The sequence below is a fragment of the Metopolophium dirhodum genome, chromosome 1 (genome assembly GCF_019925205.1).
Source record: "Metopolophium dirhodum isolate CAU chromosome 1, ASM1992520v1, whole genome shotgun sequence".
In the NCBI taxonomy this organism is placed as follows: domain Eukaryota; kingdom Metazoa; phylum Arthropoda; class Insecta; order Hemiptera; family Aphididae; genus Metopolophium; species Metopolophium dirhodum.
The window spans coordinates 8,539,639-8,611,727 of NC_083560.1; the positions used below are offsets into that span (position 1 = coordinate 8,539,639).

Consider the following 72,089-nt stretch of genomic DNA (forward strand, 5'->3'; position numbering starts at 1 on the left):
GGAAGAATAAGGATAAAATAGTGCAGGCTGAAACAGAAGGAAGTTCTTGTAAAAAAATAAGAAAATTGAAATTTGAAGACTTGGACCAGGCCATGTTGACATGGTTCCATAAACAATTAAATTATAAGAAATTACTTATTTTTAAATGTTTTTCATGTAGTTTATAAGTAATCTAACCTAACCATCAGAATGTACATTTTTATAATGCTAAGCATACTAATTATTGTGTGTACATCCAATATATACAGTAGTTGTTGATTTATATTACGACTCGTAACACTATTGTATATTAAATGATCATACTTTTTATTATATTCTTTAATATATCCGATCTTATTATTAAACACCATTAGCTTCTATATAATATCTGTGTACTTCAACCACAACATACACCAGAAATCGGCTGAAAATATTTTAAGTGTATTACCTGTACACTGCTTTGATTGCTATGATTACTGCTGTCATCTGAATCCGATATAAGTATTGGATCATCTGTGAAACCATGACCTTGTCTTTGAGATACTTCTCTATTGTCAGACGGGACTTCCTCTTCATTCATACTTGAACTTCCACCATAATTCCCATTATCACGTGATTTTAATTTTTTTTTATTCTTCTTTGCAGCATCCATATCTGAAATTTAATATTTAATGGTTTAAATCAACGTTATTCAAACTGTGGTACACTAAGAAAATCTCACTTTATAAAAAAAATGGAATAAACCATTATTCACAATATATATTATTTGGTTTTTTTTGATATTAAATAATAATATTAATAACAATTGTACATTTTATTTTTATGAATTAAATGCTTATATTATCATAATTTTGTAGTTCCTAATAAAATTAATTTCAATACATGTAAAATAAGAATTCTGCAGTGTTCATTTTTGATAAGCTTAAAAAAAACTTAGTTATTTCCCCAAGTGGTACATGAAAATTGTCAAACTGTGTAGGAGGTACGTGGATACAAAAATGTTGAGAACCGCTGGTTTAAATCATTTCCTTGATCATTTCATATACCCACAAATTATATTTTTAAATTACAACAAATAACTAATATCGGTATTCTTGGATAGGTTAGGTTAGGTTTAGATCGTTTGGTTACAGCATGAACTATTTATGAGAATACTTGTTTTAAATTTTCAATCTTTGGCTACAAAAATTGAACATTTTATAATTTTTTAACTCTAAATTTTTTTAAATTTTTGAGATTTTGCTAAATTTTGTCAATATCAGAAGTTTAAATATGTCTTTTAAAAATAATCGACCTTATGGATCTTTAATATTTCTCAACTGCTATTATAACTACTTATAAGGAACCTTGTATTCCATTTTCAAATTTTTTGATCCAACGTATAAAATTTTATTGACAACTATAAAAGAAAAAAATTAAAAAATTTCAACTGTCTATAAATAATTCAAAAAGAGACGAAAAATATTTTGAAATCGGTTCTTAGTTTTTGAATAACGACAAAATAAGCATAGATATCAATAGAATTTTTCTTTTATCAATTTCTAACATGAAATAATTTGTCAATTTTTATGATTTTAACTTCAGACGTTTATAAAACAATGACTGAGGATTTACGATCAACTTTTTTTGTAATTTCCAACTAACATCAATTTAAGAAGAACATTGTATTATATTTTGACAAGCCGAAAAATCAGTAAAAACAGGGTATACAGAAAAAGAAAAATTATTGAGCACGCGCAAAATATTAGAACTAAGAACTTGTAAGTCATAGGAATTTATGATACAATAGTGTAACGGCAAACAGAATTCAAATATATGTACAAGTAGTAGATACTGAGCAATATAAGTAACTGTTATTAGTTTTTGCAGACACAGTATATATATGAAAAAAAATTTTAGAGCAACCATGTCAATTTTGAAATTAATAATTTATCAATTTATAGGTTTTAATTAAGAACTCACTACTTTGTTTCTTGTCGTCCATTTTACTGTAGCTAAGCCGTGAATCTCGTTCCAGTTTTTTTTAGTTACACAGGTGGACTTTGTTATACTGTTTAATAGTCTGTAAAAAGATAAAATGATAAGTACTGTGTAATAACTAATAGATAGGTTGGTACCTATAATTGAGTATTGCTTGATTAAAATTCAATAGGTAAGTATCTAAAGTTTATTATGTTCTATAATCAAATAGATTTAAAAGATAATGTAATAAAACTCACTGTGTTATAAATATATGATAGATCTTATTAATGGCCAAATTAATTTTTTTTAAATAAATTACGATTATATTTCTTTGGATATTATAATATGTCAAAAAACAAATCTTCAATATTTTGATCTGAAAAAAAAACAGCATAAATTGAACACACAGGTTGTATAATAGGATAATAGCAGACACCTACTTTCACATTAAATTTAATCACTTTTAAATTTGCTCAGAATTTCATTAATATTTTTCAATGTGTTGGTTTTCCCAAATTCACAGCAGTCATGCTCTTATCGGAAGACGAACACCTAACAGTTCTTCTCTTGATACGTGGTATTTCAGATCAAATTCTGGAAAAAATATTAAACATTATTTTGAATAAAGCATAGACGGACTTAATTACTTAATCAGTTCTTCCCAGAATTGTGAGAAATACTATGACACAGTATATATGCAAAAAAAATTTAAAAACCATGTCAATTTTGAAATTAATAATTAAACAATTTACTGGGTTTAATTAGGAACTCACCACTTTTTTTCTGGTTGTCCTATTTACTGTAGCTAAGCTGTGAATCTCGTTCAAGTTTCTTTTAGTTACACAGATGGACTATGTTATACTGTTTAATAGTCTGTAAAAAGATAAAATGATAAGTAGTGTAATAACTAATAGGTAGGTTAGTACCTATAATTGAGTATTGCTTGATTAAAATTCAATAGGTAATTATCTAAAGTTTATTATGTTAGACCGATCTTGATGAAATTTTTTACACTGTGTGTAATTTGGTCAAACTTAAAAGATAGGCTAATTTAAAAAGGGAGAGGACCAAGAGGTGCTCAAAAGGGGATTTTTGTTTATAAATAGTTGCCATGGGTTTTTAAGCTATTATAATAATAATAATAATAATAATAAAAATAAAAACTATTTGTAAAACTAAATCTTTGTACAGGCTAAACTCTGGAACTACTTATCAGATCTTCTTGATTTTTTTTTAAACGAAAGAGTATTTCATGGAGAAGCATAGGCGCCGACTACATGGGGGCTCGAGGGCCGCAGCTTCCATTAAAAAGATTAATCGGGCCTCATGAATATAATAATGGCAAAAGTTAAGGCTAAAAAGTAGTAAGTTCAGCCCCCATTGACATTTACAAAACCTGGCGCCCATGTGGAGAAGGTATATATGAAAGAAAATTTTAGGAAAATAATATATAATAATATATTGGTTAATCGGGCATGATTGTTGATTTGTATTATTATTTTTTGTCAATATACATAAATATAATAGTAGCTCCAGAGTTTAGTCTGTGTATTCATATAGTTAGATATATATATATATAAATATAAATTAATGTTTGTGGGTAGATTAGACCTCTGGGAAGAAGATAAGTAAATTTACAAAGGGTTAAATTTGTTTTTTTTTGTATTCATCGGATTTTAGTATGGTTAGGTTAGGATAGGATTGTGTACAAATTGATTATATTAATCTACCGTAGGTATAATTAAGTAAAAACGACAAACTTGGTATATAACTTTGATACTTTAGAGTTAAATCATACACTTACGTACAAATAGCACGGGGTCCGCGATCTACCACAGGTAGATTGCCTACCTGATAATGTACTGCTGCGAGTCGCAATTTTTATTCCGGGCAAGAAAAAATTAAGATAAATTTTGAACACCATACACCGAATATTAAATAACGAATTGAAGAAAGTTTGAGTCATATAGAGTTGATACATTTAACGGGCAACAAAGTACACGGGATCATCTAGTAACCAAATAGATTTAAAAGATGATGTTATACTACTTACTGTGGAATTACTATTAATTTTAGTTTAATAAAAATTCACAAAACTTGAAACTATCTTACGCTTATAAATAGCTTAAAAAACTTTACAATATTTTGAAAATGTTATGGTGCATGGAAATTGCTGTTAATAAAAAAATTTACAATTTGAAATTACTATTATGAATGTGGTTAGTAATAATTAGGGTTTGGATTTGAAGGCAATATAATCAATAAAAAATCATTTAAAATGTAAAAAAAGTCATTTCATTTATATAAATAAGCAATTCAAAAATATACTACAAAATTAAATATAATAACTAGTTGGTATAAAAAAAAAACACTACCATGTACTTTGATAAGCCGTCTTCAGTAAAACGTTGATGGTTTGGGCTCAAAATATTTTTATACATCGAAAAGGATCTTTCTATGTACACCGAAGTTAAAAATTATTAAACGACAATGGCGGTCAACGAATGCGGACTGACGAACAATCTTAAATCTACACATTATGAACATGTTTTAATCTTTAAGTAGGTAGTACGAGTACTTTTATGGCCATACCAAATACTCCATAAGACGGTAATAGAGTATTCAGCGATATCAATAAATATCAAGCTCTTACCTATTTGTACTGAAAATATGTAAGCTGTGTATAAGATTATTAAATCAACTGAAAATTAAACACAAATAAGGCATTTATAAGTAAAATGGGCAAAAAAAAAATACATCCATCGTCTTAAAAATTAAATGAAACACGATTTTGTATAAAAATTATTTTTCTATTATGATTATTAAAAGAAAGGCATTTGCCTTCAAATCCGAACCCTAGTAAAAATCAAAATATAATATGAGGAAAGAGCGATATTAAGCGATACCAATACACAATATGCAAATTTTAGGAAACATACCTTGTTTAATGACAGTAGTTGTTGTAAATGGATGTTGTAGGTCCTCAGTATCATCAGGCTTAACTGAAAAAAATAAATTTAATTAATTAAAGAATTGTTCGATGCTTATTGTAACTTTTATATTATGCAGTCTTGTAAAAAACTTGTGTAACTACCAGGTTTCTCAATCATATTTATTCATTGGGTAACAAAAATTATTCAACTGAATATATATGAATTTTTTAGTTGAACACCACCTTTTTGGATTATTGTCCATATAATAAGTAGGTACCTATACTCCAGCCCACGAGAAATCAGTACCGTCACGCGCATGCAGAATGACCGGCAGCGACGGTGCGGAGCCCGATTTCCCCCACTATGTGGCATGTGCCGCAATCGCCGCGCGCTACGACCTGTATACAGAGTTGGTTGAGTGGGAGATGCGCGAAATCGGAAACGTTTTGGTCGAGTATAGCTACATTTTAAATGCTATACAATATTCATCTTTTACTTAGAAACACTTTTAAAATGTATCTTTTACAAGACTGATTAAATGTAACGTGATCTTACCAGTCACATAATATTGTTCGCCATCGTCCAATTCATCGTTATTCAGTAGTGCATCATCTGAAAAATCAGTAGAGATACATAAGACCAAAGGTCCTGCAAAGGAAAGTACACGATATGTCAATATATCATATTATATAGCGATTCTTCTGTATTAAAAAATAAATTTAACTCGCCAGCAAAGTTGTCCGTGCTATTAACTTCAATGTCACAATCAAATTCTGAATGAAGGCCTTCTACTGAAAGTCGAATCACGTCCTCCGCTATGATTGAGGGGGTGGGGAATGGTAATTTCCTGCTCCTGTTTCCAAATGTTCAAATCTTACATTCGAGGAAAGAAAATGATCGAAAGTTAAAATGTGATGGACATCGCACTTACCTATTGTTGCACTTTTTTCAGATTCTGATATTTTAGCTGCAGCTATGTTAAACTGCGCTACCAACACTCCTGCAGCTCGATGATTCCGTATGACGATATTCGATACTGCGTTAGCTTTTGACAAATTTATTAAATTGTGATGACTATCGAAATAATATTCTAAACCGTATGGAATTTAGTTGTCGGCTAAATTATAGGTTATACCGTAAATGATTATCGTTAGTTCGCGCTTACAAAATGCGTTACCAATAACTCGATAAGTAATCAATAGCCAATGATCATTCTCCCGGAGATTATAAACTGTATCCAATCACAGCGCGCGGAGCACAATCGTGTTTATCATATTCTCATCATGAATCTTTATCACATGATGTCGTGATATTACATTTAATTTTTGTATGACATATTTACGTTGAAATTTCAATTGATACGAATTTTTCATTTAATATTTACGCGTTTCCGTTATTTAATAAAAGACGGGAATTGTGATTGTGATTCTTATAATTTCTACTTGTGTTTTGTCTCCTACCTACTTGATTATAAATATGAAACGGATAGCCCCACTCAATCGTTAGTCCTTATATTATTAGCCTACTTGCCTTTTTACCTACTTGCGATTTATAACACCTAATGAACATCATAAAAATGACGAACAAGAGACGAGTGTAAAAAAGTCAAGACCAAGGGAGAATAAACGACAAACAATTAATGTTCATGGTAGACCATATGTTACAAGACCATGTCGCAACTGGCAAATTTCAAACTATAAATGGAAAAAAATTACCTCTAAGTATCGTGGGATGAGTTATACACCTCAACGATTTTTGGAATACTGGTGTAAAAGAAAAAAATATAAAATCCTGGAAAGTGGTAATAAGATAAATACATTTTAAAATATTACATTAATAAAATATTAAAGTTAACACTGGGCTTTCTTTTTATCTTTATTTGGTGATTTGTATGTGAATGAAGAGTTATAGCACTGGTTTTTTAATATAGATACTACAGTACTATGCTATAACCAATTGTTATTCGCTTAAGTTTATTGCATTTGCAAGTGTTAAAAATTATACGTCATTAATTTAAATTATAAAAATAATTTTCTCTGAATCGGTTCCAAACTGTCAATTCATATCTACAAAATAACAGTTATATATTAATACATACCTATTATATCTCGTATTATATTCTTATATGTGCAATAATTTTTGTGTATATTATATTACTATGTTGTTTGTATTAAACTGAATAACCTAGGTAGGTATATACCTAATTATTTCTTGTCTAAATGTTACGTTTTAGAATTGTGTAAATTATTATCATGAATTTAGTGACCACCTACTGACAGTTTAGTACTTTCCTTATGTTTAACCATAATTAATGTAGTAAAATGAATAAACTAACTATTTAACTTATTAGTTTTTATAAAATTATTATTTTATCATTAGTAAGCATGGTTTGTAATTTAAATGTATAACTATTTCATATACCTAGAACAAATTATAAGTATCATTTTAAAATAATAACTTTACAATAAAATGTATATTTTATAATTGGTTTGTACTGTTTTAATTGTATTTTATTTTTGAATATTATATTTTAATTTGTATAAATGTTTAACTATGCTTGTTTTATTTTCCAGCTATGAATTATGTTCTGCCACAGTCTATTGATCCTATGAAATCAACCAATTTAGATGATACTAATTGTAAGTATTATTTATTATAAAAATTATGTAAAAATATGAATATTTTATATTTATTGCTTTACAGGTTCAGTTATAAACAGCCAAGTTAAGTTGCCACAGTCTATTGGTCCCATGAAATCAACCCACTTAGATGATACTTGTAAGAATTATTTATTATAAAAATCATATGAAACTAAATATTAAATATTTTATATTTTAATTGGTTTACAGGTTCATTTATACACAGTCGAGTTGAGCTTGTATCTACAATAAATCATTCCTTATCAATTAGTGTTGCTCCTATACCTTTTGTGTCGACGACCAATCGTTAGTATTATAAAGAATTTCAATAAATATCATCAATGATTTTTAATTTTCTATTTATTTTTCAAGTTAACGACCTTGATGGAATACAACCACTTGATTCAATAACACCTGAAGATCCTGGTTCTACTCAAAAAAAGTATACTCTTCCAAGGAGAAAATGAAAAGGCTGTCTAAAAGAAATCAATTTTACTCAGCAAAAATACATGATACCAAAAAAACAATTTCTATACAAGGCAGTAGTGGATCTGAAAAAAACGTTATCCATTGTAAATAAGCAACATTCAATAACTGAACATAAGGGTTTAGTTGCGCCCCAGGTTAGGTTAGAAAGTCTAGCTTTTACTCTCTGAATGGTCAAGTGAGTTACTATGAAATCAGATAGTAATTTATTTATGCGTAATATTTTTTAAACATAATATTTTATTTTAAATTAACAGTTTATAGGTGGCAACAATAAATTAGAAAAGGAAGCTTCAGACACTGCAAAACTCTGTCTATTTGTGAATTAAATTATTTGACAGTGTTTATAATAGTTCCAATTATTCAGCCTGGGAAGGAATTTGCGCAATGCTGTGACGTCCACATCAATCCATTGGAAATTCTGGAAGGAAGCTCTATTGGTTTTAGAGAGTATGAATTTTGGAACCTGTAAAGTTCCAACCATAAAAACCTAGATATCCACAATAATGTTTCCAATATTTATTTAAAAAACTTAAATAATGGTTTTAAATTTATACCTGCGCTTAAATTGCGCTCGTTTAATCAAGACCCAGGGGAAATATTTTCTGTTAAGCCCGCAGTCATGGTTTACAAAATACAATCCCAACTTTTTCCATTTTCAAAATTCATTTAAATCACTTGTTATCAATAATTTGATTTCTTCTCAATCTGTTGATGCAAACTTTCAAAAATATAATTGTGATAATTTAATGTGAAAAGTACTTGACACCTTAATTATGACAAGGAGGCGAAAATTATATTCTTTTGCATATTTTTTTATACAGTCACACGGGGGTTTGAAAATCTTTACAAATCACGAAACATGTAAATGAATGGCAAAAGTTGTTTTTGCATATTTGAAAATATTTCAAAACAAAAGAATATTTTGTATAATAAAGAATATTAGAGAATATATCGATTAATTATATAGATTTTTATATTTTGTGTTGCAGTGGTGTAAATAATATAAATGATATGCCCGATAATAGTGATATATATTCGTGTTGTATATTTATGTACCAATGTGTATACGTTAATTGTTATTTATAAGTTATAAACCTATAACCCATATAGTAATTTTTTAGTTGATTTATAGTACATAACAATGAAAAATTGTGTTAAAAATACGTCATTTATTTAATTTAATTAAACAAATAAAATATTACCTATATAAGTTGATGTTTTTTTTTAAGCGGTATTATTTTTTCTTAACTATATACCTATTTATTTTTTAGTATTTTTTTAGTATTATGTACTTTATTCTTGTGCATATAAAGGCATATTTTTAATTTAAGAGAATATATTTATATAAAAGCATATTTATTGCATATTTTATTATATATTTAAAGAATATTGGAAGAATATTTTCAACTTTTAAGAGAATATTAGCATCTTATTTTGAATATTTTAAGAGAATATTATTCACGCCTCTAATTATGAATAATACAGGCGTAGATGATATTATATTTGAACATAATATTCATAATTATTACAAAGCAGAGGCAGAGATTGTCTTATATATTATATTATATTTATATTACTAAGAACCTCATAAAAACTGTAAAATGTGATACTTGCCTCACAGTATTAACTGGTATGTATAGTAAATAAAGTGTAGTAAACCATAGTTTATTATTATACCTATCATGCCTATTTCCAAATTAATTTTAATAAGCTAAATTTCAGTTATGTTTTGTAATAATTTATTAAATTATGTTTAAGTACTAAGTCTTACTGTAGTTGGCCAGAAGCTGCTCTTCTCAACTTAAAATCAAAAGGAGGTTTGACATACCTAAATGATTTTATTTTTGGATTGCTGAGTACCTACTGTTGAAAAATCATTTACTAAGCACCGAGAAAGTAATAATGTTTTCGTATTGACTTCCTATTGATAAGTTCTTTAAAACTAATAAGTGAAGAGGGGGACTATGTATAAAACAGGTCAGTCAGCGGTTTTAAAACTTCTGGCCATCTTTTACCAAAAAGTAATAAATATAATAAAGTCAATTTTTTATCAAAGTACTATTATATTTTCTTACCAGTTACCACAGTAATTGTTGACTATTTCAGGGCTGCAACTCGTAAAAAGTGAGAAAAGTGACCAATTGTTTTTTTTAGTTGATTAAAAGTGACTTTTTAAATTGGCACAAGCAATGCAAAAAACCTGTGTATTTGAATGCTTTTACCCCCGTGTTGAAATGTTATTATTACGACGATCCTTTTCTAAGAGCCATGCATCTTCAACTGTACATTTTGTCATGATCAGAAAAAAATATGATTTCATTTGATACACACCAATAACAAAAAAAAAAAAATAACACTAATTTACTTGACAAATTGAAAATTTAAGCAGTGTATAAAACACTTAAAACTTGAATAACAAAATATAAAGATTTCTATTAAACAAATTAGAGAAGATTACAACTAGTAATGATAATAAATATATACATATATAATGGTTATAGTGGCACACAACAGTGTTAAATACACCCACAGGTAATGTATGTATAGGTAATACATCTACTGGTCATACAATATTACCAGCAAACCTTTTTTTTTATATATATAGTCTACAACTACCACAGAATAGGTGAAATCAGAACGGACACTCTCCAAACCTATTCTGTGGTGAAATCACGGACTAAGATATCTTAGTCCGTGCCCCGTAGGTAAAACTAAATGAACAAAACTTTTAAAAATTACACGATTAATTTCGGTTTCTGTCTCGGAACGGCTGTAAGTGAGAAAAGTGACAGTTTTCGAAATATAGTGACAAACAGTGACAGAGCTGCAGCTCTGCTATTTATTACCTACCCTACATAAATCTGATAATAATAAAAGATTGGCTACAAATTTTAGTGTTAAACACTTACAGACTACGAATTCGGGATTTGGCTACCTGGTATTCTGTTAGATTAACAAGATTTATAATATGAGTTTAAATCATACCAAAAATATTTAATGTGGGTATAATATCTTTAATTACTAATAACTATAAATTGTGTTGGTATAATGATTACTCTTAAATAAATATTTACGATAAAAAAAAAAATAATGACTTAAATTCAATCTTTTCGTTATATTTTATTTACAATAAAAATTAAACATTATTGTCATCTAATATAGAGTAGATCGGTACCCACTTGATTGGTTTTTAATAGGTGTTTAAAATAATAATATTATATTATGAACTACAAATTTAAAAAAAGGTGGGTAAGTGGATGTCGCTCTGCTGTACAGCAGGTTACAAGTCGGTCACTGTAATGGATGGTGTTAAATTTGAATTCAATGATATAATATCATTGTATAAGGAAAACGATTCTGAGCGAAAATGGTCAATCAGCCATAATATTACCAAGTATATTTGATGATATTATTGTGAATAAAGTAATTTATATATAACCTATTTACGTGAAGCCTTGTTTTAAATTTTCAATCCTTAGTTATAAAAGTTGAACGTTGAATGAATAACTATGAATGCTTATAAAAAAAAATTATGCATATGTATTTTTAATATTTTTCAACTGCTATTAGAACGATATATCAGGAGCCTTATATTAAATTTTCACGCTTTGTTACCCAACAAATAACTTTTATTGATATTTATAGAAAAAAAAACTAAAAAAATTGAAAATTGACAATGTTTGTCAACAGCTCAAAAAGAGTCAAAATATTTTATAAATTTTATGGTATATAGAAAATGCCAATATAAACACTCGGTGAAAATTTCAAGTATCTACAGTCATTCGTTTTTTAATTACAATAAAATAAGAAAATTGTTACACGAGAAATCGAGTGAATATCAAATGTTGTAAAAATATAAATTTCTGACGCTCATAAAAATTTAAATTAAGTTTCTTCTAGACATTTTTTTTTTTGATAAAGGTAGACAAACTTATGAGTAATCTTATATTACATTTTCAAATCTTAGATTTAAAAAGAAAAATTTTTATGACTTCTCAACTCATAATAATTTGCTAATTTTCGTGATTTTTCCGTATTTTGTCAAAATTTGAACTTTAAATGCTTATAAACAAAAACTGTGACTAAGGATTTTTAATTTTTTTCAAATGTCATTGTAACAATATAGTAGGAGCCTTGTATTCAATTTGCAAGCTTTTTTACCCAACAAATAAAATTTTATTGATATTTGTAGAAAAAAAAACTAAAAAAAAAAATGAAAACTGAAAATGTCCGGAAACAGCTCAAATTAAGTCAAAATATTTGGAAAATGTTATGGTGTATAGAAAATGCAATTATAAACATTCAGTCAACATTTCATGTACCTACAGTCATTTGTTTTAGAATTGCACCGAAAACCAAAATCGATTTTCTCGAAAACAGATTTCGCGTAAATATTCCCGTTTTTCCTTAATTTTTCTTTTGAAAACTACTGAGAAATTTTTACTTTTGACCCCCCCAAAGTACCAACTAGATTCACTTTCCTATCAGAAAAGTTACCGTTGAAGAAAATCCAAGCACTTTTACTGTCCTAAAAGGTGAGGACAGACACAAAAAAAAAAAAAAAAATAAAAAAAAAAACACACATCATTGTAAAATCAATACATTCATCGCTTCGCTCAGAATCTAAAATATTATCCGATATTGTGAGTTGGTATGCATATATAATATATATATAATTTACGTGTCTCCTTCACCGAGCCACGTTACGTTGAAAGCCCATAGGTGCAAAAAATAATTCAGAGAAGTTGACTGATAGACGCTCGTTCCAAGTAGGTACGTTTTATTGCAATATAGTAGGTAGTTATTGATTGTTAATGTATAAAAAAGTCATTGGGTATTTAAATGTGTTCTTGGACCGTGGGAAGTTTGGTGAGTTTCAAAACGGACCCCTGCAGAAACTAGTTGGTGACCCCTGTCGTATAAGAACAATAAGTTTAGTAATTACAATATCTCTAAGCATTGGCGTAATTCTATTAAATTTTAGCAGGTGCACAACTTTTATTGGTCCAATCATCGTAGAAACAAATTAAGTCTTATTTAAACCCAATTGTTTTGCTTGGGTGCACTAGGTATATATTTTAGATTCTGAGCAGAGCGATGAATGTATTGATTTTACAATGATTACGAAAATGTTATGGTGCACATAAAAATTGCTAAAATAAACATTCAGTGAAAATTTCATTTATAATCATTATTTTGTTTAGAGTTACACTAAAAAACAAAATTAATTTTACCAAAAACTGGTTTGGCATAAAAATTTCAGTTTTTTCTTAATTTTTTGTCTGTTTTTCCTTACGCTTTTGAATATTAAAGTACCAACTAAATTCACTGTCCTACTAGAATAGATGCTGTTGAAGAAAATTGAAGCATTTTTATTGTCCCGAAAAATGATGAAAAAAAATATTATACATAATAATAACAGTAATAAAATGTGATATTTATATGAAATGAAAAATGTTATTTTGGTAAATTTATTCTATAATCTATGATAGCGACACGGCTATCCGTTATAAATTATAATGAATTAGTAATAAAAACATAATTATTATATAAGTTATAACTTCGTTTTATTATTTGTTCAGTCATGTAATCTTTTATAAAAAGTTTGACAAATCAATGAAATAATATTTACTTTCATAGGTTTAAAGTTCAGCTTCTACAGGTGCAAAAACATATCTTTGCTACACAATACCAGGGTGTGAAAGTGCACCGTCATGCACCCCCGTAATTACGCCACTGTCTCTAAGTATAAAATATATCGTAGGTATGAATTAAATTATTTAGAGAAATTAATTTTTCTTCTATGCTTTGTATAATACATTATGACTTAGTTACGAATTATAGTCATGATTAATGTTTAGGCTTAGAGTATATTATACCTACATACTAATGTGAAGAAAAAATGATGGCCAGTTATTAAAATCCATCCTACTTACCTACTTGGCTACTCGTTTAGTAGGTATACCGTATACCAGTTAAATTAACCACTGCCATTGCCCTCACATCACGTCGACGCTATATTCAACTCAATTACTAACAGCTATACTGTCTTAAAGTATAAAGTTGTTAAAATTAAATATTTCTTACCTGATAGTTTATAGAATATATTGACATGTTGTCATTCTGACCATCGGCTGGAAAATAAAGGCTATTCAAAACTGTTTCCTCATTATTCATTTAAATTAAATAACATTGCACATTTGTATTAAAGACAAAAATGAACAATGGGCATAGGCGTAAATAGTGCTTGAAATTTAGGGGGGGGGCTGTAGCTCAGGTCTATACTTGATACTCTATTATGATGCTTTTAAATTGAAGTAATGAAATCAGTAGTTTTGGGGGGCCTATAGAAATTCTATGGGGGTTAAGCCCTCCCAGCGGGACCGATTTGCGCCTATGGCAATGGGTTTGGTCTACCCAATATAATATATTATGTTCTTCCGTCGTCAACCATAATATTATGTTGAATGCGGCCAGGATATAGCTTGGAGTAATTACCGTCAAACGGCTGAACTTGGTCAGTTTTAAAATTCTATTGTAAATAGCTTTAAGATTAATTTTATTAATCTAGACGCATTTTCAATGTAACATTTTTTTTTAGTTAAGGTTGATTTATTGATTTCTGTTGTATTTGAACCATACAAATTATTCCTTCTAAGGTTTATTTTTATTTTAGTAGGTAGGTACTATATTTTCTTATGCACAACCTATTTTATCAATTAGTTAAACTAACTCGGGGCAGTATATTAAATTTTTTAAAAATACTAGTCAATTTTATGAATTTAACAAATATATTTTGTACCTGCAGGTGGCTGGTGAGTATATATTAACATAAAAAAAAATAAAACATAATTGCTGACCAATTAAATAAGTAGGTATTATAATATGTAAATAGCATTAAAAAACAGGGTTGAATAACAGTGGCCCAAATTGGACTGAATGAGTAAAACGTAATTTATTGAAATGTATGCAGGATTTTAACACTTTATAATATAGAATAGTAAATTTAACACACATCTGAACATATATTTTAGATTTTGGGCGAAGCGATATGTATGCATTGATTTTACAATGATGTTTTTTTTTTATTTTTGTGTCTGTCATCACCTTTTAGGACAGTAAAAATGCTTGGATATTCTTCAACAGTAACTTTTTTGATAGGAAAGTGAATCTAGTTGGTACTTTGGGGGTTCAAAAGTAAACATTTCCTAGTAGTTTTCAAAAGCGACGTGAAAAACAAAAGAAAAATTAAGGAAAAACGGGAATATTTACGCGAAATCTGTTTTCGAGAAAATCGATTTTGGTTTTCGGTGCAACTCTAAAACAAATGACCGTAGGTACATGAAATTTTGACTGAATGTTTATAATTGCATTTCCTATACACCATAACATTTTCCAAATATTTTGACTTATTTTGAGCTGCTTCCGGACATTTTCAGTTTTCATTTTTTTTTAGTTTTTTTTTCTACAAATATCAATAAAATTTTATTTGTTGGGTAAAAAAGCTTGAAAATTTAATACAAAGCTCCTACTATATTGTTACAATGACATTTGAAAAAAATTAAAAATCCTTAGTCACAGTTTTTGTTTATAAGCATTTAAAGTTCAAATTTTGACAAAATACGGAAAAATCACGAAAATTAGCAAATTTCTATGAGTTGAGAATTGATAAAAATTTTTCTTTTTCAATCTAAGACTTAAAAATGTAATACAAGATTATCCATAAGTTTATCTACCTTAATAAAAAAAAAAAAATGTCTACCAGAAAGTCAAATTAAATTTTTATGAGCGTCAGAAATTTATATTTTTACAACATTTGATATTCACTCGATTTCTCGTGTAACGATTTTCTTATTTTGTTGTAATTAAAAAACGTATGACTGTAGATACTTGAAAATTTCACTGAATGTTTATATTAGAATTTCTACACGCGATAAAATTTTAAAAATAATTTGAGTCTTTTTGAGCTGTTTACGGACATTCTCAGTTCTCTATTTTTTTAGTTTTTTTTTTCTATAAATATTAATAAAATTTTATTTGTAGGGTTAAAAAGCGTGAAAAATGTATGCAATGCTCCTGATATATTGTTTTAAATGCAGATAAAAAAATTAAAAATTCATTGTCACAATTTTTTTTATAAGCATTTAAAGTTCAAATATTGACAAAATACTTAAAAATGACGAAAATTTGCAAATTATTTTGAGTTAGAAATTCATAAAAAATTTTCTTTTTAAATCTAAGATTTGAAAATGTAATACAAGATTATCCATCGGTTTGTCTACCTTTATCAAAAAAAAATGTATGTTACAAGTGGGTCACTGTAATGGATGGTGTTAAATTTGAATTCAATGATATAATATCATTTTATAAGAAAAACGATTCTGAACGTAAACGTTCAGACAGCCTATGACATTAGTGCATTACCAAGTATATTTGATGATATTATTGTGAATAAAGTAATTTATATATAACCTATTTACTTGGAACCTTGTCTTAAATTTGCAATCCTTAGCTATAAAAGTTGAACATTTTATAAATGTTTAACTACAAAATAATTTTTACATTATTAAATTTGTCAAAATTCGATCTTTAAATGCTTATAAAAAAAAATTGTGCCAATGCATTTTTAATATTTTTTCAACTGCTATTATTACGATATAATCAGATATATCAGGAGCCTTGCATTAATTTTTCAAGCTTTTTTTACCCAGAAATACAACTTAATTGATATTTATTGTAAAATGGAAACTGAAAATGTCCGTAAGCAGCTCAAAATAAGTCAAAATATTTGGAAAATGTTATGGTGTATAGAAAATGCTCTAAATAAGGCTCTTAATATTATGTTTCAAAGACAGATAAAAAATATTAAAAATTCACAATTTTTTTTTATAAGCATTTAAAGATAAAATATTGACAAAATACGTAAAAGTGACGAAAATTTCCAACTATTTTGAGTTAAAAATTCATAAAAAATGTTCTTTTTAAATCTTATATTGAAAAATGTAACACAAGATTCCTCATAAATGTCACTACATTTATCAAAAAAAAAAAATGTCTACAAGAAAGTCAAATTAAATTTTTATGAGCGTTTGAAATTCATATTTTTACAATGGTTGCGCCGCTGCCGATCCTACGAGTATGGCGGTTATCGGCAACGACTCGGATAAAATAATACTTTGTAGAATTTTACATACATAAATATAATATAATACATATATGAAGAGTTATAAAACTAAGAATTTCACTGTAGATATATTATGTGTTATGTTTTAAATGCCGCGTACCTAAACATTTTGAAAGGGACAATTTGTAAATTTATGAACTGTAGAGTGACCGAACGTATTGGACAAAGTTTGCTACCCGAAAATAGTGTCTATGGTCTATAGATAAAAAATAAACTTCGCTTCACTCAGAAATCAGAATCTAAAAAGGTGGGCAAGTGGATGTCGCTCTGCTGTACAGTAGGTTACAAGTGGATCATTGTATGAGAAAAACGATTCTGAGCGAAAACGGTCAGTCAGCCTATGATATTACCAAGTATATTTGATGATATTATTGTGAATAGCCTAACCTATTTACGTGAAGCCTTGTTTTAAATTTTCAATTCTTAGCTATAAAAGTTGAACATTTTATACATTTTTAACTACTAAATATTCATTAAATTTTAAATTTGAAAAATTAGAACTTTTAATGATTTAAAAAAAAATTTGTGCTTATGTATTTTTAATATTTTTCAACTGCTATTGTAACGATACATCAGGAGCCTAGCATTACATATTCGCGCTTTTTTACCCAGAAATACAATTTTATTGATATTTATAGAAAAATGGAAACTGAAAATGTCCGTTAAACAGCTCAAAATAAGTTAAAATATTTTCAAAATGTTATGGTGTATAGTCGTATAGAAAATGCTAATATAAACAATCGGTAAAAATGTTCCTACGGTCATTTGTTTTAGAGTTGCACCAAACAATTGAACATCTCTCAATATTAAGTATATTATATATTATATTTTGTCGAAAGGAAATTTTATAATTTTAATCCTCTAGATTGTGATACTGTCGATTTTTACGTACCAGAACTCTAAAATTTTAATTTTCACCGACCGGAACGGACGCAAAATTTATATTACGAACCGGAACGCTGTTCCGGTCCATTTCGAGCACTGCCCCCTAGCCCATAGTGAAATTGCAAGTTCAATTAAAGCATTACATGAATATCTGCACTGCAGGATTTTTTTTAGTGTAGAGTGAGACACATTTTGTGCCGTGAAAATTGTTACTTTGTGCAGTGCAAAAAAATAATTTCAGGATATTTATTGTATATTATAAAATTATACCTACTATTATTTGATGTAAAAGTTTAACACAAAAATTAAAAAAAAGTTACCTAGTCAATCGATTGTTTTTATTTTTATAAACGATTATTATCACAAATTACCTATTACAAGTAAATATTACTTATATATTTACAAACAAAATTTTAAAATTATAATTTACAATACAAATAGAGCATTAATATAAAATGATTTATTTGGTATATCACGGGTTATATAGTCCGGATTTATATGTTTTATTTAAGGTATTGTTTCTGAGTATATGCATTCTTCTGAAAGGTAAAAAATGTAGATAGTACAGTAGACAGTACTATAGCCGGCACAGTTCACCAGTCCGTAGGGTAGACAAAATATGCCCCACAATAATCCAAAAGTGGGAATAAGTTTGTGCAGTCAGAAAATAACATTAAAAAAAAACACTGTTACACTGTAAACGTTTTTAGGAAATGTTAGATTGTCAGGACTTGCTTTGATGTTAAATTCATAGTAAGATAACATTAAAATATATTTTTATTTGTATATTGTATATTATATGTCATAATTCTAACTACCTACCCAGCTCCCTAAAATATGTATAGTTATATGGTTATGTTATAACCGTATAGGTAGTTATAGTCGTGCTATGCTTGACTAGTGATATATTGGCCCATAATGAAAATAATTCGTATATACGCCACTGAAGGGGGCGTAGGTATACATTATTAATGGGGGGGGGGAGGGGGGTTCGACTTAAACTACATTTTTATTCGAAACTGTAAATGTATAAGATACGTGTGTCGCGAGTAAACTCAAAAATGATAGGAATACAAAAAAACCAAAATACAATAAATACGTAAACATTTAAATTATAAAAATTAATAAATTACCGGCTTTGGCTGTAAAATAATATTAATTAGTTACACGCAAACTGAGGCCTGAGACAACTGCAATGCGCAACAGCTCCACGATAAATTACCTGATTCTTATACTTCTTATACTTCTTATCATTAAATTCTTATACTATTATTATCAGTATTGCTGGTACGGCCGTATGCGTCGTGGTTCAAAATAAGATACGGGCGTCGGGCACTCAATTTTGTGGTTAATATTACCCATATATATATAGCTATTACAATATTGAATATAACATTAGATATCTATTTAGATAATCGTTATTTTTCGTAACAAACGCGTACTTATTGTAACACTGTATTACAAAAATATTGATCTTTGGTCTTGATTATAATTTAGCAATACAATAATCGTTTTCTTATGTTTAACTTAAAAGTAATTGTTGTTGTTTGTAGTATCTAGTATCTACATGCAATTTTTTTTGATTAGTGATAAAGCTTTATAACTCGAATTAAAAATACTGATAGATAGTCATTGACGTAAAATTACTATTTATTATTCATTGGCAAATAGAATTAATTAAATTTAGGAATATCTTATATTTGGCACTAAGTGTGAACTATATTTCAATATTATTTTAAGAACTTAGTCAAGTGATTGACACTTTGGTTTAAACATAAAATGTGTTAAAAGTTATCAGTTTATATTATAAAATAAAGTTTTATATAATATACAATTTGAAGTTTAAACTGCCATATTAGTTGTATGTAGAGCCTTACACGAGCACTGAGCATACATCCACCACTAATAATTAATATTTATCAACTGTGGTTGGTATAATTATACAAATATGTTAAGGCATATAAATTATAAAATATTTTGTACTTTGGTTTTTGTAAATCTGTAATCTTATTTCTATAATAATTGCACCTTACAATAGATGGGAAAATACTATAGTAGTTAAATTACAATAACGCATTGATGTCCTCCATTTTGGTCATCCCTATTAGTATTATTAATTGTTTGACAGCATAATAGTGAAATCGTATGATATATTATATACAATTTAACTGTGCGTTAATTTTGACACAAACTTCTAGAAACCTGTCAATTGGGATCAATATTATACTAATAATATGCGTTTAGGCGGAGCGAGTCGGACTTGCACATCAATCCTCGTGACGCTCAGATTGCTGTGGAACAGGAATCACGACTCTAGACGGATACGCGGCGACTCGTCGCTGGCCCGTTGGTCTCTAGGTGTGCATCAAATGCCTGGTATAAACAAAAATAGGTCATGGTGGGGGGGGGGGGGGTGCTAACTTCAGTACTTTGCATGCCCCCTCCCCCTCATAATATGTAGCTATCGGTTTCAAGATGCTACCGTAATTTTACCGCCGCCGACATCGGGTTTCCCTATGATCAGGAAGTATGAACCCCCGAAAAACATGGAATACAGCCCAGGGCACTAACATGATATTGGACTTGGTTTGCTTACACGTATTACTAAAACGTTATTAGTGCCTATACTGACACGGTTTGCGGGGTGGGCCTGTTTACCATTCCTATTTCACATAATATGCCCTGGAGACGGTGTTCAAGGCTACAATCACCCTATTCGGCCAATTCACACAGTCACAAGGCCGTAATTGATAAACAGTTTCGGGGGGAGGGTCCTACATTTTTTTTTACTTGGATACTGTAGTCGTAACAATAATCATTTTTACGTTCAAAATATAAAAACTCTGGTTCTCCTTTTAAAAATTTCGGGAGAGTGGAACCCTCCGCCACCTGCAACGACAACAAATCACAGACATCAGCTGTATAGTAGGTATGTTGTATATTATAGAGATATCTGTGCAATAAATGCCGTATAATATTATTACTTCACCTGTACGGTTACAAACCGTACTTTGGTAATGCTTAGATACCGTTTTTTTGACATACGATAACGCGCGAGCGTCTAACGTTACTGACGTACCTATCGGTCGACTTCTCGGAATTATTTTTTTGCACCTGTGGGATTTCAACGTAACGCTCGGTGAAGGAGACGCGTATAAGTCATAATACATAATATATATTATGACTTATACGTCACTATACCATACTAACAATATCTGAAAATATTTTTGACCATCGGTGTAAATGACTTCGGTGGTCGTCGCATAGCGGTACCGAGCAATTGTTTATCCTGTGGCAGAACACAAGTGGTGCGCCGCCCCCTGGCTACATACTCACAGTTTTTAATATTTTTTAATAAGATTCGGGAAATAATCTAAAAAATGGTAATTAGGTTTAGAGCAAAACAAAAAATAAAATTTTTAGCCACAAGTATATAACTCTTGACTCCTTATATTATTATAATAGTAAACATTTTTAGTATACCTAATAGATTACCTAATACATTACCTTATACATTAGGTATTTCAAAATAATGATTAATAATAATAATAAAAAAAAAATAAAATAATTTTGTTTATAACCTTGCTTTTATGTCGGGAAATTTGTCAAGAACTTCTTCATAATTCAATTTACTGGCGATTTCAGTTTCTATTGAAACATATTTCAAAGGAATGTTTTTTTATAAACTTAACTGTCGTACACTCTGGAGTGGTTGTATTTATTCATCTTATTACCATTTTTATTTTCTGAATTTAAGCAAGTGAAATACAACAATCAACTGCACCAACGTCAGCTGATGCCTGTTTGAGTATAGTACACAGTTTGATGTGCCATCGACAAGGATGGGAAAAAGAAGCATTTGCCAAACGAGCCATTGAGTCACTGGTTAAAAAGTTAAAGGTAACTATTTAAGGGAAAATTAAAATTAAGTTTTGCTATTACCTGAGCTGCCTAATGTAAGTTGTAAATTTTAGTAGATGAGATCTTATCTAGATATATTATTATTCAATTCAATATATTCTTATAATTGTGTAGCTTATAAATAATTAATGTTTAACTAATTACTTAGGAAAAAAGAGAAGAATTAGATAGTCTTATTATAGCTATAACCACTAATGGTTCACTTCCAAGTAAATGTGTTACAATACAAAGAACATTAGACGGACGGTTACAGGTGAGTGATTTGAATTTTTTAATATCTTAGAATTTGACGATTGAAAAATTGAGTTTACTTGTAAATTTTATTGAATAGTTATTTGTTATCAGAAAAACCAAAATGTACTTGGTATTTGCAGGTTCTAATCATTATTTTAGAAATTAAATATCTCAATAATTAATTAATTACCTATTATATAAATAGTGACTATTATTTATAATCTAAGTTTTATTTTGTTATAGGTAGCTGGACGTAAATTTTTTCCACATGTAATATACGCAAGAATCTGGCGATGGCCAGATTTACATAAAAATGAACTCAAGCACTTAAAGTATTGTCAATATGCTTTTGACAAAAGACGTGATTCTGTGTGTGTTAATCCATATCATTATGAGCGGATTGTGTCGCCATGCATAGGTAATATTAATTATTTACTTATATTGTTATGATTATTTATTATGTCTAGTAACTATTTAGATTTAAGTGCTCTAACACTACAAAGTGGCACATCTACTAATGGTTCTGGCCTAAGAGATAAATATACAGCTGGTGAGGAAGGAATGTCTCCCTCGCCACCTGATTTTAGTCAAGTTAGCAGTGATGCATCTGGAAACAGCCCAGCTGCAATTGTACAACATCACTTACCTTCTTTATATCACCAACAAAATCCAGCCACTGATGTTTCTCAACAATCAACTGTCCCTCAAGCTGCTGGTAAGAATTAACTGTGGAAATATATTTAAATTCATAAAATATTAATTACATGACAATGATGAGTAATTGATGGATTAATATTTTCTATATTTCAAATATTTAGATATTAAGATTTATATTGAGATTAATTATTTTATATTTTAGAATTTTACTATAGTTTTGCATGTGTAGTCATTAGTAGAACATAATTATTTGTAGGAGATATTGGTTTGTTTGGGCTTACACTACAGCAGCAACAACGTCCTAGTCATCAAATTGATTTAAACTCTCAAGTACATGTTAAGACTGAATCATGTAAGAATTGGATTTCAGGTACACCATCACATATACCCTCCAATGGTAAGTTCCTTTACTAATAGTAAGTTAACGTGGGTACTGACATACCTAATATAAACATAATTAATAATTATTAAAATTAATTTATGAAATATTTACCTTATTATTTATTTTTTATTATCATTTGTATTAAGGTACAATTTTGGTTATATTTTTAAATTGTCTATTTTTTATCATTTACATTCTCTTGAGTTAACTACCTATCAAATATCTATTGATATAATTTTCAATGATATAACTACTTATATTATATGATTATTTATGTTTTAAACTTAAGAGGGCACTATACACTACACAGCCATTTGTTATCACTCATCACTGTCTCACAAGTGCGTAACAAAGCAAATTTACACTCAGCAGATCACGTTTAGCTCCTTTAGTTCAAAAATTAGAGTGAATCAACCTATTATGAAACCTATTATTACTAACATTATCTGTGTTTATATGTGGGTTTTTTACAATAGTTTAATTTTGTAGGAAGTTAAGTGTATATCAAATAGTTAAATTAATAATGCTCATAACTCACTTAAAATCTGAGTTATCTTAAAAAATACCCACATACAGACACAGAGAATGTTCTTACCGTCAAGTTTTTTAATAGGTCAATTCACTCTTATTTTTAAACTAACAGAGCTAAACCTGATCTGCTGAGCATAAACTGGCTATGTTATGCACTTGTTAGATGGAGACAACAGATATCTGTATAGCGTCCTCTTATGTGTCAGGATTTAATTCAGATTTTGAAAAACATTGACATAAAAATTGTATACTACAACAATTTTCCTTTATTTAATTATTTCTGGTATTTTTTTTTTTTCAGAAAGATTCTATCTGTTTTAATTAATTAATTTATAATATAACATTAATACAATAAAATTTTAATTTTAAGTTAAAAATACATTTAAAAAATTTGTTAGGAAAAATATTCCTTAAAATATTAGCTGCACTTTTTCTTAGTAATTTTTATTTTTATTCAATGAATATTGTTTATCACATCTTCATTAATTCAGCAAAATTATATCAAAAATAATTTTTCTTAAGAGTGCGCTACACCCGCATGCATTCTCTCTGTCTTACAAACTCATAACAGCAAATTGTATGCTCAGTAGGTTATGCATAACTCTGTTAGTTTAAAAATTAGAGTGAATAGGTTTTTTTTTTTATTTTAATTTTAATTCAAGAGTATTGAATAGAGTTATTAGTATTTCAAAATTGTAAATTGTTTGTACATTTTAAAATACTCAAAACTTTCTTTAAAATTAAAATCTAAAAAACAAACCTCTGAGGTTCACTAGATCAGTGGTCTTCAACCGGTGGGTCGTGACCCATTTTTGGGTCGCGAAAGCTTTACAATTGAGTCGCGATACGTCTTATTTTTAAAATAAAAATTAAGTTTAATCAGTGGTGGTTTTCCCGGGGAGGCAAGGTGAAAATAAGAGAAAATACATGATCAATATTATTTCAATTATAAAATATTGTGTGTTAATATTTTCAAATATAGACACTATTATAAAAGGGAAATAAATAAAATATATGTTTAAATTATGTATTGAATAGACTATGGAGTGTACCATGCTCGGTATCGGTCTTTAATCAAGACCGTGGTGCCCATAAGTAAGAGACTGGCCAGTGCCCGTGCACAACAGGCGAATATAATATTAATATTATACTGATATACTGTATTACTACATAGTACGGCTGCCCTTCCATGTGTCCAGTGTCAGCGGCGGCTACCCACTTTCACAGGAGGCAACTGCCGCCATCGTTATTGATATGTTACATGTGTAGACAAATTTGTGAATAGCACATGTGGAGACTACACATAACCGTAGCCTCCGTTGGAAAACGTCACAGGCTATGATTTGCAGCGCCTCAGTGGCTGACGATTAATCATTTTAGATTATACTCTATGGTTATAGAGTAAACATTGAGTATAATGCACGTTTTTACTAATCAGTTATTATCAATAGCAATGGTATAACAACAATAATATATTATGTTTATTATTCATACTATGAATTAAATTGTATTATTTTATTTTCTGTGTGATAGGTACTGTGAGTGTGAGCGCTTTGGAATTTATTATGTGAAAACATTCAAGGACAAACATCACATTCAATTTTTTGTGTCTTATTTTTATTTTATTATATTTTTTCGTTTGAATTCTTTACATATTCAGTTAATAATAATTAAATATTCTGCCTACTTAAATGTAATTTTTATTTATTCAGTTATAATAGGTAGTACTACTGTACAAAGCATTGAGCAATTTTAGCATTTTTACTGTTTTTATGCCAAGCATACGTAGGTTGCGAAAAATGTAGTCCTATAAAAGTGGGTTGCGAGTCCAAAAAGGTTGGAGACCACTGCACTAGATAATAATCTTACCTTTTCATTTTATAAGAGGTAAATTCTCTCTAAATTTATTAACAGCTATGCTTGATCTGCTGAGCGTTCAATTTGCTATGTTATATATTATGTTATATGTTTGTACGACACAGATAATGTATGTGGGTGTACCGCCCTCTTAAGGTTTTTAATTCATATTTTCTAATTTGTTTACATTATTTATCCTGTTGAATGTTTTTTTTTTATTTTTTATTTAAAAAAACAAATATACAATTATACATTATACATTTAAATTATCTATCTTCTGTAAGCTGTTCTTGTGGCGAAAATAGAGAGTTACAAATTAATACTCATACTTAAAAACTAAAATTATGTGTTATTATTTATTTTATTTGTTTTTGTAGTTAATGTTAAGTACTAGATATTATTAAAACATAGTTTAAATGTATAACATAAAGCTTTTGAATTTACATATCTATATAGTATATATAATAGAAAATATATTACTATTAAACTATACTTATTAGTTGTCTTACACTTTTGTGCCTAGTAAAGAATAGATAAATTAATAAAAACATTTTGCTAATTTTATAAATAAGTTTGTACTAATTTATAACCTTTTTTATTATAGAACCACCAAATATGCCATTACAAAATCTCAGTATGTTCCCAGTACAAGAGGAAGACATTTTACGTAATAATATTGTTCTTTAATACAATTACTTACAATAAACTGAGTAATATTTTTATTTAACATACAGTACCCAGTCAAACAACAATGACATCTCATAATTATCAAGGACCTACCGCCTCGATGCCTGGTACAATAACAGGTAATCGACCAGTACAAATTACACTTATACACATTTAGTGTAACCACCACATCCAACATTTACATTTTGTTTTAGAGTTATATTATATTTAAATATATCTTGAATGTAATTATATTGTTCATCTAGGGGGAACGTCTGAAATGGGATTGAGTGGTTTATTAACATCTCAGCCAGCTCCTGAATATTGGTGTTCAATTGCTTACTTTGAATTAGATACTCAAGTTGGAGAAACATTTAAGGTTACATCTAGTATCCCTCATGTCATTGTTGATGGTTATGTCGATCCCTCCCGTATTAATCGATTTTGTCTGGGAGCCCTTAGTAATGTTCAAAGGACAGAACAAAGTGAAAAAGCTAGGTAAAAATAATTAATAATATTAGTTATTAGTGTAAGCTAGTGATTTACAACATTAATAAATAATGGTCTTTACAGATTGCATATTGGGAAAGGTGTCCAACTAGATCTAATTGGAGAAGGAGATGTTTGGTTAAAATGTCAGAGTGGTAATTCAGTTTTTGTGCAGTCATATTATTTAGATACAGAAGCTGGACGAGCGCCTGGAGATGCAGTTCATAAAGTTTATCCTCATGCATACATTAAAGTATGTATTAAGTATATTTTGAGAACTGAAATATAATAAATTATTTTTTTGTTTTTATTGATATGATACATGTTTTAAATTATTTAGGTTTTTGATCTTAGACAGTGTTATAGACAAATGTGTGAACAAGCCGAAACAGCTCACAATGCAGCTGTCGCTCAAGCAGCAGCAGTTGCTGGACACTTAGCAGGACCCCATAGTGTGGGAGGTATTGCTCCAGCTATAAGTATGTTATTTTGTTATTCACTTAATGTATTACAGCTTATCATACAATTTATAATTATATTTTTTTACTTTTGTTAAAGGCTTGAGTGCTGCAGCAGGTATTGGAGTAGACGATTTAAGAAGATTGTGCATATTAAGATTAAGTTTTGTAAAAGGTTGGGGTTCCGACTATCTACGAACTAGCATTAAAGAGACTCCATGCTGGATAGAAGTATGTAGTTCTAAAATGATTATATTAAATTTTATGTTACGAAATAATAATATAACAAACAACTTTAATTGGTAATTACAATTATTATAAGGTTCATTTACATCGAGCTTTACAACTTTTGGATGAAGTGTTACACTCAATGCAAATAGATGGTCCATCAAGAGCTTGACTTTACCAGAAACTCCAAATATTCAAACGTAGTAACTAATGAGTTATCTTTAAGAAAAAATGGTTGCTTGTTGTTTGGTAAAACAACATTAATTTATCATGTTTTGGTGTTTTTCAAACATGAAATGTTTTTCTACTAAATGCCTTAGTAAAAATTATATAGTTTTTCCTGTATACATTTATTTTTTTATTTTTTTTAACACAATAGCTGTTTATAATCAAACATGGCCTAAATATTTTTAAATGTCATATATATTTAAGGTTACAATATACATCTACTTTAAATGTAGAGGAACAGGTTTCCATTATTATGAGTTATGACTATATTATATTTATTTACCTATAATTTGATTTTCAGACATTGTTTTTCTTTAAATTTATTTCATTTTACTAAAAATCAATAATTGCTTTTTAGTAAAATAAAATAAATTAAAATATCTTTATAATTATTATAAAGATATTTTATACGTCTTGTATTTAAATACTCAATCCTATGTTGATTGTTACATTAATAGAAATTATTATTGTAAACCAACGATTACTCTTAAAATTTAAAGGTGGTCAGTATATCGACAGTGGTAGGAAAAAAGGACATAAATGACGTTTTTGACGAAAATTGTTTTTTTTATTAAGGCGCAAAGGACATAATTTTGCGTCGATTGTGCTCACCCAATTATCGATATGTTGATTATTTACAAAGTTATATTCGATAATAAAATAATCGATAGTTGCAAGGCATAAATGCCATCTATTAAATTAAAGGGTCACCACCAAATAACAGGCTTAAGCGACAAAACAATATTTTTGAGTGTAACCACCACAGCTGCTTATAATAATTTTTAATATTATTTTTAAATATTTTTTATCGGTTTTAATTAATTGTTGGTTATTATAATTATTGACAATATCTATAAATTTTGTTTTGTTCATTTTTAAATAAATAGAGTAAAATGAAATTATAATAAAATTATTATTACTATGCTGGTTGTAACTACCAAAATTCAAGTTAATAACAAAAATAAGGCGTGAGCACCAAAAAGCGTAAGCGACATACTCCCAAAAATGTTAGGCGTAAGCTCTATTATTACAATATACATTTTTATTACATTATTAAAATTTAAAAAAAGCAGAAAAAAACCGCTGTTTGGCTCTCCTGTAAAATGTATAAAATGTCACTTAAGCCGTTTTTCCTTTCCACCAAAACTAATTTTTCAGAAATGTTAACGTACTCTTACTATTATTTTAGATGCAGACATTCCCCCCCCCCCCCCCCCCATTTTTTTTTAAAGTTTACTATTTAATAATATTATTTAAGTATTTAATATGAAATTATTTTTTTGCCTATTGTTTAATATTTTCAAATATAACAAATTATAGATGTATATTTTTGATCAACTGAACTACTTGAATCAAATTCACAAGCAATTATTAAATTGTTAAATATTCAAACTGGTACAGTTTTAACAAAAAAAAAAAAAAAAATAAATATGAACAAAGGCTAAAAAATATTAGTTAAGAAATAACAATAGATTCAGAATTCAAATATCCATAGAAAAGAAGGTGGTGACGACAATACATCAAATTCGTAACAAGTAACTTTATTATGTTTTATATCCATATATATATATCATACCTAACTTAGCTATATGTAATGAAATATTAAATAGGTACTTATTTATTTCTTACTCAAAAAAAGTAATACTTTCTATAATATAAGTTAAAACTGTTAACAGTTTTCATTCACCTATTTTACATAGATACTATTAGTTAATTAACTTATACTAAAATGTTATACTTAATTATTTACAAAATATGTCCATTTAGTACATAAAAAGTGGGTAAGTGGATGTCACTCTGATGTACAGCAGGCTTATGAGTGGGTCACTGTAATAGGTGGTGTTAAATTTGAATTCAATGATATAATATCATAAATGTATAAGAAAAATGATTCTGAGTGAAAACGATCAGTCAGCCTATGATATTACTAAGTATATTTGATGATATTATTGTGAATAAAGTAATTTATATATTTACCTATTTACGTGAACCCTAGTTTTAAATTTTCAGTCCTATAAGTTTTTAACAACAAAATAATTATTAAATTTTAAATTTGATAAATTTTGTCAAAATTCATTGATAAAAATTAATTGAAAAAAATTGTGCCTATGTATTTTTATGTATTTTATGTATTATTCAACTGCTATTGTAACAATATATCAGGAGTCTTACATTACATTTTCACACTTTTTTCCAAACAAATAAAATTTTATTGATATTTTTAGAAAAAAAAAAACTAAATAAATTAAAAACCAACAATGTCCGTAAACAGCTCAAAAAGATTCAAAATATTTTCAAAATTTGATGGTGCATAGAAAAGGAAAATATAAACATTTAGTACAATTTTCATGTATTTACAGTCATTCGTTTTTGAATAACAATAAAATAACAAAACCGCCACATGAGAAATCCAGTGAATATCCAATATTGTAAAAATATGAATATCAAATGCTCATAAAAATTAAAATTAAAAGTACCACCGATTTACGGATCCTCAATAATATATAGTACCTACAGTGTAGCTACTAGCTACTAAGTATTTAAGTTAAATAGGTACTTATATTATTAGTAATGTGTAACTACATCCAATTTTAACTTAAAATATCTATAAAAAAACCGTTTATATATTTTTTAGAATTTTTGGTTATAGAATGAACTATTTACGTGGAGGTTATGGTTTTAAATTTCAATCCTTAAAGCTATAAGAATAAATTCAACATTTGAAATTTAAATGCTTATTAAAAACTTTTAAGGATTTTTAATTCAAAATAATTATTATAATTTCTTGATTTTTACGAATTTTGACAAAATTCGAACTTCAGACGCTCTTAAAAAATTATTGTGAGTATTTACGATTTTTTTTTAATTTCTTAACTTACGAGGAACCATATATTATATTTTTAAGATTTGACAGTGCAAACATTTATTTTTTATTGACATTATTTAAGAAAAACTATTAAAAAACAATAATTGAATATGCATAGGCATTAGGCATATATAAATAGCTCTACATGAGTCATTAATTTTGAAAGGTTTTTATTTAAAATGCTAATCATTCTGTGAAAATGTCATGTATCTACGGTCATTTTTTATAGAATTACACCAAAAACCAAAATCAATTTAAACCGATTTTGTGTAAAAATTCCCGTTTTTACTTAAACTTTTTTTCCGGTGCTTTTGGAAACTAGATAGGTACTTAGAATTATAAATGTTCACCTCACGAATGCACCAACTAGATTCACTTTCACACTGGAACAGATACTGTTTAAGATAGAAGTTGAAAATAGAAGCATTATTTATTTCGATTACTTATCCGACATATGTACCTAGTAATTAATATTACCTTAACCTGTTTATTGTTACATAATTTTTTTAAAAAGAGTAAAACTTCCTTTGGTACCTATTATATAACATGATACCAAAATAATGTTATTATTTTTTTTATTAATTTAATATGTATATTACTTATAATATATTTTTTGCATAATATAATACATTGTACCCATACATTATAATTCACAATAAAACGTAAAACGTAAGTATACGTACGTCATATAAAATAAGTAGTACCTACGTAATATTCTAACAGAAAATGCTAATCGATTTATATTTTAATGGTTTTTTACCAAACCACATTTTAATTATTATTTACTGCACAGGCACACAGTAAACAATATTTTGTGTTGTTACGTCTTATAGTTAATATAATTATTCGTTATTATTGAGAGTAGCTATTTTTATTATTATGAGCTTATTAGTGAACAGTGGTACCTATATAGTATACTATTGTTTATCTAGAAATAATTTAGATTTGACCGATTCGGGACTATATGTGTGTAGTACGAAAATTTGGATATTTTAGGGACTGAATAGAGGGGGGGGGGGGGGCAAAGGTTTTGACCGGCCCGAATGGGTAGGTAAAAAAAAAACACTCGCAACCACATATTATCTACTTACCTACTTTTTTTTATGGTACCCTTTTTACTAACTAGGTAACATCATTTTTAAATGTAAGGTAGCAGATATTTTATAAAAACAATTGTATGGGTACCTATATCAGTTAAATGCTACAAACTATTATATGACAATATTTATATAGATAAACAAAAATATTAGTAGCTTATTAGGATATCTTTGATTAAATATAAATCAATTTTGCCCGATTCATCACTTATAGCCTATACTCTATTACTCTTATATAGGTATACGATATATTTACAAATTAATACCTATTATCTTAAATTATAATATTTTTTTTTTTACTGTTTGCTTACCGGCTCAATTTTTTCTGTTTATTAAACATACCTGAAATTATTTTCGATTCTAGAGCAGTTTGCGGTAATTTTATATTTTTAGCCGCACCACCCATTTATTTTTTTAAGTCATATTTTTCCCAAATTAAAAAATATTAATGTAAACACGCGTCACGAAAAAAGTAAATTTTAATTTAGGTAGAATAATGTACTAAACTAAATTAATGCAATACGCAGAATAGTTGAATCGTACACGACTGTCGCAAGTTAACTGAAGTCCGTGTTCAATTATAACTAATAAGAGTGCTAATCGTTTGTTGCTTTTAGAATTTGTACTCGTATTTGATTTTAGAAATTAAACTGTACGAGATTACGATACTAATATTATTATTATTGTCGTGCTCACAACAATATTAATTCTATGGGCCAGGTACGAGCAATAATAGACCGTGATGCCGGTCACCAAATATGTTGGGTAACCTTGCGTTACGTTACCTACATCACTACTCACCGACCTATGTTTGTATGTGTATTTTGTGTATAGCGACTCGAGAGAAGTGGACGGGTTCGCCAATCAAAACTCTGAGTGCTAGTGTGTGGTGGGTGTGTATGCTTAAAACATAAGTACAGAAAGATATCTCAAATAAATAGTAAAACTGTATTACATAATGGTAATTAAATTGCTGTATTACTGGTAATTAAATAATTATATATGCACAGAAAGACAACAATATAGATAATAATGATCAAAACACACAGAATATAATAAATGCAGCTATTGGAGCTGTTAAGATGTATAATAATTCGTGAGACCTTCTGGTCCAACAATATATAATAATATATATAATGATAATAATAATTTAAAAACTCACAGAGTTGTGGAGCGCAGACTGGCCAGCTGGTCCTGTATAGCTATAATAATGAAATTTTGAAAATAATAATAATATTGAAAAAACACAGCAACAAAATATAATGACAATTATAAAAAATGCGCACTTGCGCTCACAAATAATACTAAAATAATTGGCGATTCGCGCCTTGCGATGTAGTACAAAACACAATAAAAATAAACGGTTCGGCAGGTTAGGTTATATATAATTATATTATAATAATATGGCTGCATCCGAATTGGTTCCCATACCTGAAAATCGACATCCGAATTTATTGGTTCCCGACAATCCAGGCAACACACATCCGAATAGGTTCCCGGTATTCTAGATTAGGCGGTACACATCGGGATTGGTTCCTGATAAACACTTTCGAAAAAGTCAAAATACAATCTCATAATATTATTTAACATATTTCCCATGTTTATAAGTACGGCTATATAAAATGAACTAAATTGTCATTTAAATAGAAACTGTGATAAAACTGATGTTTTATTATTGATATGGACGGATATCGACTCGTTACTTGTTGGTCGGTATCAACGGCATTCAGTAATCAACCGCAATAACCGCAGAGTATACGTGTAATGATTGTATTTTCGTTTTTATCATTATTTTTATTATTATAATATTATTCATTATTCTACCATGGCTATTTAAAAATTAAAAAATATTTGATTAAAAATAAAAGTAGCTTTATTACAAAAAGCATAATTTTTAACCATTCGAATACCTACACCTTTTGTAACAAACCGGGAACCAATTCGGACGTTTCGGAACCAATTCGGATACACCGAATAATATATTATTATATTACATATGGCGCATGTAAACTCCGACACGAGAACCTTTTTTGATTGTTAACTCCACCAGGAAAATAAAACAGGTAAAATTGGGTTCATGTAAACTCCGCCAGTGACAAAAATCAGGTAAAATAAATTGAGTTCATGTAAACTACGCCAGTGCAACAAATCAAGTAACAGTATACACCATACAATTAATATGATATACAGATTATCATTAAACAAAAAATCATAATTTTATAATAATAATTATCCATATTAAATAAGTGTTTGCCAAAAATATAAAAAACTTAAAAATAAAAATGATAATAGTTGTTCAAACAAATCATACAAATTGCAATGGCCGGTATTATGTTAAAAAAATATAATGATAGACAATTGTAATAACTAATAATTAAAAAAATATTTATATTATATTATTATGACATTATAATATTATGTTATAATACTTATAATATTTTGAACTGTGAACTAAAATTATGATGTCCGTGTGTGAGTTTCGTGTGACCGATTCTAAGTCGATTGAGAATAACTTCATTTTTTCTGTTTAGTTCAGTGTATCTTGGCCAGAGTTCAACAGAGTGCTTAATTTCCCTTAATTTATTTTCCGTGGTCATGTGCCACTGTGAGTTCCACAAATCAATACAGTATTTGCTTATATTTCTTTTTATATCCACAAGTGAGGAAAAAGGAATATTTTCACTGTCTGGACTGTTGACTGCATTTCTAGCCGCTTCGTCTGCCTTCTCATTTCCCTTTATGTTACAGTGACCTGGGGTCCATATAAATCTGATTTCTTTATTCGATTTGGAAAGAAGGTTGCTGATTGAAAGAGCCAATGGTTCTGATAAGGTTTTGGATTGTAGATTTGCTAAGGCACTAAGTGAGTCCGAGCAAATATCGATTTTAGCATTATTGATATCTAGGGCAAATTGAAATCCTTTCAATAATGCTAGGTATTCAGCTGAATAAATACTGCTTAATTTATTGAGTTTATACTGTTTAGTTACATTGAGGTGTACAACTGCAAGTCCTATGCCCATTTCGGTTTTAGATGCATCAGTATAGATCTGAGTGCTGGTATTTGAAGTGTGTATTAGTTCATTAAATAGGTTATTATAAATAGTATTTGGTGTTTCTTTCCTAAGGTGTTCTGTTAAGCTTGTATCAACTAGGTAATTTGGTTGTTTCCAGGTGGGTATCAAACTGCTTTCGTGTTGACATATTTCATTAATTTCAATGTTGATATCCATCATCTCTTTTTGTAGCCTTAGCCCTAATGGTTTTCTTAGTTTAGAATTGTGTTCATATATATTTGAAAAGCGCTTTTTGTTTAAAAAGTGAATGGTTGAATTTTCCGGGGAAGAAAAGATGCGAGCTATATAATTAAGAGATAATTTAGTTCTTCGGTGCTGAAGTGAGGGTTCACCAGTCAGGGATAACAAACTAACAATCGGGCTGCTTTTGAATGCACCAATTGAAAATCTCAGTCCGGCATTGTGGATTGTATCGAGAATTTGTAAGAGCTTTGATTCTGAGTTTCCGTAACAAATTGAACCATTATCGAGTTTGGATCTTACAAGCGATCTATATACATTTAATAATATGGTTCCTTCAGCACCCCATTCACAATGACTTAATGATTTGATGACATTAAGGCTTTTATATGAATTTTTTTTGAGTGACATAATATGGGATTTCCAAGAAAGCTTTTTATCGAAAGTGAGACCAAGTATTGAAATGTCTTCAACGAAGGGTAAACGAGATGTTCCAAGAAAGAGTTTTGGTTTAATTAGTTTTCTTTTATTCGAAAATAAAATACATTTTGTCTTTTGAGGTGAAAAAATGAAACCGGTTTCGAAGCACCATTCATACAGGTCATTGAGGCATTTTTGGAGTGTTCCGGTCATTACAGAAATTTGCGTACCTCGAATATATATGTAAGTGTCGTCTGCAAAAATAATTGATTTTACAGGGTTTGTGATAATGCTGGGCAGGTTGTTAATTGCTGTTTGAAATAAAAAAATGCTGAGTGGAGAACCTTGAGGCACTCCATTTTCTCTCTAATTTTCACTTGGAAGGATCGTTGGTTTAGGAAGTTGGATATGAAGATTAGCATTTTTCCATGTATGTTCCAATTCTTTAGTAAATTGATTACTCTATGTCGCCAAACCATGTCGTATGCCTTTTGTAAATCGAGACTTATTAGTATCATTGATTGTTTATTAGCAAAGGTTTCAATGACTTCGGTTTCAATTTTTACGTGGCAGTCGGTGGTTGAGTGGTGTTTTCGAAAACCATGTTGACATGGTGAAAGGAGTTTATGATGAGTTGCGTACCAACTGAGTCGGTTGTAGATAATTTTTTCTAATAACTTGCTCATGCTGCAGAGTACCGATATTGGTCGATATCCTGTAGGTTTGAAGCTGTTTTGATTATTTTTTGGTATGGGTGTGATAATTGCATTTTTCCACTTAATCGGGATTAAGCCTGTTTCCCAAATTTGGTTGTAGAGACGTAGTAGAAGATACTTGCCACTAGAAGGTAGGTTTTGTAAGAATATGAATGGAATTTTATCGGATCCACAACTTTTACTTTTTTTTCCACGGAGACAAAATTCAATTTCAGGCATGGTAATTGGTTCATTTAATATGTCGCCTAGGCCAATATTGGGTAATGGATTTGTTGTGACATCAATTTCATTTTCTTTTTCTTGTTTAAACTTGAGAAAATCGTGGGTTAATGAAAGGTTGCTGCTGTTAGTATAAAAATAATGGCCGATTGATTGGGCTATTTCATGAGGTTCCGTAAGTATAGAATTTTCAGATAAAATGGTTTTTATTTGAGACGTGGGAATGCCTTTAATGACTTTAATTTTTTTCCAAATGTTGGTTGTCGACTCTTTGCTGTTAAGGTCTGTCGTAAATTTAATCCAATATTTTTTTTTTTCGTTTTTTATTAAATACCGGACTAATGCTTTGTATTTTTTAAATTCGATAAAATCATTGAAATCATTTGTGCGTTTGAATTTATTGAAGGTAGTTTTTTTGTTCCTTATAGCATGTTTGATGGTTTTATTCCACCATGGTACTGGTGGTCGTTTCCCAGAGTAACTATTTTGTTCAAAAATATTGGATGCCGTGTTATAAATTAAATTACTGAGTTCCTCCATAGTATCCTCTACGTCATTATTATTTGAAAAAGAAAGGGAATGATTAATTATATTTTTTTCAATTTCTGCTTGGTAGGTATCCCAGTTGGCATTTTTCAGTTTCCATTTAAGACTACGAGTGTGTTTTTCATCAGGGTTGGTATACTTTAAGGTTAGTTTAATTGGAAAATGGTCGCTACTAGAGAGCTCAGGCATTGTGTTCCATTCAAAATGAGGTGTAATAGTTGACGAAGAAAGAGAGAGATCAATTGCCGAGAGGTTTCCTGTGCTAGCGCTTATTCTTGTTGCTTGACCATTGTTGAGAATATTGATGTTGTTGTTGTTATCGAGTATTTTTTCTATAATTCTACCTCTTTGATCAGTGTCGTTACAGCCCCACAAGATATTGTGACTGTTGAAGTCTCCCAGAATTATAAAAGGCGTAGGTAGTTGGTCGATAATGTTTTGGATGTCAGTGTAACAGAGGATATGCGAGTTGGGTATGTACAAATTACAAATAGTTAGTTTGTATTTGACAGAAATTCTTACTGCTACTGCTTCAAGGTTTGTGATAAGGGTGATTTCTTCAGAGGGATATTGTGTATTGATAAAGGTGGCCACTCCCCCCCTAGCCCTAATATGGTTGGTTCTGTTTTTGAAAAAGTTTACATAATTTTTTAAAGAACCTGATTTGTTGTCGATGAAGTTGGTTTCTTGTATACATAGAGCTATTGGAGAGAACCTGTTGATTATTAGTTTTATTTCGTCGATTTTTGAGTAGAATCCATTAGGATTCCATTGGATGATATGAAAGATGCTATTATTCATGGTAGGTTGGAGTTATTTATATGGTATATGTTGTTTGTATAACGGTTGATGGTTTACTAGAAGGTTTCATCATCATCCCCGTCAGGATCCGCGTTCTGACAGGCATTGAAGTCTTGAATTATTTTTTTCAATGCATTAGATATTCTGGTTAGACGATTTTTAGCGCTTTTAACTGTCACATTAGGGTAAATAGTTGAAATAATTTCTAAAATATCATCTGGACTACTAGCGTATTTGTTACATAAATTTCCGAGATCTGAGCAACCTTTTGAACTTTCGAAGAAATCTCTAAATTGGTCAAAGGTTAAAGAAAAGTCCAGGTGTGTGTCAAACAGATCTTGAGTGGAATCTAAACATTCATCGATATTTGTATGTACTGTATCATTGGAGCTGGAATTGGTCCTTACTTTTAGTTTTTTGCTTACATTACCTTTGGGGTTTTTGGATTGTTGGGTTCGACCATCAAGTGTGTTGCTGCCAGGAGGCATCATGGTTGATGGGGGGGGGAGGGCTAGATGGTTGAAACGATTTTGGTGATGAAGGCTGAGACGCAGATGAGGTAGAAGGAGCTGGACGTTTGGCTGGCTGAAGAGGTGGTACTTTAGTTCTATGGTTAGCAGTCAATTTAAGTTTGTCAATCAGTGATGGTTTATTTGGCTGTTCATATGAAGTAATAATATCTTTGTCAACCGCTTGGCCTAATAATACACTTTCGCTATCCTGGATGTAATGAGTATTTTGAGTACTGACAATAGGTAACGAGGAAGATAAGTTATTATCTTCAATTGTAGTTGATGATAAATCAATAAGGGTTTCCGTTTCGGTTTCAGTCTCATTAATTACATTAATTGGATCAGGTATATTTTTGCATTGGCTAGAGAAGTGACCAGTTTGGTGGCATTGGAAGCAAGTTACGACATCATCAGTGATAAATATTCTGAACGTAGTGTTATCTACGGTTACGGTGATTGAATTAGGTAGTTTGGTCGCGCTATCTTGATTTATGTATATTTGTCTTCTGAAACTAAGTATGTGTGAAAATTGCTCTGTAGCGAATCCAGCTTTCATGTGTGTAATTTGCGACGTAGTTTTGATTCCTAGTTGATGGAGAGCGTTTAATATGAGTTGATTGGGAATGGTGGGGTAAACATTTGATAAAATGATTCTCTTAGAAGCGTTTATTAGTCTTCGAATAGGAATATCTATTCCATTGACGTGAATTGATGAATGAGTTTTTAGTAAATTTTCCATAACGACTTGGCTGTTAAAAAAGACGCAAAATCTGTTATTGGAAATACGCGAAACAAATATGATATTCTCAGCAGGTACGATTTTACTGATTGCCGATACATATTCAATTTGTTTAATGTTATTGATAGAATTGAAAACGATTGCTTGGTTCATTTTAGGTAAAGTGGTATTTGAAGCTATCTCTGCAAATGTTTGATTGTTAAGTGTGTGTTGAGAAGGACTGTTGGTGTTGTTCATATCGTTAGTGGAAATAGGCTTATCACCCATTATTGGGATATTATTTAATTGGTGTTACTAATGCAATAAAGATAAACATATTACCTGCGCGTTGATTGTACAGGTGTGTACTGCTATCGAAAGCTATAAATGCGATAATATGGGAAACAGACGTGTAGCACGGTCGGGCAGTGAACACGAACTGGATATACAGATTATCATTAAACAAAAAATCATAATTTTATAATAATAATTATCCATATTAAATAAGTGTTTGCCAAAAATATAAAAAACTTAAAAATAAAAATGATAATAGTTGTTCAAACAAATCATACAAATTGCAATGGCCGGTATTATGTTAAAAAATAATGATAGACAATTGTAATAACTAATAATTAAAAAAATATTTATATTATATTATTATGACATTATAATATTATGTTATAATACTTATAATATTTTGAACTGTGAACTAAAATTATGAGATACAATTTGTAGATATTCAAACCATTAAGTCTAATATAAATCCATTGTTATAACTGTTTAGTATTTATAGCTTTCTCTAAAACAATAACTTTTTTTTTATTTTGAGTTTTCTTAGTAGAGAAGTATCATTTAGTTAGGAAGGCCTTAACACTGGCGGAGTGTCCATATACCCATCACAGGTAAGAAAAAAAAGCTGACGGAGTTTACATTAGACCTTTTCATTACCTTTTTATCCAAACGGTGTTCTGGTAGAGTTTACAATCGCTCATTATAAATAACACGGCGATTCGCGCACGGCAAATACAATACTAATGTCGGCAATTCGCGCCTTTGGATTCAAAAATAACACTCGGCGATTCGCGCCTTTGGATACAAAAATAATTTGTGAATTTACAAAGGCGGCTGGCGCACGAAAAAATAACCTTTAGCCGACGACTGAACTAATGGTTTGGCCGGCCGATCGCGAATGATCTAGATATTATTATATAATACACGAGATAACAAAAATACGATACAAAAATAAACAATTTTTATAATGTGCCTGTGACGGTCGGCGGTGGGATGCTACGTGGTGATTATTCGGTGGCCTGCACATTAATATTACTTATGTTCATTTTTCTTCACAAAACACACCCACACAAACAAACATACATAAATGCATACAATGTGTACGTCAATATTAGCAAAAATGTATCATTGTGACATAGCCCAGTCACATTAGATTTTCAGTTCGGAAAAAATCCCATCAAGCTGAAATTTGGCATACACCTTTATAACGTCGTCATAAACAATGTGTAAAAAGTCGACCACGAAATCACGTGCGCGTCAAAGGTTATTCGAGCTCAAAGGTCATGGAAATAGCCTTTTTTTTTAATATCTCGCTTGTTGCTGGTCGTACGATAAAATGTTTCGTTCAAAAGTTGAGAAGGAGGTAATTCTCTACAAAAAAGGAACTATGACATTTTCCCGTAAGAGTTATAGTCGTTGAGCTATAAAGCCTACAAAGTACATACTTTTAAAGAAATTTGTTTTTTTCACTAAAAAACAAACAGCTTTTGCGTTATTATCTCGCTTTGAGCTTGTCGTACAAAAAAAAGTTTCAAAATTGTAGAGGAGAATATTAACAATAATTTCTTACAGGCACGTAGCTAGGATTAAATAATTAGGGTGGCACGGTTATGGCCAATGTTTTTCTTGAGTGGCCAACATTTTTACTTACTCTCCCCCCCCCCCCTCAACACTAGACACTAATAGAATTATGTTTATGTATAACATTCGACAACGTTCTACACGAAAAACAATAGACAGCGTCTTCTAAAATACTATATTCGAGCCAAGCAAATGATTTGAACCATTGTTTTGAAAAATGAAAAATTTAATTTCTAGAATAATATATTTCTGTATTCTTTAGTAATACAAACTATTAAAATAATAATTTGAATAGATTGAAAATATTTTATAATGGTGAAATTATTTTATTATTTTGAATTGTGTGTTGAACCTAATTTATATACTTATGTGTTACATACTTATATATTATAATAAAATAATAATATTAAGACTGGACTTTGAAATTAGTACACGGAAAAGTCAATGTAAAAGTCACTTAATATTGGAACAATGAGACATCGACATGAGCGGAAAAAGTGTAACTATTAAAACTTCAATAATTATTATTACGTAGCACGTACCTATTCATTGTAGTGTTTCATAGGTATTACTATAATTTTTTTTTTATGGTTAATCTATAATAATTTATTAAAAACTATAATTGCTATTAGTACATTATCCATTTATTTAGCATTGATCATATTAAATAATAATATAATAAGATGCTCGTCGTCGGCTATATTATGTATAGTATGAACGCTATTTGGCGTTTACGCAGTTGTGTTAAATATTTATTAAGCCACATTTGTGGGTGCGTGCGGCTGATATTATTTACTTATAAATAAACCCAAAGCGAATTTAATTCTCATATAAAATCCAGGAGCACTAGGTATAATATTATTATCTTAAATTGATAACTAATAAATAACTACATTTTCCTTTATTTTAATTATTTCATTCAATCAGATCAAAATATCATATTAATATATTATCACCAACTGATAATACGCAATCGAGATCACTTAAATAAAAATAATTATCCTAGTATTGTTGTGTATTTACTTATTTTTATAGAACTTAAATTAAAATGAAGATTTGGTTTATTATTTAGGTTCATGTTAATTGTATAGTTTTTTCTTAGGTAGTGTAAAAAATGGGTAGATAATCTGGTTATTGTTACAGGCTTAGCCCCCCCACCCCCTAAAATACACCTATGTATTTGTAAGTATATTGTATATAGCAAGTGGGCCCTAATTATAACCGGTTTCCCGGTAGGGAAAATGGACCCGGTACGCACCTGTTGGCACCCACGATCGGACACGATAGATCGGAGCGGTATGGCGGAGACGTTCGTCGGTGGTCGTTTCGATTGTTGTCGTATACGGGAATCGCGGGTCGGTCGTTTACGTGTGGCTCGGTCGGAGGCGGTGAGCAAAAGGAACGATGGCTGGTCGGTTAAGGTCGCCAACGGTGGACGCGAGACAGAAGTAACGAAGAACATAAATATAAAAATCACAGAAGTCGTATAAATAAAAAACGAATATAAAATAAAATAATTGTTACGAAATAAAATACAAGTCCCCGCTTTGCGGAACGGTATTGAAAAAAGGCGGCAGAAAAGTGGTGATAAGGGCACAGAACTATTGGGTGATCGTAAACTCGGACCGTGTTTTTTTAGGTAAAAATTGTTTAGGTGTAAACTCGGCTCAGGTTTTTTCACAGGTAAAAATGATTGACATGGAAACTCGGCGTGAATGGAAATATACGTATAATATTTTTGAGAACCATTTAGCGTTACCCAGAGGACACCGTGCGGAGGCAATATTCTCATTATCCTCCAAAAAAATAATTAACAATACAATTATTCATAGTATGAAATTCGTTGTATAAATGTAAAATTTAAGTAATATGTTTCAGTATTAAGAAATACAAGTAAAATATATTTGTAGAATAAATTATGTCATGCTTATATTGTATTTTGTTGGTCAAAATTTCCGGGCCGAGTTTACACCTAAACAATCGACCTATTTTACTATCAAAAAGTTTACAACAAAAAAGGTATCCGTTGCCCCAGTTTACATTTGCCCAAACTATCTGTAATTTACAGATCTGTGAATCTATGATAACATTTGACACTAGAATCAATGAGTGGATCGTTCAAAATATTAAGTTAAGTTTATTTTATTACTTAGGTTTTTAACCATTTGAAAAAAGCACGAATTAAATACTTTACCATTCTGAAGTCTTATATCAATCGCACTTTACTTAAATAAGTGGTAATTTGTCTTAAAAACTGTGTGTATTATTTTGAATTCATCATGAATTTGTATAACAAACATCATAATAACACTAAAAGCTCTTGAGTTATAATCAATTTTATTATTTAAGGGTAAATTGGGGCATTCAATGTACAATGGTGTTGTAATATATCCATACAATAATTTAATGATTGTATTTTTACTCGTTTAAGTTGTAAGAGTTTGGTAGTTTTGACACCACCAAAAACTACCCACGACCAAAGGGGAACCTTTGGTCATGACCTATGAGCCGCACCGCGTGTGACCCGAGGGCACAGTCGGTGGAACTCATAGATTTTGTTACACGCATTAAAAAATTAATTTTAAAGATTTATTTAAAAGGGGAAGAAGGTTGTTTTAATTGAGAATAAAAAATAAGTTAGGTAATCTTGTAATTATATTTTACATAAGTAGTATAGATAAAAAATAATAATAACCAATTTGGCACATGGCAATGCATATAAATTTGTGGAATTGTCATTTTTTCCCAGCCCACGGGAGGCAACATACCATATCGTTCATGATTTGCCCTCACAGGGTTACCGGGAAAAATCATGCGTGAGAGTGGAAAATGTAGGGACCTGCGTCTGGCGACGCCTCAACATTATACGTGCTTGTCTAGGGGGGGGGGGGGGCAGGGATAAAGACAAAATAAATATGTTACAACGACCGACGATTTGTTCTGTGCCTTGAATGGAGACTCCATGCCTGGTCTGCTTGGCCACCAGCGGCCCATCGTTGGAGCTCAGCCCATCATGGCTGTGTTTTCACGTACAAAGACCCAGGTTCAAAACGACGGCGTTCGTGGTCAATTATTAGTAACGAGGTTTTTTCCTTCGATGGTCTCGGAGACGTGACGTGTGGACCGGTCGTCGGTTGTAGAAATGGAAAGACGTGTAGACAGGTCACCAGTTGCAAAAAGAATGATTCGTCGACGGAGCTTGGCTTCGGCCCGGCGACGGAGTTTTGTATTCGTCGAATTGTTTCTACTAAGGTACGCTCGGGGACTGTTTCTATTAAAATTATGTGCCGAAAAATGCTGTGATGTTACAAAGTATTTAATTATTTATTTATTGCAGTGGCGGATCCAGAGGGGGGCCCAAGGACCTCGGCCCTTACTGATTTATTGTACGACTAACGGGCGATAGCCCTTTACAAAAAGGGCTATCGCTATTTTTTATACAACAAAAATCAAGACAACAGCAGAGTTACATACATAAATAATAATTACATAAGATTTTGTGACGTCCAGCGCAGATCAGCGTATTATTATTATTGTTCTATAATACAGCAGGTACACATTATGAGCGCGACATGCGACAAGATAACACATGGTAACCCGCGGACCACAGGTCTCCGCCATCGATGACCTGTACGGCAGTCGCACACACGTTCCCCTCCTAGTACCAATGGCTTAGATATATAATTATAAAGTTCTTATAATCACCAACGATCACCATACCTTTAACCAAATACCTGGAGTATCGGCCGCTCATTCGCTATCTGCGCATATGTGACCCCCTCCCCCCCCCCCCGTCACCTGTCGTCTGTTCGTACCACCCAAGATCGCCGGGTATCGGCCGACAGAGCAAAAACCCCGCACTACATAATATTTTCCCAGCGAAAACAAAAGCATGAGAGAGTAGCACCGTTTTGCTGGTGCGCCGGATGGCGGTAAAGTACCACATTATTCACTGGTAAATGTTTTGTATATTATTATTATTCTCACCGTGGCCGGTAGTTAATTATTGTTTCTTCTTCTTATTATTATTGAAAATATGGTGTCTTTTGCAATAAACTATAATTCCATATTATATTTAAAAATGATTAATTTGTAATATTGACTAGCTGATATACTATGAAGTTTGAATCTGTATTAGATATTCATATTTTGATATTTGTAAGCTAGAATGAATTGACATTTAATTTAATTTATTTTATTAGTCTCTGGCAAATTCTAAGGAGAGGGGACGAAATATTTTCCACATTATATACAATCCTCAAAATTAAAAGTCATAAAAACAATAGTTTGTTAAATTAAAAAATATTTTTCATGTAAAATTACAAAATAAAACTCCTTTTCGGTTCATTTTGTTTTTCAAATCAGTCTATATAATTTTCATGACTTTTGGTTACATCTCTATGAATATGAAGTAATGCTAAGCCACTACTCGTAAGTCTGGCTTTAAGTTAAAAGTGCAGTTTAAAGTTAACCATTTTAGGACAGATCTCAACCTCAAGATCACTTAAAAGTTGGCTTTTAAGGTGTAATATTTTTTTGTTTGGGCCAGTTAATGATATTTTTCCCCGCCACATTATCATGGCCACAGAATATGTCAAACCTAGTGTTGCCTAGATATTTCTAGGAGAAGGTTTTTACGAAAGAAAATTTTAGGAAAATTCACCGGGAAAATAGGAAATCTGTCCAGAAAAAAATAAGCTAAATAATAAAAAATTTAGTTGCAGATTAAAATAATAATGGTGTATTGTACATTGCTTGCTATTGGTTAATCGGGCATGATTGTTGATTTGTATTATTATTTTTTGTCAATATATTTAAATATAAAAACGAATGTTTGTGCGTAGATTAGACCTTTGGGAAGAAATAATTTTAAAAGGGTTAAATTTGTTTTTTTTTGTATTCATCGGATTTTAGTACAGTTGGTTTAGGATTTTGGATTAATTGATTGTATTAATCCACCGTAGGTGGAATTAAGTAAAAACGACATACTTGGTATTACTTTGATCCGTTAGAGTTAAATCCCTTACATTTACGTACAAACAACCCGGGGTCCGCGATCTACTGCAGGTGAATTTCCTACCTGATAATATACTGCGGCGAATCAGAATTCTTATTCCGGGCAACGGAAAAGTTAAGATAAATTTTGAACACCATACACCGAATATTAAATAACGAATTGAAAAATTTGTCTAAGACATAATAACAAGGCAAATGACATAAAACAAAAATATTATATAAGATGGTATATAATATATATATATATACCATATATTATTATTGATTACGTAATATGACAACTATAGTTACAATATATTTTGTTTTGTGTAAAAATAATAATAAATACACAGCTCGCATTATTGCCATGCGCGATAACGCCGATACATTGTACATACTACGATCAAGAGTAAATTACTCGTAATTAGTCGTAGTCGACAAAATTACTTGTCACTTTTCACTTGTGTTCATAACGAGCAACATATAATATTATTTTATATTATATAAAATGTTACCAAAAAAATATCTAAGTGGCTCCACCAAAAGAAAATTAAAAGAAAAAAAATTAAGAAGAAATTAAAAAGTTACGTAACGCTAACCGATCAATTAAAGTTTATAAGAAATATGCAAATAGCACATACGTTTCCAAATGTAGAAACATGTTTGCATATATTTTTAACAATGCCAATAACTAATAGTTCAAGTGAAACATCATTTTCATTTCTGAAATGAAATAAAAAATAGATTAAGGTCATTGCAAGGATTCAAGAAAAATTGGATACCTTAAGACATTGATTAAATATATTTAATCAATGCTTAAGAATACTTTCAATAGAAAGCGATGTCACGGCAAGTATTGATTTTGATGAAGTTATAGATGTATTTTCCGAACAAAAGTCCAGAAAAAAATTAGAATGAGTGCCTTTGTACTCACGAATGATGGGTAAACATCTTAGCTGTAGTACGACTTTGATTGGGGAATATAATGTCATGGTTTGAGTGGGAATTTGTATAATAAGGTAACAATAATCATACAAGATCGCGTTCTCTTTAAAATTTATATTTCTTCAATATCTTTTATACATGTAATTATTGGTTTATGGTAGCTGAAATAAGATATATAAATTTCTGATTGTATAACTTCATTATTTTATTATAAATGCAAAATATTATATTATATTATAATATAATACATCACGGGTACCTATTGTAATTGTTCACAACAGTAGGCAACAATAAAAGTAACCTGAATTGTCTTTCGTTTAAATTGTTTAAATTGTAGAAAAACGGTAGCGTCGGTAGGCACCTTTAAATATGTACATTATCTGTTTTTTCGGGAATATTATTTCATATTAACGTTAAAATGTTTATTGTTTAAAGACAACTTATCGTTAACTAACTTAATGATTATTTAATTATTTAGGTTAATAAATATCATATTTCCGTAATAATTATCCATAGAAAATAATAGCTTTTATAGTAATTTATAAAAGTGCAGTCTGATAGTATATAGACTGATAGTATAGCTATAGCATAATAAATGTATTTCCCGTTTGTTATATTACGAATTGTATGTATTAGGTATACGTAGCATACCTATACATCCCATCGAAAAAGTAATATTAGATCACAAATCGCAATATAAAATTAAAATATAAGAGGTGTACGGTAGTATTGATATTATTGAAAATTGAAATAATAAAATAAAAATAAAAATATATGAATAGGTATAAAATGAATAATACGATTAACCTAAGACGCGTATTATACTCAATATTTTAAATACACCGTACTTGCCGATTTCCGTGCGTGCGCGAGCATAAACGCATAATAATGAATAAAGATACGTGGGTATTTTCGGCGTTCTTGACTGTAAATTAAATTAAATTAAATTTAATTAAATTAAATCAAAAAGTAATTACTTATTACCTTTTCAATTGATGAACCACAGTAATGTTTGAGTTACTCAATACTTCGTAATAATATAGTAATAACTAAAGACCGGATTTATATTCTCTTAAAATACCTTAAATATGATGCTAATATTCTCGAAAAAACCTTAAAATATTCTCATTATATTCTCTTAAAAATTTAAAAAATATGCTAAAATATGCAAAATATAAAAAAAAAAAGCAAAAATATGCAAAAATAATCAATAAACATCATTATATTTACTTTAATATGCATTTAAAATTTTTTTTTTTCAATTTTATATTAATAGTGAGTTAATTATTAGGTATTTAAAGTTTCGTATTCTAATGGAATATTATTGCACTTTAGTAAGAGTTGGAAATGATAGAATAAAAAATTGTAAATGTTCAAAAAAAATTTTTCTGGGTACCGTAATATTAAAATTAAAAATAAATACAAATTTTTTCTCACAATTTACGAAATACTCCAAAATATGCTAAATGAGTTAAATATTCTCTATCCCATAAAATATTCTCAAATATGCAAAAAAAACTTTTTTCTATGCATTCAGAATTGAACAAATCATCCACATTTTTTACTCTCATAAGACTGCGTAGACCCAGTAACGATATGTAAAAACATATAAAACCGGTCTTTAGTAATAACTAATACCTCGTACAGACACGACGACGACGACGACGACGACGCACAAAACGAGTCCGCACGGGCAGTCGTAGTGTGTAATAATATTATTATAATACGATATTAACACGGATTTGCGAGTATACGTAAACGATGAGAATAATAATTAATTAATAATAATATATTGCCACCCCACTCCGCCCGACGATCCACTCTACGCGCGTGACGTCCGCCGCCTCCGCCGCCGCGTATGTTTGGTAGCCTGCGCGACGACCGTCACGGTCACACACACACACACACACACACACAGACCAGGCGCGGCGTTTAGGGGGGGGGGCATAGGGGCCATGGCCCCTCCCTAGAGGCCTAGACATCAAACATTGCAACGTAGTATATACATTCATAATAATTTTATTTTTAGAATTTGAACCTCCAAAAACTGTATGGGCATCATTAGATAATTGTTCGCCAATAATATTTCCTACAATTCACAACATTCTATTGATATTAGGGACCCTGCCTGTAAGTGTCGCTACAGCTGAATACAGCTTTTCCACGCTTCGCAGGTATAATTATTATTGCTTAGCTTGAAAATTAATTTTAATACTGCCTATGCTTTTGCACATTAGATTAAAAACATGGTTGCGGTCACAAATGGGTCAAGATAGACTAGTTGGGCTAGCACTACTTAATGTTCACAGAGAGTATAATATATCAGTGGAAAATATAATTAGTCGATTTGCTTCAATGAAAAAAAGAAATTTAGATTTTTTATTATAGAAGACTAATATAAATTTGTATATTCAATATACAAATTATACTATATTGTATAATATGTTAATTAACCATTTAATTTTTTTAATATAAATATTTATTTTACATTTTTACCTTCATACCTACCTATTACATGTTTTTCCTCTGTTGGTTGAAAAGTAGTATCATTTGTGGACCCAAAGGATACTGCCCCCCCCCCCCCCCTAGAAGACGAATCAAATCCGCCACTGCCCTGCACACACTCAAGCATTCACATCTACATGACTTACGCCTGACGCTCGATTCCCCAAGAAGGTCGTACTACAAACCGATAACATAGATGTTTACACATCAAAAAATTGTTCAATAATTTATTACAAATAGGTAATTGTATTTTATAATATTTTAATTGCATTTATTGACAAGCGCTTTAAAGAATAAAGTATAATTTTGATATTCGTATTGTATTCGTGTATATTTATTCTTTATTTACACTATAATTTACAGGCCCAATTTTTTTATATTGTCCCGGGCCATATATTTGGTAAATCAGGCTCTGCCTGTTGTATACCCATGGTCATTGCCAATAAACACACCTCAATTAGTTTTTGTTACGATTATTACGCGCTAATGCGTAAATGATCGCATTATTATACATGGCTAAATATATATAGGTATGATCGCATTGAGACGCATTTTCGTTATGTGCTGCGCACGTACAATTATTGCATGTGTTAGCACGGAAAGGAATCTCAGCTGGCAGTGATTTTTGGATTTATTTAGCCAAGAAATTAATAATTTGTATGGTTTTGTTGGCAAATAAATCGAAATGATAATATTCACTGCCAGTGGCGGCCATGACACCTGCGTATCACAAAGTTGCGATCATACCTATATGTATATTTAGCCATGATATTATGTAACAATTATTGTCCCCCGACCCCCACACCCTGCACTGTTCGGTGTCCGCACGCCGACGCCCACGGCCGCCGACGCCGTCAGCGCCCGGCAGCATTTCACCGGCAGAGCAACCTGTCCCCGAAAAGACAACTATTGTGAAAATCCCACAAAAGCACGACACTGACCGACTCCCGCCATACACGGAACGCCAAGCTCTACGGCTGACCCGCTGACGTAAAATCGTTCTTGTTTTCAGTGTTTTCACCGACTGCCCACCGTCCAGACGCCGTCGCCCTTTCTGCCGCTTACCCGAGGCTGTTGTTGCCGGTAAACGGACAGTTTGTACTATCTATTGTTTGAGTTGCATATCGCGGACACTTTGTACGGTGAAAATAATTTGGTGAAAATCGATCGCGGACACTTTGTACGGTGATAATAAATTGGTAAAATTCGATCGCCGACGTTTTGTACGGTATAAATAAACCGGGAAATATACCTTAAAATATGAGATAAAATTTAATTGCTCAAAACTTTATATTGCGAATCATGATCGCGATTAGTATGTGTTTGGTGTCACAGGCCACAGCATTAAAAGTATTAAAATATTAACTTATTCACTATATAAAATGAACAAAAATCAAACTAGCAAACTCAATCCAAAAATTTTTAAAAATGGGTATGAATATACTATTTTAAGAAAAAATCAATCTAATATTCGTTGGAAGTGTAATAAAGTGACGTGTACGGGGAAAGTCACAACAAACCTTAATGAACCGGTGAGTTATAAGTTAAAAATCATATTATTTTCATAATACCTAAATCATATTATTATCATATTTTTTTAAAATACTTTTGTATTTTTAATTACTCATTTGAACAAAAACACAAGAAATAAAAACCAAAATACACAAAAGAAAATTCGTGATGCCTGTGTACAGCATTAAAGTAAAATAATAACTAATTTACAATTGCTCGAAATAATTTGCCATACGTTTAATTTTTAAATATATATATTATGATTTATGTGATAATAGTACAAAATGTCCGCCATGTATATTTTATTACTTTTTGAAATAGTACAAACTGTCCGCCATATATATTTAATTACTTTTTGAAATAGTACAAACTGTCCGCGGTTTTCATTTTTTGTGGGTGACCGTACATAGTGTCCTACATAGTGTCCCACAGTTGTTGCCGCGTGACGCAAAAACCTCATGGCCACACATCACTTACGAAGGATTTTTTCTTTTGCGACATCAACATCGTCCAGCCATGATGGGCTAGTACAACAACGCGGGACGGGCGAAAGCTGTTCTTTTCGATGTCGTTCAACTGCACTCTGCATCATGTGTCGTAATATGTTTTATTTTCTTCCCTATTCCCCCCCCCCCCCTCTTTGTAAAGCACGATTTTGTTGGGCGTCGCACAACGCGGGTCCCCCTTTTTTTTCTCCCTCATGATTCCCTTTTCCACTTTGGCTGCCGCATGCTATGCTGCTTCGCAGTACCCATTTTCGCAACAGAAACAAAAAATGTCTTATTTCAATAAAAATAACTCATAGGCACTCCCGGTAACCCTGCGAAGGCAACTGCGAATCATGCGGTCTGTAGTTCCCGTGGGCCGGGAAGGTGTTTAGTAAAGAAAAAAGAACGGAACAAATGCAGTTTAGTTCCCACGCGATTTTTTCGCTTATTTTTTTCCCCCCAAAATGTGTGTTTTAAAGCACTGAATACAAAAGTCTAATTCAAAAAATCTTGCATTTTTTTGCTAAACAAATTATACCAAAAAAAAACTATAAAACGGTAAATTTTTCAAAATACGTGATATATTCTTGATAAAAATATCGAAAAAACTTTTTGATTTTTTTAAAAATTGTATGTTTATTATGATGGATGGAAATATGCAAATAGATTTTAACTATCGTATTTGCTGTTTAAAAACTCGTAAATTAAAACCAAAATGTACACAGTATTACAGAACTCGGTATCACAATATCCCTCGGCAGTCACTACGCGTGTATCGGCACTCGTCGTTACGCTCCGCAAATCGAAAATATCCACCAACTTGCTACGCAAAACCACCTCAAGTAGGTAACAGGGACAAAATTATTATGGATATGTGAAAATTTAAATTAAAAATGTTGCTTGGGCAGTGACTACGCGTAAATTTACACAGTATTACAGCTCGATATCACAATATCTCTCGGCAGTCACTACGCGTGTATCGGCACTCGTCGCTACGCTCCACAAATCGAAAATATCCACCAACTTGGTATGCAAAACCACCTCATGTTGGTCACATTGGTCACAGATATATTAATCTATATTTTTCATCAAAACTACTTTAGATAATATTATTATAACAAGATAAAATAACATAATTAATAATAGGCGACAATCCAATACGAAAACGTAGGAAAGCAAAGTGCATTCGTCCCTAAATACGTAAAATCGTAAATTTTGGAAAGATATAACTTCCAAAATAATAATTTGCGAGAATTTTTGAATTGGACTTTTGTATTCAGTGCTTAAAAACACACATTTTGGAGGGAAAAAAAATCGAAAAATACCCGTGGGAACTAAACTGCATTTATACCAAATAAAGGACAATCATTATTATTATGTCAACTGATAGATTTCAAAACACACATCGTCCGACCGCGTAAATTACGTATCTTACGTCATACATACAAACACACATACGCACTTACATACAAACACACATACATACATACACACATACACATACATGCATACATACATACATACATACATACATACATACATACATACATACCCACATACACATACATACATACATACATACATATATACGAACATACGTTATGCTCATAATATAATATAAGGTACCTACAACATCACACATACCTATATACAAATATTATACCATAATATTATATACTTATTACTTACATATCAATAAAACGCATAGGTATATTTATTCATATAAATATGATATAACCATACACATACAAACTATAATATGGTATTACACACTATACAGTACTCATCAGTTTTCATTCTGAACTTATATAATAATATTTACAACACACACAAGCTCAACATATATATTATATACCTTATCATACATAGGTACACGCATGCATGCATAAATACATACATTCATATCACATCACATCACATACACACACACACACACACACACGATTCCAGTATTCCATATAGTATACAAACAAGCCACCCAGTCCTTCGTTATACATGAGAATAAATCTCAAACACACACACACACACATAGACATAAACTTGTAAAAATATTTATTTTCAAAATATACACGTCGGAATATAGGTACATTCGCTTGCATTCACACATTCCTCTCCCCGACAACATACGGAAATATTAATTATAATATATATATATATATATATGTATATATGGTCAATCGTTTAATCGTTTACAGATGATGATGAGTTTCATTCACACATTTCTCTAGCACAACACACTTACACTCATATACCCATAGGATAGTTCATACATATTTAGATACTTACATAGTCGCATATTATATACATACATACACACATTCATCAGGTATCACAAACACCCAAACATATTATAATATATATATGTATATGCAGTATTCATATATATTTAGTTTATGTACATATATTCACACATACAACATCACAAACACACACACAACCAAACATATTATACAGCTTAGGTACATATCAATATATTAAGACACAAAAGTCATACTTACAAAAAACATAGTCGCAATTACGTAGATGCATTTAAACATTCCAATCCATCCACCCTAGAAAGTATTTTCACCCCCGCCATCCCTCGTCAATTACGACTACAAAATTGTAATTCCTATTAAAATACATAGATCTAACTATTTTATACAGCTCAAAGGATTACTCGACAACATACACAAAATTATATATTTATGACACACAATATTATGAATTTGTGTAACTAGTAGGTATACTAACTAAGGAGAATAGAGGATATCGACTCTGAGGGTCTTGGACGTCGTCTTTGAGTATATAGTTTGGTCACTAAATGCAAAAATTATAGTATCCTATTTCGACTTCACCGTTTATATACCTACTACATTTATTTTAATGTTTGAAATAATACAACATTTAATCTAATATATTTGAATTAAACACAAATATGCTTATACTTACTTTTCATTTTAATATTTTAATTTTTGTGTAAAATAAAAACAACCGTGATATTTAAAAACAAGTTGTAACAATTATAAATATAATAATATAACATATTTATATGTTTCATAACACTTATGTATATAATACGAACTCTACCTTATGTACGATTAACTGCTGATCGATACATTAATATTAAAACACACACACATAATTGCAAGGGCTATGACCAACACACACCATGGATTAGTAAAGCAGTTCACTATACACCTCATATCTCAATACACACTACGACTAATGACTATGTATGACTACGATACAGTCACATATTATAATAGAACATAGCTTAGGAATATTATATTTGCGAGTATTATTATTATTTGTCAGTGCTTAGTAGACAATAAACCATAATTATAACTGAAATGGAATCCTAGTAATTTAAATATATTATTTAAGATTCTGATATTTACATATTATCTGCCCCTAACCTATGGTATTTATATCTATAGGATCCTACGATTCTCCCTGAATATATTATATTTAACTGCTCGTCCCCCGATCATGATACAAAGTTTCTTTATTTATTGGTAATAATGCTACATTAGGTTACACCACAGCCGTCTCAATCAACATTCGCCAAACACCCCGCACCAGCACCTACGCAATGTGAGACGTAGATTATTCTAATATTTATAGGAAATTAAATAATTTATATGAAACAAAAAGACACGATATATAAAAAGTATTTTCAATTATTAAAATAATATTAAGGTTTACAATAAATATTTACAAGGTTCTTACTTATCCATTAAATGGATTATAAAATTGTATCAATATCTGAGTAACATATATTTCTCGGTATTTCGTCATCTTCTAGGTAATAATATATAAAAACGTATATGATGCCTCATCCATATTATATATCCAACGGTATATTAATTTTCATATCTCCTTTATACTTTCGAACCAACGGATACATTATGTATCAAACAACGTCTTGATCAATTGTTATGTAATACATCTGAGAAAAACAACATTCATCAAGGCTAGTCATGCATCTACATGTTTGTATGCTAATTAAACCTTAACTATTGTTAATCAACAATTGATATATTTTAAGAACGAATGAGAAAAACATACATGTAAAAGCCATATCACTTGTGTAATATTTATTTTTTACATTATGTATCACACCTACCATATTATTATTACACATATACCCCTCTTGATCACTAATCCTTAATCATTACCTATCACTTATTCTTGATCCCTTGATCCTCTGATCTCGTGTTCTATATTTTTCATGCCTGTGCATGAGAAAACACATACACGAACGCGCATACAACAACTTACATATTATCAATAACCTGACCGACATATATATATATTAATTCATGCATGTACACGAGAAAAACACACACCATTACCAGTCACAGTCGCCACCAACGAAACACTCTCGAAAACATATTTTTTCACGCTTACATATGAGAAAACGCATGTGTGCTTGCACATCAACAACTTACATATCACTCAAGTGGCCGATGCGTATATTTTATCAGCACATACGTACAACAGTCATATCACTTGTATAATATTTTTATTTTACCGTGTGCATACACACAGGCATATAACACCACCACCATATATTATTGTATAAGTTATAATATCGGAAAATTAAGAACTATTAACAATATCTCTCATTTCAGCAGATACTTTATGCGGTTTATTACCTAAATTTAGAAATATACAATAATTAACGTCACATCTGTAGTACCTATCTTACCAACATCTTTATCAATTTAACAATTAAAAATTTTCATATTATTAGTCATTTTCCATACAGGCTCATGCTACAATGTGCATACATGTGGAACATACATACATTCTTGTTATTGTATGTTTATATACACAATACTATCAGGCTAACCTATCCTGAATAATATTACAGATACTTATATTTTTAATCAATCATACATACATTGAAATATTGTATGAGATTACATTAGACTAAAATCATAGCTTATATATACATACATGGATTATAGGTATATACGAGAAAAAATAAATTTCTTTAACTGTTATTATTGTTATTATTATTCGTCAAATGTAGTGAGAATTATAATATATATAACAATAAGTAAAAAAAAAATAATACTAAAAACTATTATCAACCCATCACTTAGTTCTATAGTTACCTACATGAATACGCGATACCTAGTATGATATTATGAAAACCCACGTTAAATCATATATACATATTCGATATTACAAACGCCTAAACATATTTTATAGTTAACATACCTAACTATATATACATATAAACATTCATATATATATAGGTACACATCAATAAGTCATCTACATAATATAGGCATACACATATATTACTTACATAGTAAGCACACACTTGTATACCTATATCCTTACATATTTGATATTCTTATATATTTAAACAGTATTCATACATGCATACATACATACATACATACATACATACATACATACATATACATACATAGACTCGATTATTTCAAATAATAATTCACATAAAATATTTTCGGTATATAATTTATTCAATACCTGGACTCTTTAACATATATTAATTATTATATATTTACATTAGATAAGTACATGAAATATATCACAGCGTCGCCATGGATACTGATGTAACGATATCCAATATACAACAATTAAATGCAATATAGTACCTGACCATATATTATAATTTACTCATTTTTTCGTTAAATACGTAGGTAGAATTTATGCAGAAACCTAAAAATATACTCAACAATGTGAATATACATTAAAATGTACTGATTTTGATAAAAAAAAAAAAAAAAAATAGCTGTCTGTGTGTAAATACAGAAATCTTGCTAAAATAAGTAAAAATATCAAAATTGCAATAAAGCATATTATGGAAACATCATAATATTTTAGTAAAAAATGGGCAAAAATATCATAATTTCATTAAATAATATGTAATATTATAAAAAATATCATACCCATGTCTAGTTTATTACCATCAAAGGCATATATACAGTTTAGTTATTAAATGTATCTAAATGCATGACCATCACTATAACGAGTCATTATTACAAGTCTCAACATCCGAAACATATCGTTGCACTATAATATAATAGTTAATACATACATACATACATACATACATACATACATACACACACATACACACGTACATACATTTGCATACATATTTACTTAAACAGCATTCGTGCATACATATAGACGCGATTGATTATTTCAAATAATAATTTATATAAAATACTTTCGATATATACCTATTTTATTTAATACCTGAATTCTTAAACATATATTAATTATTATATATTTACAGTAGATACATGAAATATATCACAACGTCGCTGTGCATACTAATACTACAATTAAATGCAATATAATACCTACAAAATCATATTTAAATTCCATGGTATTCGATAATAAGAAAAATAATATTATATAGTTATTTTCATCACATATTAGCAAAAACAAAATAAAATGTACCTACGTCAAGCTGTAATAATCTTTCACTTATGATATCATATAGTAAACCATATATATTTCAATTATTTTTAACGCATATCTTACACAGATGGTCCAGCATTTGTTTTATACAAAATAATAGGAGTTTATTATTATTTATACAGTTATATCTATACTACATGGATGCTTATCACTGATACTTTTCATGTATTAGGTATTCTATATGCTTACTTTGTAAAATAATCATGAAATCGCTTGTATATTACCTTCACAAGCTTGGAAATATATATATATTTTTTTTCCTAGTGAAAATTGATAAAAATACCTTAATTTCTCCCTAATTATTTTATTAGGTATATTAATGTCGATAAAATCTTATACAAATATAATTTCTATGTCAAGGACATGTCTAAAATATTGAAAATCTTAATGATTACATATAACTATAGTCTGCAAATCATTGCATCAATCATATCGCATTAGATATATTTCAAGTTTTATGACTCATACATTATATTATGTTAAAACATGTAAATATTTCATAAATTCAATAAAAATGTGTTCAATTATCATATTCTCACTGTAAAAATAGGTATATATAACTAACACATTACCTGTAAAAATCGGTATTTTCATAGATACTTTTGCTAAAAGTTATTATTTTTATTTAAACATCATAAAAACTGTATTCATAGAGCCTCACTCGTCAGCTATATAATATAATATACCTATACTCTCATTACAATCTTCACTGATTTTCATCACTATACCTGTCTTGAAGTACACAAATCTATAACACGTCGGTCAAGACCACTATATTTTTATGATTTTCCATCAATGTAACATAGAAATCATATATTTGTCTCCAATTATCGCTAAATACATGAGGGTATTTATGCTGAAACCATACCCGTTCACCTATTTACTTCACAAATAATGTAAAATACACGTATATTACCATCACAAGTTAGGATATATCTTGCCATCTCTAGTAGATATTAAATAATTAGTCATAGTTTGGTTTTATATAGGTATAAAATAATAATAATATTATATTATAATATTATATTACAGGTATAGTGATGAAAATAATTGAAATATATATGGTTTACTATATGATATCATAAGTGAAAGATTATTACAGCTTGACGTAGGTACATTTTATTTTGTTTTTGCTAATATGTGATGAAAATAACTATATAATATTATTTTTCTTATTATCGAATACCATGGAATTTAAATATGATTTTGTAGGTATTATATTGCATTTAATTGTAGTATTAGTATGCACAGCGACGTTGTGATATATTTCATGTATCTACTGTAAATATATAATAATTAATATATGTTTAAGAATTCAGGTATTAAATAAAATAGGTATATATCGAAAGTATTTTATATAAATTATTATTTGAAATAATCAATCGCGTCTATATGTATGCACGAATGCTGTTTAAGTAAATATGTATGCAAATGTATGTACGTGTGTATGTGTGTGTATGTATGTATGTATGTATGTATGTATGTATGTATGTATTAACTATTATATTATAGTGCAACGATATGTTTCGGATGTTGAGACTTGTAATAATGACTCGTTATAGTGATGGTCATGCATTTAGATACATTTAATAACTAAACTGTATATATGCCTTTGATGGTAATAAACTAGACATGGGTATGATATTTTTTATAATATTACATATTATTTAATGAAATTATGATATTTTTGCCCATTTTTTACTAAAATATTATGATGTTTCCATAATATGCTTTATTGCAATTTTGATATTTTTACTTATTTTAGCAAGATTTCTGTATTTACACACAGACAGCTATTTTTTTTTTTTTTTTTTATCAAAATCAGTACATTTTAATGTATATTCACATTGTTGAGTATATTTTTAGGTTTCTGCATAAATTCTACCTACGTATTTAACGAAAAAATGAGTAAATTATAATATATGGTCAGGTACTATATTGCATTTAATTGTTGTATATTGGATATCGTTACATCAGTATCCATGGCGACGCTGTGATATATTTCATGTACTTATCTAATGTAAATATATAATAATTAATATATGTTAAAGAGTCCAGGTATTGAATAAATTATATACCGAAAATATTTTATGTGAATTATTATTTGAAATAATCGAGTCTATGTATGTATATGTATGTATGTATGTATGTATGTATGTATGTATGTATGCATGTATGAATACTGTTTAAATATATAAGAATATCAAATATGTAAGGATATAGGTATACAAGTGTGTGCTTACTATGTAAGTAATATATGTGTATGCCTATATTATGTAGATGACTTATTGATGTGTACCTATATATATATGAATGTTTATATGTATATATAGTTAGGTATGTTAACTATAAAATATGTTTAGGCGTTTGTAATATCGAATATGTATATATGATTTAACGTGGGTTTTCATAATATCATACTAGGTATCGCGTATTCATGTAGGTAACTATAGAACTAAGTGATGGGTTGATAATAGTTTTTAGTATTATTTTTTTTTTACTTATTGTTATATATATTATAATTCTCACTACATTTGACGAATAATAATAACAATAATAACAGTTAAAGAAATTTATTTTTTCTCGTATATACCTATAATCCATGTATGTATATATAAGCTATGATTTTAGTCTAATGTAATCTCATACAATATTTCAATGTATGTATGATTGATTAAAAATATAAGTATCTGTAATATTATTCAGGATAGGTTAGCCTGATAGTATTGTGTATATAAACATACAATAACAAGAATGTATGTATGTTCCACATGTATGCACATTGTAGCATGAGCCTGTATGGAAAATGACTAATAATATGAAAATTTTTAATTGTTAAATTGATAAAGATGTTGGTAAGATAGGTACTACAGATGTGACGTTAATTATTGTATATTTCTAAATTTAGGTAATAAACCGCATAAAGTATCTGCTGAAATGAGAGATATTGTTAATAGTTCTTAATTTTCCGATATTATAACTTATACAATAATATATGGTGGTGGTGTTATATGCCTGTGTGTATGCACACGGTAAAATAAAAATATTATACAAGTGATATGACTGTTGTACGTATGTGCTGATAAAATATACGCATCGGCCACTTGAGTGATATGTAAGTTGTTGATGTGCAAGCACACATGCGTTTTCTCATATGTAAGCGTGAAAAAATATGTTTTCGAGAGTGTTTCGTTGGTGGCGACTGTGACTGGTAATGGTGTGTGTTTTTCTCGTGTACATGCATGAATTAATATATATATATGTCGGTCAGGTTATTGATAATATGTAAGTTGTTGTATGCGCGTTCGTGTATGTGTTTTCTCATGCACAGGCATGAAAAATATAGAACACGAGATCAGAGGATCAAGGGATCAAGAATAAGTGATAGGTAATGATTAAGGATTAGTGATCAAGAGGGGTATATGTGTAATAATAATATGGTAGGTGTGATACATAATGTAAAAAATAAATATTACACAAGTGATATGGCTTTTACATGTATGTTTTTCTCATTCGTTCTTAAAATATATCAATTGTTGATTAACAATAGTTAAGGTTTAATTAGCATACAAACATGTAGATGCATGACTAGCCTTGATGAATGTTGTTTTTCTCAGATGTATTACATAACAATTGATCAAGACGTTGTTTGATACATAATGTATCCGTTGGTTCGAAAGTATAAAGGAGATATGAAAATTAATATACCGTTGGATATATAATATGGATGAGGCATCATATACGTTTTTATATATTATTACCTAGAAGATGACGAAATACCGAGAAATATATGTTACTCAGATATTGATACAATTTTATAATCCATTTAATGGATAAGTAAGAACCTTGTAAATATTTATTGTAAACCTTAATATTATTTTAATAATTGAAAATACTTTTTATATATCGTGTCTTTTTGTTTCATATAAATTATTTAATTTCCTATAAATATTAGAATAATCTACGTCTCACATTGCGTAGGTGCTGGTGCGGGGTGTTTGGCGAATGTTGATTGAGACGGCTGTGGTGTAACCTAATGTAGCATTATTACCAATAAATAAAGAAACTTTGTATCATGATCGGGGGACGAGCAGTTAAATATAATATATTCAGGGAGAATCGTAGGATCCTATAGATATAAATACCATAGGTTAGGGGCAGATAATATGTAAATATCAGAATCTTAAATAATATATTTAAATTACTAGGATTCCATTTCAGTTATAATTATGGTTTATTGTCTACTAAGCACTGACAAATAATAATAATACTCGCAAATATAATATTCCTAAGCTATGTTCTATTATAATATGTGACTGTATCGTAGTCATACATAGTCATTAGTCGTAGTGTGTATTGAGATATGAGGTGTATAGTGAACTGCTTTACTAATCCATGGTGTGTGTTGGTCATAGCCCTTGCAATTATGTGTGTGTGTTTTAATATTAATGTATCGATCAGCAGTTAATCGTACATAAGGTAGAGTTCGTATTATATACATAAGTGTTATGAAACATATAAATATGTTATATTATTATATTTATAATTGTTACAACTTGTTTTTAAATATCACGGTTGTTTTTATTTTACACAAAAATTAAAATATTAAAATGAAAAGTAAGTATAAGCATATTTGTGTTTAATTCAAATATATTAGATTAAATGTTGTATTATTTCAAACATTAAAATAAATGTAGTAGGTATATAAACGGTGAAGTCGAAATAGGATACTATAATTTTTGCATTTAGTGACCAAACTATATACTCAAAGACGACGTCCAAGACCCTCAGAGTCGATATCCTCTATTCTCCTTAGTTAGTATACCTACTAGTTACACAAATTCATAATATTGTGTGTCATAAATATATAATTTTGTGTATGTTGTCGAGTAATCCTTTGAGCTGTATAAAATAGTTAGATCTATGTATTTTAATAGGAATTACAATTTTGTAGTCGTAATTGACGAGGGATGGCGGGGGTGAAAATACTTTCTAGGGTGGATGGATTGGAATGTTTAAATGCATCTACGTAATTGCGACTATGTTTTTTGTAAGTATGACTTTTGTGTCTTAATATATTGATATGTACCTAAGCTGTATAATATGTTTGGTTGTGTGTGTGTTTGTGATGTTGTATGTGTGAATATATGTACATAAACTAAATATATATGAATACTGCATATACATATATAATATATATATTATAATATGTTTGGGTGTTTGTGATACCTGATGAATGTGTGTATGTATGTATATAATATGCGACTATGTAAGTATCTAAATATGTATGAACTATCCTATGGGTATATGAGTGTAAGTGTGTTGTGCTAGAGAAATGTGTGAATGAAACTCATCATCATCTGTAAACGATTAAACGATTGACCATATATACATATATATATATATATATATTATAATTAATATTTCCGTATGTTGTCGAGGAGAGGAATGTGTGAATGCAAGCGAATGTACCTATATTCCGACGTGTATATTTTGAAAATAAATATTTTTATAAGTTTATGTCTATGTGTGTGTGTGTGTGTTTGAGATTTATTCTCATGTATAACGAAGGACTGGGTGGCTTGTTTGTATACTATATGGAATACTGGAATCGTGTGTGTGTGTGTGTGTGTATGTGATGTGATGTGATATGAATGTATGTATTTATGCATGCATGCGTGTACCTATGTATGATAAGGTATATAATATATGTAATATTAAATTATGAACGCATTTTTGTGTTTAGGTTCATAATAATATTATCGTTTATTGAAAATACATATGTGTATATTACATTTATTATATAACATTATTTTCTTTTGTTTTGGAATTATTATCACGTATAGTGATTGACATTTAAAAATACATATAACAGGGATGGAAAGTTTCTTTTTCTTTTTGTTTGACTTACGACTCTGTTGGGTGACAATCTGATGAGATATTGTTGTTGGTTGATGGGTTGTTGACCTGGTATCTCCGTGATCGGGTAATCCAATGGTGGCACAACAACCGGGCGGCGGCGGCGGCGGTGACGATTATTACCGGCTCGTTTGACGATAACTTATTGTTATGTCCGAGCTCGATAGAATGTACGGACGGCGGCGGCGGTGACGATTCTTACCGGCTCGTTTGACGATAACTTTTTGTTATGTCCGAGCTCGATAGAATGTACGGACGGCGGCGGCGGCACAACGATCGGGCGGCGGCGGCGGTGACGATTCTTACCGGCTCGTTTGACGATAACTTTTTGTTATGTCCGAGCTCGATAGAATGTACGGACGGCGGCGGCGGCACAAACGGACGACGGTGGCGGCACAACGATCGGGCGGCGGCGGCGGTGACGATTCTTACCGGCTCGTTTGACGATAACTTTTTGTTATGTCCGAGCTCGATAGAATGTACGGACGGCGGCGGCGGCACAAACGGACGACGGTGGCGGCACAACGATCGGGCGGCGGCGGCGGTGACGATTCTTACCGGCTCGTTTGACGATAACTTTTTGTTATGTCCGAGCTCGGTAGAATATACGGACGGCGGCGGCGATATCGTTCCCTGGACCGTTTGATACAGCTGGTGCTATATCCGGTCACAAAGAAATTATATGCGGACTGTATCGATGTATCGGAGGTGTTTGACTGCTGTTCACGGGGCCTATTTACCAACAATCTCGGTTGCCGCCGCGAACAGAAGTCGGGTTTTTTAGCTCTACTATTCAGTGGTATTCGATTCGTTGGTGAGTCGCTATGGAGCGGTGGCGTGCGTGGTTGGTTCTCTGCTTGATTTGTTTTAAGTTATTAGTATTATTTGGAACTTGACGACTTTATTAACTCATTAATACCGACTGGTATGTGGTGACTTTCATAACCGTGGGTGATGCGCGCGATCTAGTGAGTATGTGCTGGGTGTACTGTGAACAGCATAACACACACGGTCGCACGCACCACCACTTGGCAGCGCAGAGGTGTGCTTATACGGCGGAGCACCGTTGGGTTTGGACTAAACCACGGGGTTCGCTAGTAGTAGCGGTATGGACTGTTCTGTCTCGTTACATAGTCCCCTTTTTTATTTATTAATTTTTTTTTTTTTTTTTTTTGAACTTTGAATTTTGATGGGACAGACCGAAATTAATAAATGAAAACTTTAGTAGAGAGACAGTGATGACGTAAAATTTTGCGTGATTGATTTCTAGCTAGCTGTGATTCTTGAATATAATCATTTTTGATTGGAGGTGGTAGTTGATGACGTAGGTTGCTTATTTATATGGCGTTGACGACGGATCTCAATGCGAGTTGTTCGATATTTCTCTCTTCTTAACTTCCGATTACTCATTTTGGTGACGAGTTCTTGTGGTGGTTCTTCAATCAATGGTGTTTTGGTTGCAGGAAGTGAGTCGGTTGTTGAAGCAGGAGCAGCTCGGATGGTTTCAGGTATCGTAAATGTTGGCTCTAGTGAGTATCTGGTCAGCTTGGCAGCACTCTCACGTTCATATTGTGCTTGAGCTTTCTGGATTTGGATTGGTGAATCTGCTCTTTCAATTTTCTTTATCGCCATTTCTGCTTGGTACTCGCTGTCGAGGGTCAGATACTCACTGCCGAATAATTCTAAGTATTCTATATCAGTATAGTCCTCGGACAGCAAGTTGAAGGTTTCGTGTTCCATGACTTCTCTAGTTGTCCTATTGGGAGTAAATCATGGTCACAATTTATTTAAATAGGTTTAATTGGATGCAGAGGATGATTGATCGCAGGACTTGCCCGGATCAGGAGGGAAACACAAGTCTTCATCCTTTGTTGGTGCTGCATGGTATGGTTTGATGTTCTTGACATTACATCGGACTATTTGTTTCATCGAGTCTTCCAATAGTACAGTGTTATTATTGCCAGTTTGTATTATTGTGTAGGGTCCACGGTACAGTAGGAAGAATTTATGTATCTCATGATCCTCTGCGGATGATAATCTATGCTCTCTGACGAGAACCTGTTGACCTGTATGGTATTGTATGAATGTTTTGTCTTGGTCCTTGATTCGGTTTCTCGCGTCAGCTTTCGTTCTTAATTTCTTTTTTACTATCTTTATGACTTCCTCACCGCTAGTCTCGTAGTCACGATTTGGAAACGGTATTTGTGGTGCTATGGTGATATTTGGTTCCCGTCCATACAACACTTGGTATGGCGTGTATCCTGTTGAGCTGTGGTGTGAGTGGTTGATCCAATATTCTATATTGGGAATCCACTTCACCCAGTTAGTATGTTTGGCGTGGCAATAGGTGCGGAGCATTCTGCCTATCTCCCTATTTGCCCTTTCCACTGGGTTGCTCTCCGGATGATAAGTGGTGGTATGCTTGATCCGGATTCCCAGCGCGGTTAGTTGTTTGAACCACTGCTTACTGTGGAATTGTGTTCCATTGTCAGTTAGTAGTTGTTCGATCTTCCCTATCTTAGGTATATATTCATTTGTGATCTTCCTTAAGATGGTGGCTGCGGTCGCTTTTTTGATTGGATATAGTTGTATAAATTTCGAAAATATATCGAGTACAGCAAGGATGTACTTGGCACCTCGCTGTCCCCTGGGCAACGGTCCTATTAGGTCGAGGGATACCATTTGTAGTGGATGCTCTGGTAGGATGCTGATGGTTGGTCCCCTGGCCATTTGATTATCGCATTTGGCCTTTTGACAAACATCGCATGCTTTGACAATTCGTTTAATCGTCCGATACATATTAATCATTTTATACTGTGTCTTTAGTAGTTGATATATTTTGTAGGTACCCATGTGCCCGTATCGTTTGTGGGTTTCTTGGACTATGGATTGGCTCATGGATTGTGGTATCATTACTTGGTATTTTCCGTGTTTGTTTTTTGTAAATAGCAAGTCTTTGAATAGGAAAAAATGTTGGTTCTTCTTACTGGCTATTTGCAAGAGGATTTTCTTCAATTTATCGTCCGCTTGTTGGAATGTGCGTAGATGGTTAAACTGCTCCATTAACGCGGAGCTATATTCCATTAGCTTTAGCTGGTTGATGGTAATTTGGATTTTATCTTTTCCTAAATGTTCATCAGGTGACTGGGGATATCGGGTGAGAGTATCTGCACCAATATTTTCTTTTCCGGGGATATGTTCGATTTTGAGATGGTATTCCTGTAGTTTTATTGTCCATCTGGTCAATCTTGCATTCAATAGTTGGCAGCTGTTCAGGAACGTTAGCGCTTGATGGTCGGTGAGTAGGTGCGTCTCGTGTCCTAATATGTAATTCCGAAATTTCTTACACGCGAAGATGATGGCGAGGAGCTCCAATTCCGTGGTGCCATAATTCCTTTCTGCTGTGTTCAATGTACGACTGATGAAGCTGATTGTCTGGTGACGGCCTTCATCATCCTTTTGAAATAACTCTGCACCAACGTAGGTACTTGATGCATCAGTGCTGATGTAGAATTTTCTTTGGAAATTTGGGTACTGGATAATGATGTCTTCGAGAAATTGTGCTTTGATTTCCTCAAAGGCATGTTGCTGTTCATTGTCCCATCTCCATGGAACTCCTTTTTTGATCAAGGCGCTGAGAATTTCAGTGTTTTTTGACAAGTCCCGAATGTACTTTCTGTAAAAATTGATAAATCCGAGGAAGGACTGTATCTGCTTTTTATTCTGTGGTGGTTGGAAATTTTGTATGGTCTGTATTTTATCAGGGTCCATGGTGATTCCTTTTTCTGATATCATATGCCCGAGAAAAATGATTTTCTTGCGGAGGAAATGCGATTTTCTGAGGTTGATTTTGACGTTGTATTCGGCGAATCTGTCGAATATAGCTTTCAAGTGTTTTATATGTTCGACGAAACTGTTGGAGGTGATGTGGAGGTCGTCGACATATATGGCTACAAATTGTAGTATTTCTGGTCCTAGTACTTTGTCGAGTATTTTCTGGAACTCGGCGACTGAATTGACGAGACCAAACGGCAAGACTTTGTATTGGTAATTTCTGCCTTTGTGAAGGAACGCGGTGATTTCCCTACATTCTTCTTTTAACGAGCATTGCCAATATCCTGCGGTAAGATCAATCGAACTCAGGTATTTGACTCCCCTGAATTTGTTCATGATATCTTCCATGTTCATGGGTCGTTCTCGGTCAGGTATGATGCGGGTATTGATCTTTCTGGCGTCAAGACATACTCGTACATCGCCATTTTTCTTCTCTACGCTGACCATAGGTGATGACCAAGGTGAATTGGAGTGTTCAATGATTCCTAATTCTATCATTCGTTGAATTTCCTGGTCTACTTTAATGGATTTTGACACTGGAATTGGGTAAGGTTTTTGGTAGATCGGTGGACCTGGTGTTACCCTGATTTGACATTCTAGATTCTTGATTTTTCCTGGGTTGTTGGAAAAAATCTGTTGATAGTGTTCTATTAGTGCATTGAATTGTTCACGTTCATCCTGACTAATGCTGACAGTGTTGTCGTCTTCATTTGGTTCGGATAGTGTGACTTCTCGTAGATTGACGTTCGGTGATAGTGGTTTGGGCATTTGTTTTGAAAATGGTATTGAATATACTTGATCGTTTATTTCTAACTGGATGGTGTGGTTGCTGAAGTTGATTTGGGCATTGTGTTGGTTCAATATATCTGCTCCAATAATCCCTTTTTCGTTCAACCCTTCAACCTGAATAAAGTTTGCGTGTATTACTGCTTGGCTAAGTTGACATTTACAAAATACTTGTTTCGAAATCTTGCATATGTGTTTCCCAATAGCATTACTGATCTTTATACCACTGATTGGAAGCTGTGGTATCGCTGGATCCTTCCTGATTATCGTGTCCACTATTTCTTTAGTTAAGACGCTGATTGTGGCTCCGGTGTCTACCAATAATTCCACCTCCTCATCCTCAACAATGCATTTTATGTATGGGCTATAGGATTCTTCCTTACTTTGTATTTTGTTAATTTGGTGTGATGTCTCGTTGACATTATTTACATCACTGGCAACGACTTGATTAATCTGTGAATTGTTGTCATGTGATTGTTGTGGTTGTGGTGTTCGTTGTGAATTTTCGTCTCGATTGTTCCACCGATTGTTCCGGGGCTGGTTATTGTTCCGTTGTTGTGTACGGTGGCTCCAGTCATTTTGTGGAACTCGATGACTCCAATTGCTGTTGTTGTTCTGATTGTTGTTGTTTTGATTGTTTTGATTACTGTTATGTTGGTTGTTGTTTTTCTGCTGATTTGAACTACTTTCTGGTGATTGATCACTTTGTCCCTCTTCTCCCAAGATTTTCATTGCTGCAAGTATAGTACACTCTGGTAATGAGATCAATATTGCTCGCAAATAACCTGGATAGTGTCTCGCGATGTGCTTAACAATTTCTTGTTCGGATAGTCGCGGCACTTCTAAATGTCTGAGTTTTGTTGCCCATGTGGCGAAATGTTCACGATAGTTCGTATTGGTCGGCACCTGTTTTGTACTCAGGCACTGGCTCCATACTTGAATCTGTATTTCACGTGACCAAAATTCGTCAATGAATGCTTTCTTAAAGTCATCATAGTTGGACAATTGAAATCTTATCGTTGAAAACCAACTGAGTGCGGTTGCTTTTAAACAGTCGCCTACGATAATAATCTTTTCACCGACGTATGACTGCTTGACGGCGAAATACTCTTCGAGTCGATATAGAAAGTCTTTTGGGTGTACGTCACGATTACTTCCAAAAAATGTTGGGCGTGATATTTCTGTGTTGTGACCCGTTTCGGTTTTTTGGTTATATTCGTTGTGTATTGGTTGTCTATTAATACGATCATATTTTATTTTCATGTTGTTTAGTTCTTGTTCAATTGCTTTGTATTTTTCTTCAAATTCATTGATTTTTGTTTTGTTTTCGTCTTCCATGTTGACGCATTTTTCTTCAATTTTGTCGATTTTTTGTAACAGCTGTTCAACTAGGTAACGGCTATTTTTTTCAACTTCACATTTAAATGCATGGAATGCTTCTTCCGTGACATTTTTCTTCTTCGGCATTTTTAAAGATGTAGTTTCTTCTTTGCAAATCGAAGTAGTAATTTTCTTAATAAAATTTTTTTTTTTTTTTTCTCTGGGCTGAAGTAGAAAATTTTTTTTCCTGTCGAGCCCCACGTTGGGCGCCAATGTAATATTAAATTATGAACGCATTTTTGTGTTTAGGTTCATAATAATATTATCGTTTATTGAAAATACATATGTGTATATTACATTTATTATATAACATTATTTTCTTTTGTTTTGGAATTATTATCACGTATAGTGATTGACATTTAAAAATACATATAACAGGGATGGAAAGTTTCTTTTTCTTTTTGTTTGACTTACGACTCTGTTGGGTGACAATCTGATGAGATATTGTTGTTGGTTGATGGGTTGTTGACCTGGTATCTCCGTGATCGGGTAATCCAATGGTGGCACAACAACCGGGCGGCGGCGGCGGCGGTGACGATTATTACCGGCTCGTTTGACGATAACTTATTGTTATGTCCGAGCTCGATAGAATGTACGGACGGCGGCGGCGGTGACGATTCTTACCGGCTCGTTTGACGATAACTTTTTGTTATGTCCGAGCTCGATAGAATGTACGGACGGCGGCGGCGGCACAACGATCGGGCGGCGGCGGCGGTGACGATTCTTACCGGCTCGTTTGACGATAACTTTTTGTTATGTCCGAGCTCGATAGAATGTACGGACGGCGGCGGCGGCACAAACGGACGACGGTGGCGGCACAACGATCGGGCGGCGGCGGCGGTGACGATTCTTACCGGCTCGTTTGACGATAACTTTTTGTTATGTCCGAGCTCGATAGAATGTACGGACGGCGGCGGCGGCACAAACGGACGACGGTGGCGGCACAACGATCGGGCGGCGGCGGCGGTGACGATTCTTACCGGCTCGTTTGACGATAACTTTTTGTTATGTCCGAGCTCGGTAGAATATACGGACGGCGGCGGCGATATCGTTCCCTGGACCGTTTGATACAGCTGGTGCTATATCCGGTCACAAAGAAATTATATGCGGACTGTATCGATGTATCGGAGGTGTTTGACTGCTGTTCACGGGGCCTATTTACCAACAATCTCGGTTGCCGCCGCGAACAGAAGTCGGGTTTTTTAGCTCTACTATTCAGTGGTATTCGATTCGTTGGTGAGTCGCTATGGAGCGGTGGCGTGCGTGGTTGGTTCTCTGCTTGATTTGTTTTAAGTTATTAGTATTATTTGGAACTTGACGACTTTATTAACTCATTAATACCGACTGGTATGTGGTGACTTTCATAACCGTGGGTGATGCGCGCGATCTAGTGAGTATGTGCTGGGTGTACTGTGAACAGCATAACACACACGGTCGCACGCACCACCACTTGGCAGCGCAGAGGTGTGCTTATACGGCGGAGCACCGTTGGGTTTGGACTAAACCACGGGGTTCGCTAGTAGTAGCGGTATGGACTGTTCTGTCTTGTTACATATATATGTTGAGCTTGTGTGTGTTGTAAATATTATTATATAAGTTCAGAATGAAAACTGATGAGTACTGTATAGTGTGTAATACCATATTATAGTTTGTATGTGTATGGTTATATCATATTTATATGAATAAATATACCTATGCGTTTTATTGATATGTAAGTAATAAGTATATAATATATTATGGTATAATATTTGTATATAGGTATGTGTGATGTTGTAGGTACCTTATATTATATTATGAGCATAACGTATATTCGTATATATGTATGTATGTATGTATGTATGTGTATGTGGGTATGTATGTATGTATGTATGTATGTATGTATGTATGTATGTATGCATGTATGTGTATGTGTGTATGTATGTATGTGTGTTTGTATGTAAGTGCGTATGTGTGTTTGTATGTATGTATATATTATAAGTTCAGAATGAAAACTGAAGAGTACTGTATAATGTTTAATAGTATATTATAGTTTGTATGTGTATGGTTATATCATATTTATATGATGCGTTTTATTGATATGTAAGTAATAAGTGTATAAATTGTATAATAATATGTTCAGGGGTTTGTGATAATGATGTGTGTATAATTGTTTAGATATATGTAAGTACCTATGTATATTATATGTAGACTATATTATAATATATTTGAATGTGTTTGTTTGAGATGTATAACGTGTATATATGTATGTATATATATATATGTATGTATGTATGTGTATGTTTGTACGTAAGTGCGTATGTATGTGTATGTGTGTTTGTACATAAGTGCGTATGTAAGTAGGTATTTATAGATGTGATAACTGATAACATAGATATGATAACGCGGTGGCGGGCTCGCGCGCGTTCGCGGCGGCCCTTTGTAAGGTGTAGCGTTGGTGGTGTTGGTGGTGGTGGTGGTGGGGGGAAATTATAGAATGTTTATTGTTAGAAATATCAGTGGAATATTATATGTTCAAGTCACTGTGAT

At 31.1% G+C, this 72,089-nt stretch overlaps 4 protein-coding genes across 5 annotated transcripts in view; 2 read left to right on the forward strand and 2 right to left on the reverse strand.

Moving 5' to 3' along the window:
- LOC132935286 (uncharacterized) overlaps positions 1-5,487 on the reverse strand; it is a 7,207-nt gene extending 1,720 nt beyond the window's left edge. For both annotated transcript variants that reach the window (XM_061001779.1, XM_061001781.1), the window contains exons 1-7: positions 5,430-5,487; positions 4,881-4,943; positions 2,715-2,814; positions 2,382-2,535; positions 2,199-2,317; positions 1,942-2,041; positions 428-633 (exon numbers count right to left, since the gene is read on the reverse strand). In XM_061001779.1, coding sequence (XP_060857762.1) covers positions 428-633; positions 1,942-1,963 — 228 coding nt within the window. In that variant the 5' untranslated portion in view covers positions 1,964-2,041; positions 2,199-2,317; positions 2,382-2,535; ... (1 more) ...; positions 4,881-4,943; positions 5,430-5,487. The remainder of the gene's footprint in view (positions 1-427; positions 634-1,941; positions 2,042-2,198; positions 2,318-2,381; positions 2,536-2,714; positions 2,815-4,880; positions 4,944-5,429) is intronic.
- A 738-nt stretch (positions 5,488-6,225) lies between these two features.
- LOC132935807 (uncharacterized) lies at positions 6,226-9,184 on the forward strand. The gene is made up of 6 exons (XM_061002426.1): positions 6,226-6,675; positions 7,448-7,513; positions 7,578-7,652; positions 7,724-7,819; positions 7,886-8,177; positions 8,257-9,184. Exons 1-5 carry the CDS (start codon positions 6,606-6,608, stop codon positions 7,978-7,980), a joined length of 402 nt encoding a protein of 133 aa, XP_060858409.1. The 5' UTR covers positions 6,226-6,605; the 3' UTR covers positions 7,981-8,177; positions 8,257-9,184.
- Positions 9,185-20,305: 11,121 nt separating this feature from the next.
- LOC132945980 (mothers against decapentaplegic homolog 4-like) lies at positions 20,306-27,806 on the forward strand. Its single transcript, XM_061015855.1, has 13 exons — positions 20,306-20,447; positions 21,829-21,971; positions 22,141-22,245; positions 22,470-22,644; positions 22,705-22,941; positions 23,140-23,280; positions 26,258-26,320; positions 26,388-26,459; positions 26,586-26,817; positions 26,893-27,061; positions 27,149-27,287; positions 27,367-27,497; positions 27,589-27,806. The coding sequence occupies exons 1-13, from the start codon at positions 20,306-20,308 to the stop codon at positions 27,664-27,666; spliced, it is 1,827 nt and encodes a 608-aa protein (XP_060871838.1). The 3' UTR covers positions 27,667-27,806.
- A 6,308-nt stretch (positions 27,807-34,114) lies between these two features.
- Positions 34,115-35,575, reverse strand: LOC132946087 (uncharacterized). The gene has a single exon (XM_061015945.1). The coding sequence runs from the start codon at positions 35,573-35,575 to the stop codon at positions 34,115-34,117; it is 1,461 nt and encodes a 486-aa protein (XP_060871928.1).
- Between the last annotated feature and the right edge of the window lie 36,514 nt (positions 35,576-72,089).

Excerpts from the sequence above, each read along its gene's own strand:
- LOC132935807 (XM_061002426.1), top strand. The coding sequence starts at position 6,606 with ATGAGTTATACACCTCAACGATTTTTGGAATACTGGTGTAAAAGAAAA. Across the intron at positions 7,514-7,577 it reads CAATTTAGATGATACTAATT|GTTCAGTTATAAACAGCCAA; the intron begins GTAAGTATTATT and ends ATTGCTTTACAG. Across the intron at positions 7,820-7,885 it reads TTTTGTGTCGACGACCAATC|TTAACGACCTTGATGGAATA; the intron begins GTTAGTATTATA and ends TTATTTTTCAAG.
- LOC132945980 (XM_061015855.1), top strand. The coding sequence starts at position 20,306 with ATGCGTTTAGGCGGAGCGAGTCGGACTTGCACATCAATCCTCGTGACG. Across the intron at positions 22,246-22,469 it reads CATTAGACGGACGGTTACAG|GTAGCTGGACGTAAATTTTT; the intron begins GTGAGTGATTTG and ends ATTTTGTTATAG. Across the intron at positions 22,645-22,704 it reads GATTGTGTCGCCATGCATAG|ATTTAAGTGCTCTAACACTA; the intron begins GTAATATTAATT and ends GTAACTATTTAG.
- LOC132946087 (XM_061015945.1), bottom strand. The coding sequence starts at position 35,575 with ATGACCGGAACACTCCAAAAATGCCTCAATGACCTGTATGAATGGTGC.